The following is a 55,696-nucleotide window of genomic DNA, read 5'->3' as shown; positions in this document are numbered from 1 at the left end:
CCTTGCAGTACTTTTATTATCATGCATGTGTAAATTACAAAGTCCACTGTCAGTCAGGTGATTTATGATAAGTCACGGAGATACTAATACACAGACATAATGTAGAATAATGCTTCTGAATGAGCCTGTGTCTCATGTTAAGTTTAAAGTGACAAATTCCTTTCAAAGTGCTAAGTAAGTCATACACCTTGCCCAAAGATCAATAATTTATTATAGTTCCACTTGTTTATGTCACAGTATATATGAATAAAATGTTTCATATGTGAGATTACTATTTTTAATAGTGTCACCATTAAATCATATTCCATTTCCAATTTAATGCTGTAGTAAGATAGAGGAGCACAGAATCCCACACCTATTCACGAGTTATGCTTCCTTGACACTAAGTTGAATTGCAGGTCTTTCAGCACTCCACCCAGTTCCATTTGTTCAACCTCAAAACAGAATACAGAGCAATTAATAAGGTATAGATGGTGATGACGGAGAGAGAAAAATGCATAGAGAGAGAGAAAGAGAGTATTTGATTGTTGTCTGAAGCCCCACCCTTGTGTGGCCTTGGAACCTCCTCCCTTAAGGTTAAAAGGATATGAAGGAAATGATAAGGGTGTAATTGCAAACTGCAGAGTAATAGACAGGTGTTAAGACCTGAACTATAGTGAGAGTTTCTTTGTCCTGCGAATTACAGAGCTTTCTGTCGAGGTATGTACTCAATCTTTTTTTTCCAAATCCTTTGTCAGTTTGCAGTTTCCGCTACAGACTTAGGAAAAACATGCTTAGATGAATTTTAGTGATTTAATGTGTGGTACTTATTTCTGTAATAGCAAATGATACACTGGTCCTGGAAAAATACATATTGTATTATGTAATTATGTGTGTGTGGGTCTGTAATAGGCTACTTTCGGGGACAAATTTCGGACTTAAGACCAGTTAATTGCAGACAAAAGCTGTGTCCCCAATTGGGAAAAAGCCGATTTTTGGGTCAGTGGTTAAGGTTAGGGTAAGGATTAGGGTTAGGTTAAGTAGTGGTTATGGTTAGGGTCAGGGCTAGGGTTAGGGTTAGCGTAAGTCTCCAGAAAATGAATGTAAGTCTTTGTAATGTCCCCAAAAGTGACCTAGGACAACGGGTGTGTGTGCCTGCATGTATGTGTGTGTGTGTGTGTGTGTGTTCATTACCCAATCTACTTTTTAAGAGACCTTACTCTGAGGAATGAAATACATGTCTTACTGATATATTGATTCATTATAGACTGGGAGACATCACACACACACACACATACACACATTCTGGGATTTATTTTCCAGCTTGCTGTTAACTCCTCTACATCAATGATTTGGATTTTTAGGTGCTAACCTGTACGCTTGGATCAGCACCTTTTGCTTTGATGAAGTTCTCAGTTCAGGCTGCCAAACTGCAATAAGATCACTGATCTATCTGCTCTACTAAAACTTCTTCACACAAGCCAAAATAATGCAAACTAAAGCACTAAACAGCTGCTCTTTTTTTGGAGCAATTGCAGTCATCAGACAGTAGATTGTGTGACTGATATATGGACAAATTTTTGCATTCAACCTCCCTCACAGCTGTAAATGTCTGCCGTAATGCCTCCGATGCTTGTTGTATTGAGCGTACATGTAGTTGAAAGAGCACAATCTTTCAATCACAATCAGTAGCTACTGGCATGTCGCTGGTCGCCCCTGTGTTTTGCTGACAACGATGTGTTTGGGGAAGGTGTGTTATGGAGGGTGGGTGTGTCTTCATGTGGGTAGGGATCAAGACAAACCAGTTTGGGTTGAGCAGAGCTGAAGCTGATATGCTGGAGACACGCTGACAAATGCAGCATGTCAATCATGTTCACTCAAGCAAGTGAATGAAAGTGTGCTTATGAGGAGACGAAATGACGTAAAGATACCATAGATAAAACACACTGATTCCTAAGCTCTTTGAGTTCACATTTACTGATCTCAGGTTGCACTACAACACTGAACATACATTGTACATGAAAGGTCTCAGTCCACAGTACCACCTAGTGGCTAATATACTGTAGTTTTATTATGTGGTGAATTCTCTTGTCTTGTTCTTTCACACTTACAGGTGAAAACACAAAATGAGCCGATATCCAGCCCAGACTCGTAAGTATAGAGAAACATCTTGTACTAAAATGGCACATAGAATGAAATTTCATGAAGAGCAGATAGATTTGTCACATGCTGATACAATGTGTGCAGTAAAATGCAGGGTAGCATACTAAAAAGATTAGAATGAGAGTAAAAATAAGAATTAGAAAAAGAAATATGAAAGATAAAGATTCAAAGACAAAAAATGATAAATAATAGCATTAAATATGTAAATATATAAATATTAAAGTGCTATGGCATATATTGGCCCACTGTGTAGGTATGGGCTGTGCAATTTTTCAGTATACAAAAATGTAAAATTCACAGTTGTAAGGAAAATGAATACAATTTTGTACATGCATGCAAATGTGCATTGTTAAACAATTATATAACTGTATTAAATCATAACTGTTCACAATCTCAATGCATCCGTTCAATTTTTCTCTTTCTCCACATACATATGGCTAATAGTAGGAGCATAGCCACATGTTATTTATTAGATATTTAATGGTGCTCTCTTGTATTACATTCATATAATTCAATATACATCTTTATGTGTTTCAAAGATGTGTAACTGCTTTGAATCTGTAAGTTGGAGACGCTCATGTCTTCCTTGTCTTGTGTTTGCAGGTAAAACCACTAGCCCCAGCCAGGCAATTGACGACAGCAAGAAGAAGACATCTCTCCTGAAAGATAACAGCTGGATCAGAAGAAACAACGATGAGGAGGAGGAAGATGTCGAGTAAGTAATGTTTACTCATAGGCTGATACTTTTTCAACACAGGCACACAGACACACCTAGGGAATGGCAACTGTTGGGTGTGACTTGTACTTCATATCTCTGTTTGCCTTCATCTTTAAAAAAAAAAAAACAGCCTTCCACTACATTCCTTCTTGCACAAGTTATTGTTGAGTCATGCCTGCTGGTATGAGTGAGTGAACTTCTTATCCTTTTTTCTCTCCACAGCCGAGACCCAAACTTTGGCAAATCTGTTCTCAGCCGGTACAAATCCAGTGAAACGCTTGTGAGGTAAAACAAACATTTCAACCCTTTATATAAACATTTCCTCAAATAAAGGAATAAATAATGGAAAACTATTGTTTATTCTGGTGACTGGATTTAATATAAATAGTCATTTGAGCCATCCATCCTTTAATTAATGTAATTTATTATCTTTTGGTTATAGCCCAGACGCTGATCAAACAAAACCCACCAAAACTACAAACAATTCAGTATCTGTGCATGCTCTCACCAAGAGGTAAAATTCTGGTATCTTCTTCTGATAATTTATTTAGATTTTTTTAAATATCTATACAAACATATAAGGGGATTGTGACAAGAGCCATCAATTGTGATTTCTGTCATTGCAGATTCGGTGGAAGTCAAGATGAACTGAGGAGCAGGTTGGTACAGTGTTTATATTTTTATCCTCTGCAGACACACAGCACAACACTGTTATTGATTTTCCTGTCAATTCTTGCTTCATCCAAGTCAAGACACTTCTATAACTTTAACTAGAATTGTGGCTTAATAATGCTTCTCTACTGGCAGCACCCTCCCTCCCAGGAAGACCCCACCCTCATACACCAGGAGGTACATTTTCATAATAACACAACTAATGATACAATATAACTAATGATACAATATACTGTAGCTATTTTTTTTAGAAATCATCTGAATGATCTACTTCTTTGTTGCAGCACACATTCATCCCTGAAGTCTCCACTCCCAGATTCTCCCAAAACGTATGTAAAGCTCCAGTCCAATACATAGAATGCAAAAGTCAACAGAGAAACATTAAATATAGTGTGTCATCTTGTGTTTCTCAATGTCAATATAGCACTACCCCATCCAAGACTACTGTCACAGAGGAACCTAAAACAAGGTACACAACATATACCTGCAACAAACCAACAAGGAAAAATATCACACTGAGACATCTTGTAAATCTATTTTGTATTACTTCTCCTTCAGCACCACAACCTCTACAGTCACCAAGAATGGCAAAACCACTGAGACCACCATCACCACCACCCAGAGTGTTAGGTAGAGAATACAGCATTAATATGTAATATCAATAAATTATATCACATGAAGTCTGTGTCAGATTTATGACAAAGTTTTCTTGCAGATCACCTGTGTCTAAATCTCCCACCAAGACTGAGACATTCACTGAGCGGGTCAAGTCTTCCAGCAAAGGGTAAAACTATACTTTACTTAAGTAAAAGTACCAATACAACACTGCAAAAATGCTTAATTACAAGTAAAAGTAAAAAATATTACTGAAGTAAATGTGCCAAAATATTATCAGCAAAATGCACTTAAAGTATCAGAAGTACTGGTTAACTGGTTATTATTATATATTACATTATTAGGCTGTTAATGCTGATATACATACTGTTGTATTGAGGTGTAACAAGTTTTATACAGGAGTTTAGCCCAGGGGTTTCTCTAATCTTTGCTTTTTTGTGAAATATTAGATTATTTTACCACTTTGGGCCTCAAACAGTAATTTCATTGTATCATCTGAGAAGTTTAGAGGGGAAATCTTAAATAATACATTATGTTTTATGATCTAATCTAATGTTTTTGCTGTAAAATTCTAACCTGTGAACTAGTAGTTGTCAGATAAATGTAGTGGACTAAAAAGTATAATATTTCTCTGAAATGTAGTGAAGTAGAAGTACAAGGTGACAGAAAATGGAAACACTCAAGTAAAGTACCTCAAAAGTGTACACTATAGTAAATGTATTTGTTTACTTTTCATCGCTGCTACTTCTTCTAAAATTAAGACTTTAGAGATCTACAGTATCATCTTGGCTTGATCTGTGATTAAATGAGAGACTGATTATTTGTCACATCTTTTCACAAAGGTCAGTATACCCAACCTTCTCACCTAGCAGAACAAGCAAAGTGACTGAGACGACTGTTACCAACAGTAAAGAGTAAGATATTGTCTGATTATAAGAAAAAATCTTTGTGGAATTACAATTTAAATCCATACATCATCTATACCGTAATTTAACCTTTCTTTAATTTTTTTCTGTGCAGTGCGGAGGACAAACTTTATGACACTCTCATCCCCTCACCTGTCAAGGATGATTTCTCACCCAAAGACAGGTGATATTTTCACTCATCAAGCCCACAAGACACATTATATAAATCATGGTGCTAAGAAATCAGTAATTATGTGCTGTAATATGTGTGTATGTTCTTCTTTACAGCAAAAAAACCATCTCCACAACTGAGACTGTGATTGTGAAAAGCAGTGATGATGAGTGAGTATCACCACACAGTGGGTCTAATGCAGGGAGGGCTGTATACAATCTTGGTGACATTACTTTATATTCAAGTTAGTCAGATGAAAGTGCTTTAGTTTTTTTCAGAGATAATATTTTTTTTAAAGGCAAGTGGTATTTAATATTTTGAATGAAAACACTAAAACCACAATCTATTACAGTATTACAGAGTAACATGTTCCGTCATTACAATGAACACTCTCACTTTAGTTTATTGTGAGTCAGTCCTACATCAACGGCCATAAATATTCACTAGAGCCCAAAATGTGTATCAATCCGCCGCTGAAAATAGTCCCCAACAAATGCACTATCTACTCCTGTTTGAGTGATGTTTGCTAAGAACTATGGTGCCCAGCTGTTTGAGAAAGATTTAAAGATGTACATCTTCAGTAGGAAACAGTGGGCTTGAGGATCCACAGATAGAGTGGGAATAGATAGAGAGGGAAGTCACAAAGGACTAAGAGATAGAATAATGTATTGTTGGGATTTGGTGACAAAAAGAAAAACATAGAATAATGTATGCCCTATCCTTTAAAACTATTACTTCAACAAGGATATCCATTACATATTGCAGTGTCACTAACAGTGCATACAGCCTCTCCAGAGCCCTTACATAATGAATTTTCATCTCTACCTCAAGAGACATGTAGGCTAATTGAAGGCCCAGATGTAGGTGTGTGAGTTGTCTATAGTGTGGTCTTGCAATGCCTGGTGTCCCCTTCAGTGTGTCTGTCTGCCTTATAGCCATGGAACAAAAATAAGAAACGGATAGAAACAGTATGATGACATTTTTAAGTTATAGGGACACTCCATCAATTTTACACGTAAAGACCAGTTTACTTGTCATGGCGAGTAAAACCAAGCCAGTAAAAACAGATGTATAATGTCTTCTGTGGCTATGAGGGAGATTTTCTAAGTTTGAAAGATGAGGGTATTACACAGGCAGGGGAGGTCTAATGAAAGATGCTGAGTTGCATTATGGGAATTGTAGGATCCAGCATTTTTGAAGCTTAATTCAGCCTTTGCTGCATCAGTTTTGACCCGTCTGTTTCTTGTGATTAACCTGCTGGAATTCCCCATACCTATAAATGACCTTACCGGTATTGGGATTTTTTTTTTCATAATACTTTGAGTGGTGTATGATGACATGCTGTTCAACAAGAAATGTTTAAATGACATGTGAAAAAATTATCGTACCCCTCATCTACCGCAGCTCACTGTACTAACCACTGATTAACAAATGATTTAACTGATGTTGAAATAATTTCTCTGCAGTGCTGAGGACAAACTCTATGATACACTCATCCCCCAGTCTATCAAAGATGATTTCTTCGACAGGTGATATTTTTATTCAAGCCTACACATTGATTTTGAAGGGTCTTAATGTCAGTTAATCATAATGTCATTGATTATTATCAATCACTATGTAATAATAAATATTCTTTTTATTACAGCAAAACACCTGTCTCCAGCACTAAGACTGTGACAGTGAAAAGCAGCACTGATGGGTGAGTTACTGCAGGATGACTTACACACAGTGTCAGTAACATTAAATACCAGACAGTCAGATGAAAAATATTGTCTTGTTTTGTTTTTCCAGAGATGGCATCAAAACTACAACCACAAAAAGGACTTCCTCTACGTAAGATAAACAATCATTTTTGGAATAAATACACTCTCAAAAAATTAGGATTGCTTTAATAAACACCATATATTGATAATATTGTTGTCTTTACAGGGCTGAGGATGATCTGTATGATACCCTCCTGCCTAAAGGCATTACATCTAGTCTATCGTCTCCAGACAGGTGAGATGTCTCAGTGGATAACTTAAAGAAAACAAACAACCATATAATTATCCTGTCAGTGGAACATCACATTTTCATTTTCACAACAGTACAAGAATCACCAAGAGAGAGACTGTCACGGTGGACAGCAGCAGAGGGTGAGCGTTGGAAATGAATGACTGAGAATGTGCAATGGTTCTTTGTATGTACAGTGTATTCATCCCAGTTTCTTCTGACGATGTTTTTTGTGCCATGTAGCGGAGAAAGCCCTACTCTGACATCGCCATCCTCCCCCCGCAGAACCCCCAGGTAACCATGCCATGACATAAGCATTACATTTAAGTGTTACATTATGGTAAGATGGGGGAACATCCCCTGCCCTTAAGAGTCTACTTACAGAGAAAATACTGGATAAGTGCTGGAATGGGATTTCAGTATGTACAGTATGATTGTCCATAAATCAAAGCAGCTTTGGTTCTAATGTGTTGGTAGAGTATTAAATGTAGTGTTGTGGTAAATCAGAGTTGAGTCATTTTGATTTTAGGTATCTACATATTTTATAATTTACATAAACAATACTATCTAATCACAAAAATAAACATGTTTATTGATTCTCATTTACTAAAATGAAATATTTTTTAAATAGGCTACCTTATTGATGTTTAGCTTTGAAGAGTTTAGCCCTCAAACAAAACAAAATAACAAACAATATTTCACCATTTTTACATTTTAAAGAGTGGTCTATGACTAAATAATTGATTATTCTTAACTAATCTTTGTTGATCTTAATGTTAAATACAGCTACCATTTAGGTTTTATGTCTAAATAAAATATTACATATACAACTGACAGTCCGTAGTGGATGTAGACAACACATAGACATTAGTTTTACTGGCATATACAGTATATCTTCCTCCATCTTAGCCATACAGTCTCCTTCTATAACACCCTTCCTTACATAATGATTTTTCGTTCTCTCACATGTTAATAATGGTTCTTTTTCTCTTTTTATAGTTATGACTACTCCAGTATCAACAGTCCCAATGTCTACACCACTACATCATACAGGAGCAGCAGGTATTGGATGATCTTTAATATGGCTAGTGTCAATATTTGTGTGCAAACATTTATGAAAGTAAAGACTCGTCTGGAAACTGATAAATGTGTAACTCTCAAAGCAGGTCAGATGACAATCTGTCAAGTCCAATCTACTCTAAACCCTCCGTGAAGAGTACGTACTCAACACCTGAGAGGTAGGAAAAGTGTAACGACATTCTCTCTTGAAAACAGTAGTTTAAGCAAAAAAACTTTTTTTTTTTTTTTTGTCAAATTACTGTTTCCAAGGTCAAGAATGAACTTAAAACGCTTAATATTAATATAACGTAATACACTTTATAAAACTCCTGTCCCATATAGGACTGTGCTTGAGAAAGACCTGTGCACCATCTGCCGTAAGCCCTTCACTGGTGAAGCCAAGATGGTCCTCGATGACATGAAGATCAACTGCCACGCTTCCTGCTTTAAGGTGAGCAGATTAGATTTAAGACGTTTCTGTACTTACACAAAGGTCAAGGTCAACAAGCTATGGTTGAAGAATAGTTACTGTACATGCTTTACTTAAGTGAAAGTAGCAATACCACAGTGTAAAAATACTAGCACAAGTAAATTACACTAAATTAACTTATAAAAGAGTGAATAATACTATAAGTAAAACTATGTATCATCAGAAAAGTTTTTTTTTGTTACTATTGAGAATTAAAGTATAAGCAGCATTGTAGTGTAGCTCTTTGTAGTTTAATCAGTAAAAATGCATTTATAAAGTGATCCTGCTATATATTTTGTACGTAAACACCCACAGGCCACTGGCACAGGTGTTTTAACTTATGTTGCCTAATTAGATGTCTTCTGCCATTTGGTTTTATTGTACAGTGTACAGCTGTCAGATAATTGTAGTGGAGTAAAAAGTACAACATTTCCCTCTGAAATGTAGTGGAGAAGAAGTATAAATTTTCACCACATACTTAAAATATATTTAAAAGACAAGTTCCATCCTTTAAGTACAGTACTCAAGTAAATGTACTTCCCTCCACTGGCAAATCATGAACTGTGCAGCTGAGTGCTCAGCGTGTCCTCATGCAAGTGTTTGTTTGTGTTTGACAGTGTGAGGTGTGTAACAGCACTCTGGGTCATATGAAAGCTGGGGACAGTATGTGGATCTACAAACACATGGTGCACTGCGAACACTGCTTTGAGGTCACCAGAGGTAAAAAAAAAATTAAAAAAAAAAGAAAGAAAATAATAAAATACCCTCAGGTCTTCATTTTCCTGAACTTCAAAATCCAATATTTGTTTACTTTACTTACTAAAAAACAAGTCTATCTTTTTTTTTTCCACAGACAAATGGCGACGCTGAGTTTATCCCAAAGCTTTGGGGGAGAAAAAGAACATGTGATTATCAATATGTTTTGGGTGACATGTTGCTGATACTGTAGATCTTTTGGTGTTTTGACAATTATTAAGGTGGATTTATGTAACTATTCAGCATGTTATACTGTCTCTGTATCATTTCTGATATTCTCTGAAGCCAGCAGCCTTTAGGAAACTCTTATATGTAACATGATAAGAGATATTGCAATATTTAGGGCCGGGGGCTTTTTCTGTGTGCAATAAAGGCAATCAATGCATTTTTATCTATCAATACATTGTATATGTTTGCTCTTTAATTGCTCTTATGTATGAATAATGATGATCACAATTTCATGTATATTTTATTCTCTTAATAGAAAAAAGTAAAATTTCTAATGATGATTATAATTTCTTAGGTAAACTACACAAGAATGAAATGGAACAAAATAAAGCAGAAGAGATTTGCATTATTTGACAGAATGTGGTTTTTCTCAAATTGTACTAATTGAATTGAGTTTAACTGTATTAATTTATATTAATGGAATAAAATATAAGATGATTCCTTTTTAAGAGGTTTTTAGTCCTATATATAGAAATATTATATATCAAAATTTCTTCACTGCCTTCATTTGTATATACAGTACAGTAGACAATATATTTGCTAAATCCCTCTGTATCTAAAAACATTACCAAAAGTTTACCAATGCATATTCTTAAGAAAACAACAACAACAACAACAACACATAAATAATAAAAACTAAGGAGGCATAGAATCAAAATTGCAGAAGCCAAAGAAACAATAAAATGATATAATATACATAGATGTACACATACACAGTATATGTATACTGTACACACATATACACACATACCCATACCCGATAAACATACATACATATACACATGAAGTTGCACCAAGCTAAGTGAATGCTTGATCTGAAAGGAAACTATTTTCTCCCATCCCACCACTCTATCCCCGTCCCACCAGTCAAAAATGATACACTGTTTTAAACTTAGTTTTAAACTATGTACACATCAGATTTATCTTAGTTTACCTTTCCCTGATCTGTGTTAGAAATTGGTTCCAGATTTCTTTGAAGGCGTCCATTTTGCCATTTATTTTGTATATTAGTCATTCATAAGGGACAGTTTCTGACAGGGATGTGAACCATTGGAATAGGTAGGGTTGTTTCCCCCCATCCAGTGCCTCAGTATGACCCTCTTAGCTGTAGTAAGAGCAATGTTTAGCCATTGGGCCTTCTTCCCACCTATTCTCTCATTTCTTTTAAGGCTATTCAGGAGGCAAAGAGCAGGGTTAAGGGCAACACCGGTGCCCAGGCTATCACTAATCTTTTCCATGACCCTCTGCCAATAGGTGGCTGGGCTAGGACAATTAAGAAACATATGGACAATATCACCTTGTTCCGTTTGGCATTGCCAACAGAGGTTTGAATGATTCAGTCCTGCCATATTCATTCTCATGGGTGTCCATTTGAGTCTATTGAGTATTTTAAATTGCATAAGTTAAGATTTGGCATCTCTCATTGGATTTAGAATCTCCTTCACTAGTTTATTCCACTCATCATCTTCATACGTAATCCTTAAATCCCTTTCCCACACGGCTTTTAGGCCTATGCTAGTGCCAATAAAATCCATCAATGAGGTAGTTGTAGATTTGACCAGCCAGGTGTGGACGACTACTAAACGATTCCAATTTAGAGCATATTGAAGAAAGGAGGTCCCGCAAAAAGAAAAAGGAACCTCGAGCCTCTCTTGGCTTTTCTTTTTATAACTCTACAACTTTCTCTTATTTGTATTACCACATATCGTCTACCTCCAGGACATCTATCACTTTCATGCTGATGTTACATGACTTTATACAAAATAGTGACCTTTTCTTCTTTCTTCTTCTTTCTGTGCAGAAAACACAGTTTCTCCTTTTCCTCAGATTATCTGACGGTTGCCTAAGTTTTTGATATTTCTTTGTGATTGTTTTAGTCATCCTTAATGGTTCAGTATACGTTATAGTATATATAGTTCAGTACACGTTGCACAAGTTTTGTAAATTCCCCAGAAATGGTGCAAGACATTAAATTATGTTTAATTTGTCACCAATTAAAATGAAATAAAATAGTTTGAAGTAGGCTTGAGTAGAGTTTGTCTCGGACACATATAGTGGAACTTTCAACAGCAATAATAAACAAGAGTGGTGAGAACGGATTGCTCTGCTTTGTCCCGTGTCCTGTAGGGAAAGCAGATGACCTCACACCATTAGTTATTACCGTAGATTTAGGATGATTGTATATAAGCTTAATATTAACATTGTTGTTTTGAAGCAATTATTGTCTGAATTTGACTTTAGGTTTGTGTTGCTGACTTGCTGAAAGGCCCTCTCTAAAGCCAGTGTTTGGTTTGTCTGATTTTGGCTTCTGTAGAAACATGGCAGTACAACCATGGATAAATAGACCTGGATACAAGGAGAACTGCTCCATGGGCCCAATGCGCCCATAGAGCATGCTCACTAGAGATTTCCGCCGGCCTAGATGGCTAACTTCCGGTTTAGTCCTCTAGCTAACTTGAATGGGGATAAAACTATTCAATCGTGCAGCTCATTCAGACTTTTGAAATGTGATCAGACAGAATGGATCAAATTCTGATAGTGAAACGAGTCATTTTGCGGGGGTTGTGGCACACAATGAATGTATCGGCTGATTTACAGATGTCTCTTTCACAATGTAAGTCTATGGTAAAAAGTCTTTGGGCCCAATAGCATCATGTGACATTGTAATTACACGGTTTGGCCACTATGTCAAATTGACTTCAAAGCCTGGCGCTGTTCCTGGGGTCTTGGGTGCAACATGGCAGGCTCCATGTTAGAGGACCCGCTCCTTATGTAGATATAAAGGACTCATTCTAAGGTAACGAAAACACGAGTCTTATTTTTATGAGATTATACACTAATTAAAACATACTTATGAATATTATATTCCTTCTCTGCCAAGTCTGTTCCACTAGATGCCACTAAATTTCACGCACTGCACCTTTAAAATTAGTTTTTTCAAAATACTATTGTTGTTTTTTTTGTTGTTGTTTTTATTGATTGGTCAGCGTCAAAAAAATTCAAAACTATAAAAATAAAGGGTCCAAAGGAGGCTCACATAATAAATACTTCCTAAGCAGTGGTGTGATGGGAGTTGAACTCCGTGCCGCTGACCAATGAGAGGCCGGCTGTGCAGTCATCCCAGCGGCAGCAGCAGCATCAGTGTATGTGTGTGTGTGTGTCTCTGAGTGTGTTGTAGCCTGAATCTGGACACCCTCTCTAAATTGAACAGGACCCCTCTGCAAGCAGGCCGTGCATTTTGCCCCTCTCAATGTGCTTTTTACCAAATGGAAGCAGAGGTGTTGAACCCCCAGATGATGGCAGACGTCAATGGCAACAATAAAATCACCAACGCGGAGCTGGAGGTGTTAAAGCTTCAGGAATTGGTCCGAAAATTGGAGAGGCAAAACGAACAATTGCGGACTCGAGCGAACGCTGTAAACAATTGCTCCATCGGCCCTCATCCCCAGACCTCGTTGTCGTGTCTGCATGGGGGTACAGCTTGTCCGAGTGACAGTTTCTCCAGCAAATACAGTATTTTGAGTCCAACTCAGTCGCATCCGTGTGCCCCTGGACTCCGGGGATCAACGGAGGAGCCTTTCGCCTATTTCCAGGCGAGCTCGGTGTCTCCTGATGCCGCCGCGGAGGACAGCGGCGCCGCTGGACCCGCGACTGTTCTGGATGAGGTTGATATTTTGGACCTCAACACCGTGCTCCCTGTCGGAGAGCCTGAGAGCTGGTAACTGCTCTGTTTTCATCTGCCACTTCATAGCAGCCACACATACTGTATGTCTTTGTGAATGTACAATGAAAAATGATTGTCCCTGTGTTTCTCTGACCCTAATAGATGCTTTGTAGGCCACAGGACTGCCAACTAGCTACAGTTTAGAGACATGGTGTGTAATGCTAGCCTTCCATGTATCTCCTTCTCATTGATCACATTATTGATTCCTCTCCTAGTGGAGTAGACTTGAAGGCACTGGCATACAGAGTGACTTCTTACAGGAGGAGAAAGAACAAAAACAGGTCTGACACAAGCTTTGTGCATCCCAGAATGCACTGTGCATGCAGCATAGGTATCTATTCAGAGTAAGGCAGCACTGGGATGAAATTAGAAACAATGACCCCCTTCAGCCTGTGATCAAACAGCTTGGCTTTGTGTGTAGTGCTCAGCCCCAGGCTGAACTACTTTGAAGCGCCGTATCTGCTGACTTAGGTAGCTCACACACTGACACGCTGACTACTGAACCGTCTCCAGCTTTATGTATCTGATGTGATGATGTGGAAAATGTAGCACACAGCTGAATGCAGCAATGATGGCATCCAACATTCACCCGCTGCGGTGGTATATCCTCACTCCATTTATCACGACTAATTAACCACAAAGTCAGTGTAACACCATGACCCAGTTGCCAGATAAAGGGTCGGTTCTGCTTAGTCACAGGTGACGACTCACTTTTTTAACAATCCGGTTTAATTGATTTTTAGCAATCTGTCACTCCTGTGTAGCATTTAGCTTATTGATTGATTCTATAATCTTTCCCTGTGTGTGAAATTGAGAATCAGACAGCATGTTTTACCCTCTTTACTCACTGCTCAGATATCTTCTGCTGATAGCTAGCAGTCAATAATATGGGGGTCCAGTTTCCAGTAATAAGCTCTATTTCTCTTGTCTTGACCTGCACCTGGTTTTGTAGAAGACTTATAGGTTGCACTCAATGCACAGTTTTATGGGCTGCAACTAATGATTATTTTCCACTATTGATCAATCTCTTGATTACTTTATTAATGATTTGATTGTTTAGTCAGAAAATACTGAAAAATGCCCAGCACAATTTCCCAGGGTGCAATGCAATGTCTTCAGATTGCTTGTTTTGTCTGACCAACAGTCCAAAACTTAAAGATTTTTAATTTAGTATCATATATGGCAAAAAGTTACAGCAAATTCTCACATTTTAGAAGGTGAAAAAAAAAGAAAGTTTACTTGATATATGACTTTTGATGATTAATTGATTTATCTCAACTGTTGTCAATTAATTTTCCGTCAATCCTGTATTTGATTATAGTTGTCACATCCTATACATTATTGCACTGAATGAAACTATAACCAGTTGTATTTTATATGAAAATGACAATGACTCTTTACACAAAATCTGATATTTTTTTGACTTTGTTGCATTTAGATGTCATGAAAATCACTCCCTTTCCACAGCCACCGGATCATTTGCGATAAAGCGTCCTTACCTCACTGTGTTGCTCAGCTGAGAAATATTGCCACTGTAAAACGTTCAGTCCCGTAGGATCACTAAATGCTATTTCATGTGGACACAGGTCGTTCTGCAGATAAATAATGTCAACTCTCACCATAAAACAACAATATGGTCTATGCTGTAAAGGTGTCAGGATTAAACTGTGGGTTGTGCTCAATGTTTCAGGCTGTATGTGAGTCCCAAAGCCAAGCTGCAGGGTGAGCGTATCCTCAGCCCTCTCCAGTGGTGCAGGCAGGTACTGGACCACCCGGGGCCTGAGGTGGAGCTGGCTAAGATGACTCTCTGTCACAGACTGGACCAAGGTACTGTGTATTTACCGCCCAGATTAACAGGCTCTCATCTGAGGCCACATCTGGACATCTGTCTCTCTGGCTGCTGACATGTGATCATAAGCTGTGACACACTTGACACAAAATGTCTCCACGTGCAACGAGGATTTCAGTGGCAGCTTCTGAATCGTGGGAGCGTTTCACTGCACACAGCTCTATTGTTTCTCTCATTTGACCATTTAAATCACTCGCTTTAAATTTATGGGTTGTAAAGTTGCAAACGACTTCCCACAGAGTGATTACTTATGTGGCAGCAGAGTTGGAAGCGCTCCCATTTACACATATCAGCATCTCCAGAGGACAATTAAGATCAGTTTAAGGGATTTGCTTCTCTGCAGATAGAAAAAAAACAAAAAAACAACTCCATTTGGAAGAACTCATGCTGTGCCGTTGGATGGCATCACACTGTGTTAAATGGAAGACAGTGTAGAACAGAGCAGAGAGGATTACAAAACTCTGGTCAGAGTATCACCATTACATTGCACCGCCTACAACTGGCTCCACGCACTCAGATCTCCATGTTAAAAAAAGCACAATTCAAGGGAAAACATACTCCATTTTAAATTTACACTCACATTTTTTTAAATATTAAAGGAATAGTTTTGGGAAATATGCTTATATGCCAAGAAATAGATGAGAAGATTGATATCACTCTCATCTTCATCCTCTCATCTAATCTAACTCTTGGCAAGCTAGTGAATGTCAAATTAGTCCTTTAAATTCAAATATGGCTTTCAGTGAATATACTTGCTCATTAGTGTCCTGGTTTTGATCATATTTGGAATATACTGTAAAATTTACATCCATGGAACATAGTAAAACCTGTTTATTCACCTTCTTGTATACATGATTTTGATATTATCTAGGTTTCTGATCGCTTATGTCTTTCACTCCTCCGCATCCAACAAATCTGACATTTCTCTGCTGTCTGAGTCACCAACAGTTGAGGATGAACCCACTTTGGTTTCTGCCTGGACTTTGCTGTAGTTACATATCTGCTGGATTTAGCTTCTCCATCTCCATTAGCAACAGAAGAGGAGATGAAGACTCCAGTTCATCCTGCGCATTACCACTGTCGTACTTCATTACACCATTTATCGACATATTTAATGTTTTACTGGCTACATTAACTACTATCCAGACACACTGCAGACCTGAATACAGTGTTTCCACTCTGAAGCATACTGGAGTTTCTCAAATATGATGATGGCTTATTCAGATTCCTGAGACCCGAATATCATGTTTATATGTGCAAACACATAACCAGGATACTACAAAAAACGATCATAACCGGGATACTGGTGTGCTACAGAATGACATTTGCTGCTGAACCCAGTTTCATATTACGTGCTTTACAGTTTCTACACTCATGCAAGAGGATATGGTTGCCATAGAAACCATGCTTAACTGGGTTTTGAGGCAGATTTACCCAACCCTCACTGCTCAAACATCCTGCACAAGAGTCTCTTGTACTGTGAAAGCATGTACTTATGTGCACGTATGAATACATAATGTGTGTGTTCTGATTTTAAAATTCAAGAAGAGTTTTTTCAGATCAGTTATTTCCATATTGTGGACCTACTGTGTACGCACTTTATTTTCAAAAATGCATGTTTTTAAGTGTTTGGATGTTTGGATGTTCATTAGTGCGTGTGTGTGTGTATGGTTGAAGGTCCTCGTCTTTTTCTAAAGCTGTATTCAAGGAAGGTTGGCTCTACTCCTCCGGGTCATGAATACACTGTTGTCTCTGAGCTCCAGTAGCCGTTGTTTGTGTAACTTGCCGTGAATGCTAGTTTTATCCAGTAGTGGTTGAGCCTAATTGTGTTGGGAATGCCAAATGCTCCACTTTGTCAGGTGTGTGCCTCCCTGACTACCAATCAGAGGGGATGAACTCAGTGTTTACACACTGAACACACATTATTTCATGTCAGTCATGTCATCTCAGGCAAGTTACTCACTGCCAATCACTTTCTAATGAAGCATACTTTATTAAGGGTTTACAGGTTGCAACTAATTGCCTTTTTAATGGTTAAAAATATTAATTAATGCACTATAGATCAGTAATGAGTCATTAATTAGAACAACATTTGAGTTGTTCTAAAAAGTAATCCATATCAATTTTACTACTTATTTCCAAATGTAATAAAATGTTTTAACCATTATTAAAGTCATTAGTTACAACTTGTAAACCTTTGCTAAGTATGCCTGATGATAATAATGTACCATAAAATGAATACAGCAGGAAAACATTAAATGTGTGCTCTATAAATGTAACCCCCACATCCCAAAGTAGACCGTAGTAGATCTAATTCCGATTTTGGGAATGGGATGTAGCCTACATGCACAATCCCCGCTTATCCTAAGATCCCTCTAAAAAAAATCTGTAGTTTAGCCCAATAAGCTGCAGTGGTAAGCTAAACCTCATCTTACTGTATGAGCCTCTTCTGTCGGAGCTTTGACCAAATCATTTACAACGTCAATGCTGATATGTAAAGAGCAGATTAACATTTGGCCAGAGTGTGTTACAGTATAATCAATGTACTGCTTGTGTGCACGTTTGGCTATCTATGTGTTTGCATGTGTTATGGTACATCAGTCCGACTAACATACCCTTTGCAATTTTGTGTCTAGCTAAGCGGTGGAGAGGACTGTCCTCCGTCCGTCCATACAGCTGCATAGAGGGATTAAACACCCTCAGCTGCCCTGTCCTGCCTTACACTAAACCTGCTGCACTAACTGAGTCCCCAGGTAACACACATACTGTACATGCTCTACTACACATGTATATAACTCCTGCTAACCACACAAGTATCACTCTAACCTCTGTTGGGCTTCTGAGGATCATTTATAATCGTCAATAGTTCTGACTTTATTTATCTAAAATATTTTATTGGAGAGTAGACAGGAAAAGAGAGTCTGTAGCCAGACTCGCTGCGGTCACATGGTCAGTGCTTAGGGATTTAACCTAGACCATCAGGGTGTGGATACAGTGCGAATACAGATTTATACAGTATTAGTGGTCAAATTACTGAATTAATTTTTATCTGTAGAACACATATGTTAAAGTGGGCTGTCTTTACAGGATTAAAAATGCTGTTGAATTGTGCATTTATGTTAGTGGTAACACTATTAATTAAGTCCGTGGATTGATGAGTTGATTGACAGAAATTGACTTTAATTTTAACTGACTGATCATTTAAGTCATTCAAGTCAAAATGGTAAACATTATTATTAATTGGTTAGCATTAATAGTAAGAAATTATGGTTATAGTTTATTTATGTTTCTCACTATCTTATTTTCAGCCATGTTAGAGTTATACCTGGGGGTAACTGTTGGTTGGTCGGTCCACCACTTTGGTCCAGACTAAAATATCTCAACAACTAGCAGGTGGATTGCCATGCATCTTGCAGACTTTACTGATCTCCTGACTTTTCCTCTAGCGCCCCCATGAGGTTCATATATTTGGTTTTGAGTGAAATTTCTACACAACTATTGGATTGATTGCCATGAAATTTGGCACAGACATTGATGTCATCCACAAGGATAATTATGACAATAACTTTAATAACTTTAACTTTTCCAAACATCAGCATATTAGCTTTGTTACTGTGAGTATGTTAGCACACATTTATACACATTCAGATCAGGAAGCTGAAAAAGAAAACACAGTCTCATCTGGTGGCCAATAAGCAGAGTTAAGGGCCTTGCTCAGTGAGGACGTGCTGGTCACAAGCTTGCTTTTCTAACCTTCAGGCCAACGCTGCCCTCATTCCAAAAGCTAATGACTTAACAACATAGCAAATAACAAAATCATACAAATGTACACAAAACGTGTAAATGAAGGCTAACTGGCTTTTGTCGTAACCTTGAAAGTCTATAAACTATAGAAATCATTATCTTCATCTCTTACATGGAAATTCTAAATTGAGTGTACTAAAACTCTTTCTTTTAACCTCATAGCTGTTTCATTTATCATTCAAAGTAATAAGAAAAGAGAGCCAAATGCATCTGTTGCTCCCAAAAGACTCTTTGAGCTAACTGTATAAACATAACCCAGATTCTTAAACAACCTGTTACTTGCAGTTTACACTCAGATTACAGCAAATGCTTGCAGGACAGAGATTATAAGGTCATACCCTGAGACAGATGGTGACAAACAAACTCCTCCAGACAAAAAATTATATCCAATATGAATGCTTTTTCTGCCTTTTTATCCATATTTTAAATGTACACAAATGTCAGAGAGTGTAGTTTTGATTTACATGTTAGACTGGTTCTCAGAGATTGAACCTCTTCTCTCTTTCACTGTGTTTCTGTCCTTCCAAGCTCCATTGCCATCATCTGGTCAGTCTTTCCTCCAGCCGACCCTTCCACTCAGGGCCAGCTGCAGCCTCAGTGACAGAGCACCCACCTTCCTATCAAACTCAACTCTCCACAGTAAGATGCACTGACAACCTGTCTTCTCTGCACTGCCATTCATTGTCACCACCTATCCATCTTTAATGGATATATACGATTACATGCTATCATACAGACTGCACGTCTGCTGTGAAAACATCTTCTCTGTGTGTTGAGTGCCTATATCACATGTAAGCATTTAAAGTTGGTGCAGTTGTCTCTGTGTTTCCTCCAGTATAGAGAATGAAATGTCTTGATGAGAGAGATTTGGCTCTTCCGTGTGTTTTTAGACCTTGGTCGCCGGCATGCTGCAATTAGCCCGCAGTCTTCCGTGGACAGTGAGGTGGGTGTTTCAGAACTGGAGGATGACTCTATCTCTATGGGATACAAACTGCAGGACATGACAGATGTGGAGGTCATGGCTCGACTTCAGGAGGAGAGTGAGTTGACTATTTAAATATCTTGTAGGCTTTACAGGAAAGAGAGAAAATAAAATACACCCCTTATGAAAAAGTGCTTGAAATCTTAAGTAATTAAATCACCACTGCAAGTATTGCTACATACAGTATGTGGGTCATTAAAAGCTCCATGCACATCAGTATTTGTCTACCTACTATGTACTAAATATATATAATTTACTTGTTGCTTAGTTTGGTCTTTGTCAATGCCATTTGTCTGGGTTTGGTTATGATTTTTGAGATACCTAGATATGGTAACATTTAGCTCAAAGCACCACTGTGCCTAAGGATAGGATCACAGAGCCACTAGCATGGCTGTAGACTGGTTGGTTGGTCTCAGGCTCCTCCTAACAGTATGTGGAGGGTTCCTTTAGCATCAGACTAAAACCCAAACTGCACTAAATGGGTGTTTGGCTGAAGATGACTCATTGTGTAGTGCATTGCACTACTCGTGGGTTGTAGATGTTATATAAATGCTGTCCATTTTTTTTATTTTTTTGACTGATGTATCTGATTTGGCCACTGTGGAGCTAGTTCTCTTGATTGGCTTTAAACTTCATATGTAGGCCCGTCATACCATAACAGTGTTTATTCTTGTGATTTAGTAGTTCAGACTGTCTTTCAGAAGAATAAAACCATACTGTTTAAGACCTGAGATAATACTAGTGAATGACATCCAGCTATATAATACAACAACAATAATCACCATTCTGGACAGACTGAAATGAATGACTTTGTTACATTGCTGATGAATGTCTAAAACCAGGATAAATGTTTGACCTCTAAACATCTCTAAACATAAACAGGCAGCCATATCTTGATAAATTATGCACGAGATTTCAGACAAAAAAATCTGTCCAGTATGAGTGTGGTCTACTCATTCAGTAATGGAATAATGGATAAGGGGCACCTCAGAGTATCATATAGAGTATATGAGGTTCAGGTTCATTTTTTTCCACAGATGAAAAGCAATGATCTGTCACCCTGTAGGTCTCCGACAGGACTACGCCTCTACCTCTACCACAGCCAGTCGCCGCAGCTCCAGCTTCTCCATACACTCCCTCAGGCGCAGTGAGATGGATCTCGAGGAGGAGGACGAGGAAGATGAGGGGTACGACCAGCTCCCTCCTCCCCAGCCTCGACTTTTCCGTACAGGGTCTATGCAGCGGGGCAGCCTGCCCCACTCTCACACCTTCTCCAGTATCAGAGACTGCAGACGCAGCTCAATCACCCCACAGTATTCACTCAGTGGACTCTCTCAGTACTCTGGGAACTCCAGCCTGACCACAGAAACACACACAGCATACAGGAATAGCACAGGTGAGTGCTGAAGAAATTCCTTGTTCCTTTGCAGATTTCATGTCATCAAATATCCTTTATCCTAGTAAACGAACGAAATGATGTTTCTTCATGGGGTTTGATACTTTTTTCAATGAAATGGACAATCCCAAAGTCAGACCAAGAATAGTTAAGCGTCTTTGCAGAATTACCCACATTTGAGATGTCCCTAATTTCAAACCAGACCATTTTTGTATGTGCCAAAGAGGATTTAGTGAGTGCTCTTGGTTACAGGATTTAAAGAGCTTCCTCAGTTCAGCTCTGTGTTTCAGTCTACTCTTGTCTCTGTTGAGTGACTGACTGGTATTGTAGTCGTGTTGAGAAGAATATTTTCAGGATTTATCAGGACATTCACATGCTATGCAGTTTTGATTTTAATCAAGTCAGAATTCTTCGAGGGATTGTTTGACATTTTGGGAAATATACTTACTCTCTTTCTTGCCAAGAGTTAGATGAGAAGATCGATACCACTCTCATGTCTGTATAATAAATATGAAGATGTAGCCAGCAGCTGGTTAGCTTAGCTTAGCATAAAGACTTTACAGTGACTTTTCTATTCCCTAAAATGTCAAACTATTCCTTTAATGTTGGATATGTGAGTGAAAAACCTCTGAAGCTCCAAATCGAGTGGACTTCTACAATACCTGATCTGGTTTGTTGATACGGTTACGTAGACAAGCTACGGAGAAGCATGCCCAACCTGATCCGAGCTCCCAGCATGCCTAGTGTTCCCAGTATTCCATGCCTGGTGTCTCCCGTCAACCCACCCTCCCACGGCCCTTCCTCCTTGCCAACGATGTCCTCCCTCCGGAGCAGCCAGAGCTTTGACTCGTCCAATGGGCTCGCACGACTCCAGTCCTCCAGTAAGACTTTTGTCCTCATGTCTATGAGTAAATCAGATCTTGCCATACTGTCACTACTTTCATGTCATTTTTCTCTTGCTGTGTTTCAGTTCCCCCACCTGGCCAGCTCAGCCAGCGTGTCCAGAGCGTGGGCAATTTCCCCACTATTCCTCGACACCCACTAAAAGCCACAGCTTATGTAAGCCCCACAGTCCTGCAGGGTCCCACATCCACCTCCCTGTCCACCTCTGCCAGTCTACACTCCATCCCTAGCAGTGCTGCGCTGCCTCAGCCCCTCAAACCCAGCAGCAGCTTGGTACCGCAGCCGCTAAAAGCCAACACCAACCAGTCGGCTGTCCCCCGCAGCTCGCTTCCTCGTCCAGCCTCGTTTGTAGGACTCAGTGGAGCTTCACGGCCGAGCAAAATCACCCAACCCACACGCAGGTAAGAGCAGATACACTGACCCAGTAAGGTTAGCTTAATAAGACATGGTTGTCTAAAAAAAACACACACATCAGTCTGTTTGACATATTTCAGTCTATACCGTACATCATTGGATTTTTATAAATGGATTGTTATATATATAACTGTGTTCTAGTATCTAAACATTTACACTGATTGTCCCAAAGAGCAAACTTTGAAAGGTGAACTAAAGTAATTTGTTCCTGTTACTTACACGGTTGGTGCATCTTTGTATTTTATTTTATTAAAGCTGCTATATTCTATATTTTTATAGTAAAATGGATCAAATTACTGCATGTATATGAAAGGGGTCACAGTAAAGACGAACCCACGGAGGATTATTATCCAACTCTGCAGTCCCCTTCTGCTCTACAAAGCTTTATAGCTTCTTTCAGCTCATTGTTTTTGTTTGTCCAGCCAACAACGTTACTGTTTTGGTTTTCTCTCATTGCTTTCAGCAGCGTAGTTTCCAGATGCAGCAGGCAGTTGTTTTCAGTGGAAAAAGCTCTAAAAATGGATGGACGGTGAACATAGTGGAGCATTTAGTAGCTAATGAGCCGAATATTTCCCTCAGGAGGTGGTGGACACTGAAAACAGAGCTGAAAGGAGAGTAAATATTGCTCTGGATGTGTAAATGCTAACAAGATCGCTTTATCAACTTATAAAGTGATAATATGTCAGTGTTGTGTTTACAGCGTTTACAGCTTGTTTCCGCTGCCACCAAGTGGATGAAAATTTTGTTGACGAATGCAGATGAGGAATTTAATCGACTTGTTTCTCTCCTCCTGCAGTTTGCTGACTCCCCCAAAGAGCCTCGCCTCCCTGAGCGCCCTGAGGGACGGCAGCTGGAAAGATGGCTGTTACTAAATCCAAATAAACTGACGTTCAAGAGGTACACAGGGTAGCACTGGATGGGACCCAATCGATTGACACAATTTCTACGCGGAGGGCCCAGTCTTGGGCTGTGACCCAAGAGAAAGTGACTGTTAACCTTTTTAAAAAGCACTACTCTTGACTGAAGGACAAAGTAGAGACTGAGAGCAGTATGGGTCCAGCAGGCTGGATCTTTTCCTTACTACCTGCTGAAACACAGACTGACACACTTTGAAACAACCTGGCAATATTCTGGTAATCAGTTGTTAAATGTGAACTGGATCCTCTTTGATATGTGTTTTTTTGATTTGTCATTGTGGATAATTAAGGCTTTCATTCAATGGAATGAAAACTTCTCTCCAGCTGAAAAACTACGCCCTTGCTTTTGTACATGCTTTTAATGATTTCATATGACTAATTTTGCAGATATTCATTTTTGTCAGACTGTGGTGTCAAATATGAATTTGAACCTGAAACTGTATTTTTACATCCTGTGCCTGTTTAAAAGTAGTGTAATTCATGTCCATTATATTTATTGACCTGACCTCACAGCACTTTTTATCAGAATTATGATTAACACGTTAAAATAAATGATCTTCTTTGTTTCTTAAGTAAAATGTGACAATTTGTTAATGTAAGTGTACACACATTATCCTTTGGCTAATTTCTTTTCATTATTGTTTACATGACGGCTGAGATTTGTAATGTTCTTTGATAAACATAATTGCTGCAATGATATTGCACATAGAGCCCTGATGCTTTTTATGGATGACAAGAATTTAAAGAGGAGGTTAATTTTTAAAGTGAATAAAAGCCTTTCAGAGTATTTTTGTGCTTCTCCAGTCTTTCTCAAATATAGTTACTTGGATTAAAGAATCAAAGAAATCAATTTCTCAAAGTTAGTTAATGTTCATGATCTGCAGATGGTCATTGCGCTGTAATGGGCTGACATTTTTCAGTAATAATTGATGTTCTTTTTGAGTGAGTGACATCATTGTTTATTTAAAAGGGACAATTCATATTAATAATGTCACTGTAAATGTGCAAAGGTTAGTTGAACAGCTAATTTTTGTTAAAATAGAATATTGTTACTCTCAACACATTAACTTCAACGTGTGCAATTGAAAAATGATTTGACCAAATTATACTGAGTTTTCTAGAATATAAGGATGAAGACACAGCACAGCACACCTTTATGTAGCTGCTGGGGGCACTTGAACCTGACAGTTGTTAGCTCCACAAGGGACCCTAGAGCTAAAGTGACTAATGTTTAACAGCTTAGTGTGTTGATCTTGAATCTCCCCAGTAACACTCTCCACACTCATTTTTGGCATACTGTACTGTAGGGTGATAAGACTGATACTTCTGTCTGCTATTTGGAATATTTTGGACTGTAAATGTAAGTATATTAAACAGCGATCACAGACATCGAAGCATAGAATTGTTTATAATCATCATTAAGTGTGTGACCTGCACTACTGATCTTCGTGAAATTTGAGATAATGCCCAACAAAGCCCAAGAGGTATGTATGTTCATTTTTTCACTTTCATGTATCTTTAAATGCCATTCAGATATTTCACTGACAGTGATTTTGCATGTTATTTTGTTTTCTAGGATGCTGTAATCAACCTGAAGACACTGCAGGAGATTTCTAGGCAGCTTGGTTTTGAGTGGACAGTCCTAGCATATGAGCTTGGCTTCAACAGAACTGAGATAGGACGCTTCCACACCAAATCCACTGAAAAGAGTGTCCAGGCCAAGACCATGTTGGAAAACTGGTATGTGTGTGTGATTATAGTGTGACCACACATACACACCATAGTATACTTAAACACAGTATACTAGCGCAGTTCCCTGAATTAACAACAGATTATCAACTACTCGTTATCTGTATTTTTGAGGGAGAATGGAGCTTTTACAATTACTGTACTCTTTATAGATTAAAATAGGGACCACATGGATTGGACCATATGTTTCTCAGATGTTCATCATTCTCCACAGGTATGAGAGGTCATGGGACAAGCCCAATAAGACCAAGCTGCTGCAAGATGGACTGGAGCGAGCAGGCAGGCGGGACCTGGCTGAGAGGCTGCGCTGCCTCCACTGGGGCCACCAGAAGCTGAGCCGCAGGGTGGAGCTGCCTTCTGCCTTCCCCTTCCTCATCACAGTCCACAAGACCATCCACAACCAAGACGGGCTTCGCAGGATCAATGAACTCAACCGTAGATACTAGATGCACCTGAAGCTTTGGCTACATTCATGTTACTCGACCATGTACGTAGGCTGCACTGCACACTGAATGTAATCTGACATACTGGATGTCACTGAAGAAACAAATGAGAGGAATGGGACATATAGTTATATCCAGTATACACAGTAGTTGTGCCACGTTTAATGTCTTGTAAGACATTAAAGCTTCACAATAAAGATTGAAAGCAGGTTTGCAAGACCCACATTGAATTCCAGTTCCATTAAAATGAAAACAACTGAACAAGTGATAGATAGATAGATACATAGATAGATAGATAGCTGGATAGATAGATAGATACATAGATAGATAGATTATATAGCATAATAATCATCATAAATATGGTACTGGTACTGTACATATTTTTCCTGACAAGTCAATTGAAAATGTAGTTTTTCAAAATGTCAATAAACTTCAAAATGTGAAAAATGTCCATCACAGTTTCCTAGAGTCAAGTTTGACTCAGTAGCTCTTTAACACAGTGCCATGAGCAAGTAAACACACGACAACAAAACTAAACAAAGATAAGCAAACATAAATTTACATCTATTATGTACACACCTGAAAATGGATACTCAAGTCAAATTGTTACTGCAAACTGTATATACAGGATTATGTACAGGTTATACAAGTAGTGCAGGAGTTCATGGCAGTATAGTGAGTCACACAGATGTGGTTTATGTGCATCTATCGATGGATATACAGTGCAGAAGATTCAGCCTGCTTAGAATAATGTTTGAAAATAAACAGATATTAGATGTCACTAACTCATCACTGCATAAATTAAACTGTAATATAACTTGTAAGTACAGCAAGGTTTTCGTATTACTGGGTTGTTGCGTGGGGACTGGGTTCAGACATCACATGGCTGATTTGTTCATCAGTGTGATGGACTGTGTACGGAAACTGTCCTTGTGTCTAATTGTTTTGGTGTGCAGGGCTCTGTAGCCTATACAAGACAGCAGAGGTTAGAAAGGTTGTGGCTAAGGAAATCTTTTAATCTGGTAAAGACCCTGAACAGCCAGACAAAGCTCTAATTAGACCAACAAAGCCAACAGGAGAATCACGGAGACACCAGTCAAGTACAGTCTCTACATGCCCACACGCCTCTGAGAAGAGACTAAATAAGTGAAGTTGCCTGTGTGGGTGTACCATGGATGTGCAGGTTTATTCCAGGTGAGGTGGTGGTCAAATTTAAATATTAAATAAATGAATTTCACTCATCCAACACATTTAAGCATCGAACAAATTTAATTTAGTCATGCACCATGCACACAAATATGGAAGGTACATTTGATTAAATTATTTAATTTGAATGTTGGCAGCTCTCAATCGACCCAGTTCTCCTAGCCTATCAGAGACCCTGAACCCTTTCTTAGCAAGCTTGTGTGAGCGCGCAGTGGCCGCAGAGGCCTCTCACTCTGATATTTCTAACCAACCAACTAAGGCAACGAGCACTAACCAATCAGAGGCAGAGTAGGGGCGGGTCTTGGCAGAATACGGGTGGGTAATAAAGAAATAACGCCGTGCAGTGAGCCAGAGCGGAAGCGAGGAGAGATTGCCTTCAAAACAAGCGATTACATTTTTCCCCTTGTGTGTTTAAGAAACTAATTTAAGTAGTGGAAAGTGTAAAACATAAATAACTGCATTTAAAATCTCCAGAAAACGTGTTGGGTTGGCTTCAGAAATTAACCATGATCAATCGCTGCAGCACTTGTACATAATTGTGAGTTTATTTTGGCAATTACTCCCGGAAAATGTTTATTTTAACACTCGCCAATTTGACGGTTAATTTTTTTTACGAGAGCTGCTGTCCGCTACGTTCAGGAGAGATAATACAACTGACTAGCAAAGCTAAGAAAACGGATACGACTGTCTCAGTGTTTTTCAGCATATAATTAACGAATTATCTCTGATTTAAACGCGACATTATGGTCATTTTTAGACAGAGAACTGTCGGCTTTCAGACACACAGGCGACCGCTGAGCCACTAGCTGGTAATGTATTTTTCGCAGCATGTGTTTGATTTTTGTGTATAAACCGCGGATGTGTCACTACCATCGCACAGACCCTTTGGTGTTATTGAATGTTGTCAACCGCATGACAGCCGGTTATTTGAAGCCTTCACCGCCGACGTGAAATAATAGCTCGATTGCTCAGCGAAGTTTGCAGCAATGGCTTCGGCGCTGAGTTGCTTCAGTGGTCCCGAGGTGCTGGAGGACGTGAATCACGCCCCGGGTTTGATGAGGGAATTGAAATTACTGTACGACTGTCGGCTCCTCGGGGACGTTACCATCGGGGTGGAGAGCGAAGAGGAGTCGCTGGAGCCCGGAGGAGAGTCCGCTAGAGGTGACATTGACCGACTGTTCCTGTGCAGCCGCAACGTCCTCGCCGCCGCCAGCCCTTACTTCAAAAGCATGTTCACCGGGGGGCTGAATGAGAGCATGCAAGAGAGAGTGGTCATCCGCGGGGTGGACGCTGAGTCCATGTCGGTCATCATCGACTATTGTTACACAGGCAGGGTGACCATCACGGAGAGCAATGTGCAAAGGCTGTACGCGGCTGCCAATATGCTGCAGCTGGAGTACATCAGGAAAGCCTGCTCCAGTTTCATGACAAGGAGGCTGGATCTCTCCAACTGTGTGGGTATTTTGAAATTTGCTGACACGTATGACAACCCTGAGCTTAAGGAGAATGCACAAGCCTTCATAGCCAGGAACTTCAGCCAGCTGTGTAATGGAGGGGAGCTTTGTGAGCTGGACTTGATGCAGTTAAAGGAGTTGCTGTCTCTGGACACTTTGGATGTGGACTGTGAGAGAAAGGTGTGCTCCGCTGCTTTACAGTGGATAGAAGCAAATGCACTGCAGAAAAAGGACTCGGAGGATGCATTGCAGGCACTGAAGTGTGTGCGGTGGAACTTGTTTACTGAGAAGGACAAGTGTTACCTGGAGGGTCTCATGGCCAGGCCTCTAATTGAGAAATACCTTGAGTCTTTCTTCAACAGGTCTGCAGAGGACGGCTGTGGCATGTCCGCAGCTGTGGACGTACCAAAACACAGAATAGGAGTGAGCGCAAAAGAAATGATTCTCTTCTTTGGCCTACCTAATGACAACATAATGTGCTGTGACCCTTATTCAGAGGATTTGTATTTCATGGCTCCCCCCCTCGAAGATCTCAGCAGTCAGGACTACAAGCGCTCCACCATGGAGTCCTTAATCGCCTGTGCCACCCCTGAAAACAACCTGTACCTAGCCTCCCACCTTTCAAAACATTTCTGGCTATATAACCCTGTGCTCAACAGCTGGCAGGAGTTGGCAGAGAGGCCGCTGGGGAGGATACACTCTGGGATGGGTTACCTCAATGGCCATGTGTATCTCCTGGGAGGAAGGAACCCAGTGACGGACACAAGACTAAAGGAGGTCGAGTGTTACAGCGTCCAGAGGAACCAGTGGACATTTGTGGCTCCTCTGCCTCATTCTTTAGGTAAAATGCAGGTGGTGGCGTTGAATGACCACCTGTATGTGGTGAACAAAAGAAGAATGCTTTGCTATGATCCTAAGAGGAACCGCTGGCGTCACTGTGGCTCACTGAGACGAGACAAGCTTCACAAGGCCTGCGTGTTTCAGGACCAGATCATCTGTGTGTGTGACATCCCTGTGGTGAAAGCCTACAGTCCCACCAGGGGGGAATGGAGAAGGTTGGGTGACATTCCTATCGATAGCCGTGCCCTAAATTACCAGGTGATTCAACACAACAACAAGTTGCTCCTCCTCACCCAGACTCTACTGCAGCACAACAAGAACAGGGTCCTCATCCACGAATACGACCCAGCCAGGGACACCTGGAAGAATGTCATGGCAGTGTATGTGTCCACCCTGGGACCAGTGTGTGTTTCGACACGTGTGTACCCAGCGTGTCTCGGCTCTGCTCACAGCTTCTCTACAGAGGAAGACGATGACAGTGGGTCCAGTGCAGACTGGGACTTTGACGGACTGACAGACGCAGACTCTGACTCTGGCAGCTCTAGCTCATTCTCAGATGAGAACTGGTAGCGAAATGTGTCACTGTGTCAAAGAAAAGTTAAATTTATTTATAATTTAATGATTATTACAGGGTTCTGTCTGCCAGGAGAGGTCGCAGATCCAGATTCAATTCAGTATTAAAGCCAGTCATTTACGGTGGGACCACAAGTTGATCAGAAGTGGAAATATTTTCTTTCATATATCATCAGTCTGGCTATGATCATTCACACAAAAATGATCACAGCTGGTTTCAGTTATACTTCTCTTTTATTTTCAAGTCAGCACAAATGCTGGTAGTGACACAGTGTGTAGACTCTTGTTTGCTCAATAACTCGCAACAAATACATGATAGAAACACAAATAGTCCACAGTAGGTTCCCCCATAGTGTGGAGTATCAACCTTTCCAGTTAAGCATATTAATGAGGGCAGCTGAATTTCTTAAGTAAACATTTTGTTAGAATTGGAGGAATTGTGAGAGATATTAAAGAAGAAGGGTAAAAATCAAAGTAGCAGAGGCTGAAATATCACCATATAGGCTCCAGACGAGGGTAACAATGCAGAATACACCTTTACACAGCAGAGATATTTTAACCTGTCAAACACATGTGTTACTAATAACATAATTCATAGCTGAATTGCACTGCAGTAATTGTTTGAACTGAGTCATGGTTCATGTTGTTAGCTCCACCTGTGCACTTCCTGCTATGACAAGTCGAATGTCTGCTGTCAAAAAAGGCCTATGAGTATAATTCAAGTGTGCTTTGATGCTACCAAAATTCACATTGACAATATTTATTCAGGAAATTAAACACGTCGGGTACAAGATGAATGTACTTTTGACAGGAAGGAAAAGAAAAACTGGTGACGCTCATTAGGGAAACACATCAGTCAAATGCAAAATATGAAGAATCTTATGTTGCTCTTGATTTCACTTTCGGTATAGCAGGAGCGCTTTGTGGCTTTTGTGTGTAAAATCTCTTATATTTTTTGTAATGCAGGCTTTCTGTAAATACTACACTTCAAAACGCAAGCTGCAATAACCTGGCTGATGTCTCTTGAGTACATTTTTAAGAATTGATGAAGCTCATTTAAAGCCACAGAAGACCTTATATGACTTTTTGTGTTGTGCCCCTTTAATGCTTTAAGTCTCAACAGCGTTGTCTGATATAAAGAGAGGAATATGTGCTTATGTGTCATTTAGCTTGACTACGTGAGCACACCTGCTTATGTTCTGTGTAAAACAGTGACTGTGACTTTTTTTAGACATCAGGCAGCTTAAGTGCCTCATGTTTATGACTGAAAACACAACCAGTCATTGACAGGGCTATCTGATTCGCTGCCCTTTATATGTTGTTGATGCACATGAAGACGTCACACAGCTGTGTTGTGAAACTCACTATGAAATGTATATGCCAATGTACTGTACACTGACTCAGGTTTAGGCTTCAGCAAAAGCCTGTATGCCATGATTTGACTTTTTTTTCTGAGATGTAGTAAAAATTAGGTTGTTTTGGTCAAAGATGATGAATTTTATGAAAATTATTTGAAACAGTTTTATTGCGTGAATGTATGTGCTTTTTGTATCTGTATTTTTTTTTAAGTTAACATTTATGTTACGATCAAGATTCACAAAGTGTTTAGAGTATTGTTTGGTACTGATGAATTGTTTTTAGTTCAAGGACAATTTATCTGCATGTGATACGTGTTGCAAAGCCATCGGTTTCCACAGCCTCCCCATACACTCACCTACCAGGTTATGTTTCTAATCTGTCTGCCCACATTGATATAAATGTGGTGAACAAAATATTGGAAACACCCATCAGTACAAAGCAATACCACAAACTACAGCCTCCAAAATAACCATTAAGTTGAATCAACCATGAGGGTACGATTAGTTGTATTAGATTCAGCTAGGTGTAACTAATAAACAGGCAAATGAGTGTCACTGTTGTCTGTCTTTGTACATTTGAGATCACGGATAGTTAAAATGTTACTTTATTATTATATTTTTGGATATGTGTGTGTGGGAAGGGGGAGTGTGGGAAATTAACTTTTTAAAATATGAACATCTGCCAGTCACTAACAGATAAATGTTCAAATTCACCAGTCACTCAATAGTAAATCATTATTTTGTGTCTGAAATCTACCAGCCATATTTTACCAGCATTTGTCTGGTGACTCGTGCTTATTGCCCACCCTGGGTGAAAGGCTTTGGTAACAAACAGGGTCTGGATTATAATGATGTTTTTGGTGTATGTGTCAAATAAACCTCTGTGTGTCTGATACAGAAGAGCATTTATTTTTTAAATTCAAGAAGCAAGTGCATGTAGCACATCAGGTACAAAGCAAGTACACAATACATAATACAAGAGTGCTGATAACATATTCAACATTACAGTATTAGTATTTATTAAAATATAATTAAATTGAGAGATTAATATAAAAATAAGTAAAATAACAAATCTTTCAAATAAGAAAAGACGATAAGAAGGCCATGCATTTGTTGTCAGTGGTTTCTTCAAATATATTACTATTGTTTTAAGAACTTCTTCCTTTTTAGTAGTTCAACAAAGAAATAGAAGGTTGGGAACAAAAAAAATGTTTTTATTTATTGTACATTTAAAAAAAATCCAAATAAAATAATAATATGTCTAGCACTTTCTTGAAACAATGTTAACAAAGAGCTTTACATACAATAAAATTCAGGGAGACAGTGATGTCATATTACCACAATTAAAGATGCAGTGTGTGGGATTTAGTGGCATCCAGTGGTGAGGTTGCAGATTGCAACAACAGAATACCCCTCTCTCCCCCTCCTTCTCCCTCTCCAAGCATGTAGGACAACCTACGGTGGTCCTGTCTAGAACCAGTGTTTGGTTTGTCTGTTCTGGACTACTGTAGAACCATGGTGGGCTCCATGGAAGAGGACCCTCTCCCTATGTAGACATAAAGGTCTCATTTTAAGGTAACAAAAACACAATGATTCTTATTTTCAGGTGATTTTACACTGATTAAAAGATACTTATGAATATTATATCCCATTTCCTGCCAAGTCTGTTCTGATAGATGTCACTAAATTCTATACACTGCACCTTTAAATAAATAGAAGAGCTGAATAACAGAGAATAACAGTATTAATAAAAATAGGAATAAAAGGTCATAGAAGAGATAAAACAATTAAAAACATCGAAATTTACAGAAAGACCCTTCAGTGGCCCTGTCTGTATAAGTGTGTTTTTAGAAGGGATTTGAAAGAAGGAATTAATTTAGCTAATATGAATATATTGTAAAGAGTTGTAGCCTTTGTTGTCATGATAGTAACTCATGATATCTACTCAAGAGGTCTCAACAGTGACATCTGTTGGCGGTGCTTTCACAGTTCTCGCGATGTTTCGGCACCGCTCAGTCTCCAGACTGCGAGAAGATGAGCGATGGCAATAGAAAACAAACCTGGTGAGGTATTTGACACAGTTTTCAGTCGAAATGACTCCTTAGAGCTGTCGTCGCATCACGACTGCGAGACTGCACAAGCTCGGGTTTTCAAGATAATCGTGATAGGAGATTCAAATGTGGGGAAGACGTGTTTAACTTACAGGTTCTGCGGTGGCACTTTCCTGAAGAACCCAGAGGCAACCATCGGGGTCGATTTCAGAGAGAGGACGCTGGAGCTCGATGGAGAGAGTATCAAGGTGAGAGGACATAAAACACACAGACCTACCCTGTGATGCAACACACGCACATATATACCTCAGTGTCTGGAAAGACGACCGTCTGTTTATTCTAAGGCTGTGCATTGGGATTACTCCACTACAAATCATAGGCCTACCTCTAGATGTGAGAGATGACCATCTGGAAGGCAGTTTCCAATAAAATAACAGTAGATATTATACTTCTGTAATAAAAAATATAGTACAAACATCATCTCCAAAGGTTTATTTGTTTTACATTTATTGCTGCCTTCAACACTCAACACACACAACTGATGCACCTCACATATCATGCTGATTGTAAATAGTTATGTTTATTTAAAATAAGACATTCAATGATACATAAATGTGGCTATGTAGCCAAAGTCTGATCTATCTTGGTGTTCCTCTGTGTTATAGAGCTCCATTGTTGTCCAAAAATGATTAAAAACACATCAGTGAGCCACACCGTTGCAGCGGGTGACATGCTCATTCATCATCATGAACACAGTGCACCATAGTTTTATTTGAATCAGTCCCAAATACGCCATCCTTTGGCTGTAAATACTCACTAATGTAGCACATTTGTATTCATCTGTGGCTGAAAATATCACCAAACAAATGCACTTTTTACTCATGTCTGATGAACATTTGCTAAAAAACTGCAGTTCCCAGCTGTTTTCTATCAAAAATGAAACTATTTGTGACCCAAGTCAGAAAGTATTCAGAGACGCACTAACGCATTGCTGGTTTTGGTCTTTTCATGGCCGTCTTATCCTTTAAATCAATGTGTGTTTCTTTTGTGCCAGCTGCAGATCTGGGACACGGCAGGTCAGGAGCGTTTCAGGAAGAGCATGGTGGAGCACTATTACCGCAGCGCCCATGCTGTCATCTTTGTGTATGACGTGACCAGCCTCCTATCCTTCGAGAGCATCCCTGAATGGATTGAGGAGTGCAGCCGACACTCTGTGGGGCCCCTGGTGCCCCGCATCATGGTGGGGAACAAATGTGACCTGAAGGACCGCCGGGAAGTGCCCACGTCAGCTGCCCAGTGTCTAGCCGACAGCTACAATTTCCCACTGTTTGAGACTTCGGCCAAGGAACCTTCTGAGAAGGAACACGTCGACGCCATCTTCCTGACTTTGGCTTATAGACTGAAGAACCACAAACCTCTGAGACTGAAGCAGCCTAGTGAGAGCAGTATAAGGTATCTGTGGAACCAGAGAGAGCAAGAAGCAGCAGTTTGTCAGTGCTGAGGTCACCTACATCCTGTTGTGGATGGATGTGCACAGAGCGTGTCTCAAGGTCATCACAGCCTTCATTGACAACATGGGTGCTGAGGAAAGCAGTGCTGAACAGACCTTCCTCTCATTAAGACTGTATTCAGAAAAGCCTCATATGATCATGGAATAGAAAAGGAAGAAGATACCTATGACTTTACTTTTTTTTTCCTTCCTGCTGTACCACACATATAGTGACAGTATGGGCCAACAAGTTTGCACAATATTTAATCAACATTTCAATGAAATGCATGTAATGATGTGGAGGTATGCAAAAACATTTTTAGCTCAAACTGCACATAAAATCACTTTGAGTCAAAGAAACAGATGATATGCAATCAGCCGTCTAGCAGCATTAATCTACAGTATTCAATACAGACAGTGAATTAAAGGGGAAATAGTTTTCAGTGTGTGTAAAGGGACCAATAAGGTAAACTGAAACTGTGAAGAAAATTGTGCAATCGTTTTATTTAACAAATGTTTTAAAGTGACATTTCAGTTCTTAAGAAAAATATAACTGCATTGGGAGTGCTGTTGTGGAATGCGCATCTCTTAAACACAAATATGATCATAACCAGCTTTATTGTCAGCTCATTCACATACACACTCAATCAAACCGGTAGCAGTAATGACAACATGTACTTGTCTTTTGAGACAAATTGCAAATCCAGATAGTTCAACTGATAAACAGTGATTCAGTGGTCCTTGAAATTCATGTGTTGGCATAAGGTAACTGATGGTGTGAAATAAAATCACAAATGATACATGTGTTGCATGTAAAGCTGCAAGAAAATAAAAATGGTTTTATCAGTATTATTATAATTTGAATTATTGAGGTTGCTGGTTGCAAGTGTTTGGTATGATGAGTATAAGGGCAGGGCTGGATGTACTCTGCCATCTTTAGGCAGCTCCCTTGGTCTGCATAACATGACTCAGCATTGCTCAGTCACACAACACAACGCATTACCTAACACACACTATTCTTTCATCTAATGTAAAACAAGTTATTGCAGAATATGTCTTTTGTGATTCATCTGTTTATGTTTTACCCAGTTCATTTACAATGTCCCTGCCTAAAGCTGAGCATCAATATGAATTATTTTCTATTTAGAAATCACTTCAAGGTTTCAGTTTCACTGACAGATTTTGACACTACAAAGGAACAGTCAAAGTTACCAATCAATAAACATACGTGGAACTTTATGTTGACATTTTTGATCCTAAATATGTTGTGTTATGTTAATTATTTTTAATAGTTGTTTTACTTTGCTGAAATGTAATCATATATGTTGTGCAACTTATATTATATTACTTATATTATGTGCTTGAAACGATAATTAAGTATACTCGTAACCTAAATACCTTAAATTATAAATACATATTATCAAGGATAAATAATGCCTATTTTATTGTACTTTGTTATTCTATTAGTTTTATTTTGTTGTCTAATGGCTAATTAACAGTATCTTCATCCTATTTTGCAATATTTTAATGAGACAAAACAGTCTCACCACAAAGTGCATTTAGCAGCTTGTTCTGAAGCTTTTGACCACATGGTTCAGCAGATGGGAGCCTGCTCAGATGTAATTTGACTGTACGTAGATGCCATGGATGTATTACAGGAAGGATATTATGAGATGCTCAAACGTGAGCTCCTTTTTGATCTCTCATCCGTGTTGGTTGACATTTCAAATGTTAATGTGTTTTACCGCCGACCGGTGGCCGACGTTTGCATAACGTTAGCTCGGGATGGTGTGTTGGATAAATCGTGTAAACTCGCCACTTTTCTTTTTGAAGTTACGTTTTGCCAACAGCTGCTTAAGTTATGTATTAAACATAGACCTTAAATTCACTTTCAAAACGAGATCAAAGTGTGTGCAGCAATAAAACAGATAGCGAGACTTACCTCGCGATTCCAGCTGTCTTTTTTTGCTGTGACCGTCTCGCGCTGTGCTGACTAATGGGAGTTGTCATATTTACCAGTCTACAACTAATGCGTGAATGCACCACAGTAGCCGAGCCGTCTGTATTCTTAACACGGCGTCTCCGCGGCCATGGTAACACTCGGCTCAATACTGAACCTCTGACTCAAAAAAAACAGCACAAACAAGTGCTTTTCATGCAGGTATGATAATTATTTTCATGTAGGATGTATAGGTAAAGAATATGATATAGGCCGTGCGTTGTTTTTTTGTCTACATGCATATTTAGACATGCTGGGAGGATTAATTAGAAGCGTTTTCAATATTTATTGCCCCACGATTCGTGCTGTTTTTTGTCTGTGGCCTAGATGCAAGCTAGCAAAAGCTAACGTCGGAAAGATTAGACGGGTTTAGACAATAAGAGAAGCTTATTTGAATACGCCAAAGGTTTTGATTTAATCGGCAGGTGTAGCGTTAACTGTCTGCGGTAAACACGTTCATTTAAAATCACAGTCACTGACATGAGCTAGCTTAACTAACCTGCTCCGCCGGGTGTAGCAGCCTCATTATATCTGATTGGTAACTTGCATGGAGCTGCACCATCATCCTGTAACGAATAGGATTTTAAATAAGGACACTGCTATCGTTGACTATAAATGTGGAGTTGACCCATTTTAAAACGCGGCAAAAACACTGGCCAGTTATTCATTGTTTCACCATTCAGTCGTTACTTGTTTCGTTTTCTCTCTCCTCACTATCTAGCTGTTATTCAGCATGAATTTGGCAGAGATATGTGACAACGCCAAGAAGGGCCGTGAGTATGCTTTGCTGGGGAACTACGACTCCTCCATTGTGTACTACCAGGGCGTTATTCAACAGATCCACAAGCACTGTCAGACCCTCAGGGACCCTGCACTGAAAGTCAAATGGCAACAGGTGAGTCCCCCACATATCTGACCATACTATGCTCCTTCACCAGTTATTAAACTATTGATAATTAGTAAATTGAAGCCTGTGGCTGTAGTTCAGCATTACAAATACTTGAGAACCATCCTGGAGCTTTCCTTTGATGGCAACACTAATTTTATTTATAAAAATGGCAAACCAAAGATTGTTTTTCTTAAGGAACCCAGTGATTTCTTGACGTCTTTGTTGAAATGGTTCTATGTTTCACTCATTGAGTCATTTGCTATTATTTGTTGGTTTGGAAATATCTATATATACAAAACAAAACCTAAAATAGCGATTGCATGCCATAAAGTCACTGGTGTAAATTTAAAGATCCCCTCCAGACATGTATGAAGACATGTAAAAATACTCTGCTTGGAACAATAATGTGTGCCTGATGTAGTTTTTCCACAAAAAAAGTATGATTACCACTTTAAAATCCGTAAAACAGCATCTACTCCCCCTCATTAAAAATCTAGAATCTATAAATATGCAAATGTATTTAATTTCTGAAGTTCAACTGTTGAAAGAAGATATCTCCTACTTCACTGTAAAGTCAATTCCGAGTGAATATGCAGTGGAGGCTTCAAGTTTCTGCATCACACTGAAGCTGAATATGGACCAGGATTGGTTTCCAAACTAGTTGTGATGTCTCAAATCATGCTCACAAATCAGGCTCACCCCTTAAAATCAGATTTTTAATGAGCTCAGAGAAACTTTCCACTTTCAGCAAATGAATGTGAAGACAGCCTTCTAGTATCAAACTTTGCACATACATTGTTCTGCACAGTGAAACTCAAACATTTAACTGTAGGAACAAGAAGAAAAACATGTTTTTCAAGGTCTTTCACTGAGTTTTGCTACTTGTATGCCATCAGGGCCACACAGGAGGTTTTTACATCTATAAAGGTGTCACTAATAGTTTATGAGGTATTTTATTCAGTCAGTTATTGACTTTTCAGACAAAATGTAATTGTAATTTGGCCTGTTACAAACTGTGGACGCGACAGTGGTCCGCCTTTATTCGTCACCTTCCTGCTGCTTCCTCTAGATGGTTTTGGTGACAAGTGATAATCACAGTAGCAATGTTTGTGTTAACATGTGTATTTGTATTTATTATTTCTATACTTTTTCTGAATTCATTATCCATTCACTGCTGTCTGTAAGCCACACTGCCCCTAGGAGACAAGCTTTACTCTACTCATTTTACCACAGACATTAACATCCACACACGTCACCTGCTGTATTTTCAGTTGGATGCTCTGTGATGCCAAGCTGATACATGACTCTTATTCTGTGTGTGATTAGGTTAGACAGGAACTGACTGAGGAGTATGAGCAGGTTAAAGGCATCATGGGAACACTGGAGAGCTTTAAATCAGAGAAGCCACTTGACATCCTTGCTCCTCAATCAGAGGAGAGACCTGAAGACCCATTAGTTTGGCCGCCTCCCACCCCTGCAGAACACAGGTAAGTGTGTATGTGTGTGTGTGTTTCTGTCTGCTGTGTGAAATAAAACTTAATTTAGCTTTTTTCAACTCCTACAGTTAAAGATTTTCATGTCTGTGCTAGAAAAAACACATTTTGGCTGAAGTATGAGTTTAAAACCGTAAGCTGACATTTATTTTGTGTATTTGAGAATGTCACTTTATGGTTTTGAAGAGACTGACTCAGATTGGAAATCTTTTCATTGAACTCTATTAACATCTCTATAAATACACGTAGATAAGCTGAGCTCCACCAATCCCTATGTTTATGAGACATTAATCAAAGTAAACTTAGGTTAAATGAAAGATAAAGACCTCAAGGTTGACATTATCATTTTATATTATGTCGCACATATTCAAACCAAGCTCAACAGCTAGTCTATTTGATTTTTGATTGGGGACTCTTTGTTTCAACAATTTCCAAAAGCCATTTTTATGGAAACCATGCATAAATTCTGTATGATAATATGGGCTGAAAGCTGAAAACAAACCTGTCCACTGCTGCCTCGTTCCTAGCTTTTAATTTATGCTATGTGGAATAGAAGAACTGTGAACAAGACTGCAGCGTGTGGGTGTTTTTTTTTTTCATCTTTCAGTGTAGATTCCTCATTTCAGACACCTGCCCAGAGGACCACTGTGATCAAGGGTACCTCTCTACTTTCTGAAGGACATTTATGGCAGAAACAGCCAGGAGTATTGTTATTAATGTTACCCAGAAAGTCTGGGGAACAAAATAGCTCTATAAGGAAGCACTTTGAATTACAGAGACATATTTTGCATAATCTGTTACATCTCTTGCAGTGCAGTGTCACTAACAATGTTGGATTTCTTTTTTTGCCCAGCCGTACCTCAACAGAGAACTGACAGAGCTGGTTTGATTTGAATAAAACATAGGACTGTGTTATTAGTAATTGTCACTCAATAAAGCATTTCCCTATTGCAAGTTGGCTTTGATGTTTTTGTCTGCAGGTGTGTCCTACTATCACCAACGGGTATAGTTTTATTCCTCTGTGTGTGTGTGTGTGTGTGTGTGTGTGTGTGTGTGTGTGTGTCTGTAGGAATCCCATTGCAGTGAAGCGTCCCAACAGTGCAGTGAAGCAGCAGAGGAAGGACTCCCCTGGTCTGCAGCATCGAGGGGCGGGGCCAGGCGGACGCAGTCAGGCCAACCCTAAACCAGACCGGCCGGGATTCGCCCGAGGCACAAAAGCCAAAGACGAGAAGGTCTGACAGTAGCTGTTGATTGGTTTGACAGATAGGTCAGCCATAAGAAATAAGTAAATCTATCCCTGATATTCTGACCATCACCAGTTAGTTTGCATGAATTAATATTAGTAATATGTAACACCGCTGTGCTCTCAACTACTCTGTGGGCTCCTGTCAAAACCTTTATTAATCTACTTTCCTTCTCTCTTCATCAGGGAAAAAAAGGGGTTGGAGACTCAGCTGGGGATGTAGAGCAGAAGAAGTTTGATGGCACGGGATATGACAGCGACCTGGTGGACTCACTGGAGAGAGATATTGTGTCCCGTAACCCTAATATACACTGGTATGAAAGCGCACATGGGCTACTACTGCTTTATGTGTTTTTCTACCAGGGCTGTTTTTTCTGTTGCACTGCTGACTGAATTCTCTGGTAAACTGTAGGGATGACATCGCTGATCTGGAGGATGCTAAGAAGCTGCTGAGAGAAGCGGTGGTGTTGCCTATGTGGATGCCTGACTTCTTCAAGGGCATTCGTCGCCCCTGGAAGGTACACACACACACACACACAAATGTGCTTTCATGCATACTCTGAGCTGTATATGAAGACTGAGAAATCAATAGAAAAATGTTTTTCAGCAGCAAGCAGCTCAGATTGTTCTGCGCTCAAACTTACAAGACATTTTGAATCTGCTTAGCTGCTGCCTTTTAACATACAGTAGCTGGTGCAAGCGGGCTGTTCTTTTGCTCAAATATGAACACAACTTTAACGTGAATGCTTGTTTGCATCATTAACATCTTTTAGTTTAAGGACTTGCTCAGCAATGTTGCCTCTCAGTGTCAGTATGACTCTGCTGAATGACCAGTCAGAGTTTTATTTTTCTTTCTACCAGCTGAGGATGAACTTCATCATGTGAGGCCTCTTACCCTCAGGCCCACCATGTGAGGGTCAATACTTCCTCATTTTTTACAGCAGCACAGTGCTTTTCATTTGTCTGATGTGTGCATACATAATTGAACTAAATAGATTCAGAGGCTTTTTTTCACGTAACTGAAAATGGAATAAAATGAAGGATTCATAAATTAGTTATAGTAAGAAAAAGAGACTTCAAGTTGATGTTTTTTTTTTTTGGCACATACGTAGGCTGGTATATTTGTTTCATTACAGATGACATTTAGCACAGAGGTCTATGCAGTTCTGTTTTTTTTTTCTCTCCCACCTGCTCCTGCTGAGATTCTGTTCAATCCCACCAGCATCTCTTGAATATTTGTGTGCCCCATCCTGCAGGGAATACAAGACACATTAGGATATATAGATTTTGAGGCAGTGGGGACTAAAATTCTATAAAAATGTTATGGATCATGTCCCAGATTCTGTCATGGTTACTGTTATCTCCATAGCAACAGACTCACACCAGATACAGAAATGTCAGACATCAGAGCGGCGTCGATGATGATAGTCTTAATGTTTACAAAAGGGATTTAAATCAGTGTGGTACTTTTTTGTTTAATATTATTGACATTTAAAGAAAATGCATGTAACTGATCACACAACAAGATGAATGCGGTGGGTGAGCGATGAAAGCGAGAGACAAAGTAAACTGAAACTTAATGTGCTAGCGGGGGACAAACAGTTTAGCAGAAGGCAATTCATTTACATGCATGGTTAAGCCCAATAATAACAGCCTCTCATATTTTCATATATCAGATTGCATCTGTGCACATCGGGTGATGATGATGCAGAATGCTCATTCTTGTCTGCATATTCCCTCTCATTAAGTATAGCGCTGACATTTACATTAAACACACTGACAAAACAGATGCAAATCAGTGTTGTTTTTTGGCTTTAGCTCTCTGTCAAGCTCCATGAAACAGCAATGAACTAGCGCCGTGGCACTGATTGTATACCGACAAGAGTATTAACGACTAGCAGTGGTCTCAGCATCAGGGACCAAGTAACTTCAGCTGTATCAAGAAAATGGTAAAAATTCATTATCAGTAGCTTTTTAATTGTTTACATTAGAAGTGATGATGTCAGGATTAATTACAGTAAACTCTGCATTACTCTGATGGAAAAGTGATCTGAAAAATCACGAATAAGCATTTACTTTCTATGTCTATGCTGTAGACACACACACACACTCGGTACAAAAGTAGATTTGCCAATTATACAAAAAAAAAGAGCAGTGATATACATTTTTATTTCATATTTACATAAGAGTGTAAATTACTAAAGGAGAATAATTAGATTCTAGTTGGTAAATCTAATCAGATCTGTGTATTTTCAGTCCCGTAGGGGTAGATGTAGCACTCTCTGCTGTCGCTGTTTATCAGCCCCGTGGATCTAAATGCTGTGCATCCTTACTTGTTCGTCTCAGATGGATATCAATGACTCACAGAGTTTGCAGCAGTTCAATCCTATAAATAAACCTAATTGCTGCTCCTCTGTTGGCCAGCTTACAGTGCTCTTTGATTGTATCTGAAAGCTGATATATAGGGGTTTATCAGAGACAAACCTCACAAGGACAGAGTTGAGTTTTTGAGGAAGTCTGCGCTTTGTTTCAGCTGTCTGGTCAAATGACATCTCAGCAAGTACTGTAAAAGAAAAACGTCATTTCAAGTTTGCTTCGGAAGACATTGAAGTCTTCTTCATTCTACAAGACCTGAGGACAGTAACACCAGGAAATCAAGCAATAATGAGACAACTTCAGGTTTGTGCTCAGTGCTCTTGATCAGTGCACAAGGATAACAATATATCTATTGGGGCCACAGCATCCTCGCCATAGTACCTGTTTGAGTTACAGAAAAGTCAAGGAAAAGTCCCAAAATGATTGAGACTTATGCCTTCATGGACCTAGGAAGCGTGGGTACATTTTGTACAGAAGATTTGGCCAGACAACTAAATCTAACAGGCAGAAAAACAAAAATCTTTCTGACCACCATGACTCAAAGGAGATTTGTTGACAGTTACTTGTTGACTCACTTGGAAGTGAGTGGTTTAGAGGAGTGCACTTAAAGATCTGCCAAAAGTGTTCCCACTGAAGGACATACCGGTGAGCGAAACAAATTCCTCTGCAGAAAGAGGTGAATAACCAGCCATATCTGAAAGTTGTCAAACTGCCATATATCAATACTGATGTGGGCCCGTTGATGGGGAACAATGCATACAAAGCTGTGGAACCCTGGAGAGTGATAAACAGCCAGGACAGTGGACCTTATTCTGTGAAAACAGCTCTTGGCTGGGTATTAAACGGCCCCCTCAGAGAACCAAAAGATGCCTCTTCACAGACAGATGTGCAACAAAGATTTACTATCAACAGAATCACTTTACAGGACATAGAGGAGTTAACAAGACAACAGCACAACCACGACTTCCCAGAAAGGAATTGTGATGACAAGTTGGAAATTCTTGTGAGGACAGCCACTTCATGGACAAGGTGACTCGCTCGGTGCATAATATCAATGGTCACTACTATATCTACCTTCCTGTTAATAGGGTGCCTGTCTCCATGCCAGATAACAAAAGAGTGGGCGAACATCATGCACTGAATCTCAGAAATCCCATTGTGCTTTATCATGGGAAAAGGATGAGTTACACCTGTGCAACAGACTACAATACCAAGAATGGAACTCACTGCAGCCTTCGTAGCTGTCAGATTTGACAAAATGAAAAGAGATGCAACTTGATCTGTAGCAGACACAGTTTTGGACAGACAGCACTAGATTGCTGCAAACAACACAATTGGAGAGCAGTGTCCGTATTGCAGAATTTGCCTTAGGAAGCCAGTACTTTTGTCATAGTTTTGACAGCATATAGTTTCTGCCATTATGTCCTGACTTCTCATAAATGCCCTGGAGAATTATACTTGTGATGTGCATGTCTTTGGAGAGAACAGCTGGGTGAATGGCCTCCTCGGGCATAGCTGAATTGCACAGCCTGCCACCAACTCTTAATGTCCTGTCTGGAAGGATAGGATGTAGTTTGTAAATAAGACCACAGTGGCAGAGACTATATGCTGTCACAACTACGACAAAAGTTCTGGCTTCCTAAGGCAAATTCTCCAATACGGAAACTGCTCTCCAATTGTGTTGTGTACAGCAAACTACATGGAAAGGCTTGAGAGCAAAAGATGTCTGACCTGCTGCAAGACAGAGTACTGCCTGACCAAGCACCCTTTAGTAATGTAGGTGTGGACCACTTTAGGCCTATTGAAATAAAGATAGGATGCAGTACTTTGAAAAGATATGGTGTACTCTTCACTTGTCTAGCAATCAGAGCTGTGCACTTAGAAGTGGCACATTCACTGGACAGAGACTCATACATAGACACAATACGGAGATTCATGTGTTGAAGAGGGCAAGTTACAGTAATGTGCTCAGACAACGGCACTAACTTCGTAAGTGCTGAGTGTTGCAGGAGTCGATCGAACAGTGGAACCAATCCAAAACTAAAGACACACTGAGGCAAAGGGGATTCAATGGATATTTAATGGATATTTAATCCACCTGGTGGCTGTCATCATGGTGGAGTCTGGGAGAGGCAAATCCGCACTGTGTAAAAAAAAAAAAAAAAAAAAAGGTGCTGAACTCCCTGCTGAGGCAACAAACACTTGATGATGAAGGCCTCTAAACGGTGCTATGTGAGGTTGAGGCTCTCATTAACGCCAGACCCATCACAACTGCTTCGGGTGACCCCAATGACCTTGAGCCACTAACCCCAAACTATTTGTTGTTGATGATGAAACAACCCCTCTTACCTGCAGAGCTCCTCCAAAGGGCAGATCTGCACATTGGAGATGGAGGCAAACACAGTACATTGCAGACTTGTTTGGAAGCGTTGGACATGAGAGTACCTTTCTCTTCTTCAAGAACAGTAAAAGTGGTTTCAAACCAAAGAAAACCTCACAAAAAATGATGTTGTACTCGTCGTGTATGAGACTGCAACCTGCAATTTATGAGTCATGGGCAGAGTCTTAAAAAGTGTGCCAGATAAAAAAGGTCTTTCCACACAGTTCTAGTCAAGATAAAGACTAACACACTAGCGAGACCAACAGAGAAGGTTTGCCTGCTTCATAAGGCAGATGCCTAAAAAAGGACATTAATGTGAACTTCTTGAGACTATTATAGGTTTGACTCTTATTGTTAAATTTGTACTGAATAATTGATATGTTTGTCCCATATGCAATTATGGGGCCGAGAATGTAAGCGTCAAAGTCATCATAACATACTTAATTATTGTTGAGACATGATAATTGTTGACTAATTGTACATTTTTTTGCTGTTAGTTGCTGATGTTTAATATACTGTGGGTGTATTACTAGGCCTTTAGTGGTAAAATGCACCTCGTAATGTTACAATCAAGAAGTCAGTAGTGTCAGATGTACAAAACTGATTAGTCAGCAGTTAGTGAAGGAAGGAGGTTGCAAATCAGTGTTCCAGAAATTCCATTTTGGATTATCTTTCTGTGGAATATGTCTTTTTTGGATACTCCTTTGGATTATAATTTTGTTCTATAGAAGGATTTTACTTTGTAAAACACATTATTGCTGTGTAAAAAGGAGGATTATTCATGTCAGCTTGGAGAGACAAGTAAAGTCAACTATTCCTCTGACTGTGTGGATTTGTGTGGATGCACAGTGGAATGTTAAGAAATAGAAACGCATCAAAACAGAAGACAAACCAAATAGGCAACCAAGTGGCTCAAACTGAAATGATAAAAATTTGCCATGTAATTGCCATTACAAAAGTTAAAGGACCAGTGTGTAGGATTTAGTGGCATCTAGCGGTGAGGTTGCAGATTGCAACCCACTGAATATTCCCCCCCCCCCCCCCCCCCCCTCCCCTTCCAAACCTTGGCAGATTTCAATGTGTTTATGTAGAACCTATTCACTTAAGTGAAAAAAGACAAGAGCCACCCCAGCCACAGCCTGTTCACCCTGCTGTCATCTGGCAAGTGATACAGCAGTATCCGCTGCTGTACCACCAGACTACAGAACAGCTTCTTTCCTCAGGCTGTAAGGCTCCTTAACTCCACCACTTCCTCTGAACCTCTTCTATATATTGCACCGGATCTGTGAAATTTCCTTTTAAATATAATGTAGTTTTTCCCTTTTTATTTCCTCTTTAGTGCTACTTTTATCTATTTTGTTCTATTTTATTGCCAAATTAATTATTTTATTCTATACTAAATTTAAATTATTTTAATATTTTTAAATGCATCGTCCATGTGTGTAGCGTGGAGGGGGCTATAACTGAATTTCACTGTGCAATCCTGCATTGTATCATGATAATTAAAATGAACATTGAACCATGTAAGAAGCTTCAATGTTGGGCCATTTTGCTGGTGTTCTGAAGTAAAAAACAGTTTTCTTACAGCAGCAGCAGATAGTTTGGCATTTCTGCCGGTATTGTGTTTGTCTAGGTAATCATAGTCTTTCTGTGACTGTTTCTAGTCACTGCTAGTGTCCCTTCTGTGTGTGTACATGTGTTAATGTGTCTTAAGTATGTATTATTTTGTCCCAGGGTGTGTTAATGGTCGGCCCTCCAGGGACAGGGAAGACCATGTTAGCCAAAGCTGTGGCTACAGAATGTGGGACTACTTTCTTCAATGTGTCCTCCTCCACCCTCACCTCCAAATACAGGGGCGAGTCTGAAAAACTTGTCCGTCTGCTGTTTGAAATGGTAAGAATATGTACATGTATGTGGTCTGTTAAGCAAGACCTCACCATACCGGAGTGAAAATTTAAATATATTGACACAAGCCAGAGAACAAGTCTCTTAAATCACAGTTTTTGTCTCATTAGGCTCGGTTCTATGCGCCAACAACCATCTTCATAGATGAGATTGACTCTATCTGTGGCCGAAGAGGAACATCTGACGAACATGAAGCCAGCCGCAGGGTCAAATCAGAACTTCTGGTTCAGATGGACGGTAAGTGGAACAGAGGAGTGAGGAGGTGAATAGGATGCTAATAGAGATGTCTGTGGTGTTAATTGTTTTTTAAAACATGTTAACTGAAATCACAATTGAAAATATAAATTTTATAGTCAGGAACTGTACAACACAGGTGCTGTAATGTCTTTTGCTTTGTCATTTCTGTGAACTTGAAAGCTGCTTGGTTGCTGTATTTGTTCATTAAACTTGCTAAATCTGTTGGTAAATCAGTATGCAACAAAACAAAAATTTCCGAAGTTATCACTTATTCCAACATTAAATTTCACATCCATGTTATAATTTTATTTTGTGTGTTTCTGTTTTACGACCAGGTGTGGGGGGAGCCCTGGAGAATGATGACCCTTCTAAGATGGTGATGGTCCTTGCTGCCACCAACTTCCCCTGGGACATCGACGAGGCGTTACGGCGACGGCTGGAGAAGCGGATCTACATCCCCCTGCCGACAGGTGATTTCTCACCAACAGACTGACAGCACAACAAACCAGAGTGACAGTCACTGTAGTAGTCTAACAGATGCTCTACACTGCAACTCAAAGCAGTGAAAGTAATTCATATTGATTGTTGACTTATGAGTCAATAGAGTTTAATTTACTCACTTAATGTATTTATAATACACGAGTACTCATTCCTCCTAAACTGATGTTCAGATGTGTCATCCAAACATCTGATTAATGCTGTTTTTTGTGTGCGTGTGTAGCTGTGGGTCGTGTAGAGCTTCTAAAAATCAACCTGAGGGAGGTGGAGGTGGCTGCTGATGTGGACCTGGACCTCATCGCTGAGAAGATTGAGGGCTACTCTGGAGCAGACATCACCAACGTCTGCAGGTGTGTGTGTGTGTGTGTTTGTGTTTTTATACATCTTAAAAGAGAAAAACAACCACAAACTGGCACCAATTCTCTCTAGTCCACTGAGCATTAATGACAAATTCATAATTATCAGTTTATTTGAATGTGCTCTAGGGCTACCCTCCCATGTTTCTCAGCTGCCTTCATCTCCTCTGTGGAGAACACAGTAACATTAGTATATTACACAGATCGAAAAGCAGCTTGCTTTTTTCAAAAATTCTACCATGTACCATGCATGAGTATATTTTTGGCATTTATTAAATTATAAAAAGATTTATATCACCAGACGTCACTCTATCGGAGCAATTCAGAATAATAGAATATGAACCCATACAGTATGTTGTTTGACTTGGACAATAATAAAACTCACCTCCATTTATTTATTAAATAGTCCTCATGAAGATAAGAGTGTAAAATGATTTCCACCACTCCATGAGATGCTATCATATGTACAGAGCAAAACACTGAGCTGGAGTGTCTCAGCCCTTCTGACTGGTCTGAATCGAGCTCTTAGATTTAAGTGTGTGTTTGCTTTTCCTTTTTTCACTTGTAAATGAATCAGTCCTCTATATGATGCTGTCATATCTTTTTCTGTATTGTTTCTGATCATGCGGGGATACATTAACTGGCCAGCTTTTGCTCTCATCACTGTTAGATTTTATAAATCATATGTGGAAATACTACAGCCTGGTATATACAGTAAATGCAATGTAAAATGAAGTATGACTACCGAGGTTATACTGACTATTCTAATTTGAATACATATAGCTGCAGAGGGTGAGTAACAGCCATTTAAATCACGTTGCAATTATAAGAGCAACCAGTGTGTGTTTTGTGCATGCGTGAGACGCAGATTATGTTTCTGAGCACGTATTTGCATTTGGCTGTGAACCTGATTCACTAACAACGTGGAGCTTACAGGCATCACTTGCCTGTGTAAACACAGTCATCTGATCAGTAGTAAGATGCTTTTTCTGGGACCTACAGTATGACAGAAAAATAAATCGTCTATAAAACTATGTTTTCTCTCTTTTTACTCTGGAGGCAGGTATTGTAATGGATACTGGAGTTGAATCAGATACAGGAAATGCTCAAGGAACATGCGTCCAGATTCATAGACATGCAGGGACATTTTCTCTCTTTGATAAAGTTTCTGTTTCTGTTATTTGTGTCTATCACACTCAGTTTAAGTTAAATGCGTCTTACACTTTTTTTTAGTCGTGGGCAACCATTGTGCGTGAGTTAGAAGTGGCCATGATTTGATCCTGGTAGGGGGAGAGGATTATTTATGTGGGATCAATATTCTATTTTTGTGTGTGGAACTTACTGAACACAGCAAAAAAAAATATCAAAATTCAGGTTGTAAGTCAGTTTATGTTTTTGTGTTTTCTGTGATCTTCCAGCACTAAAAACCATGTTCTTTATAAAATATTACTATGTTGAGTCCCCACAGATTCAGACAAAAAGAGAGTCAGAGGGAAGACTTCTTTTAACCCAAAATTCAATCAAAAATGTTTATTTCTGCACCTGAAATGCCTGTTTTTTAAATGATTGTTTGATTGTTAGATCATCAGTAGATATTCTTTACAAAGAACCTTTTCTTTGTCTCTCACAGACTGTTTTTTTTTTTTGTCCTTGAGTGTTTTTTGTTTCTTTCTTGAAGCTAGCAGAGTGTTCTTATCAGTACTGTTACTGTCTCTCCAAACACAGTCAGGATTGTTTTGTGACTGCGGCTCACATACACTCTTGGGATACACAAACACATATTCAGATTGATCTTTAAAATAATGAAGTAGGATGGTTATTGATACACGTTCAGCTCTAGAATACAGACAACAGAATAGAGCAGTGATCATTATAAACTCACTCACTGATCATCAGAATATGTTTATGTGCTGAAGCATGAACATCATTTCATCCATTATGTCATCCGGTCCTTGACGTGGGCATGGCAGGTATTTTATGTTGCTCTAGTTGTATCTGCTCTGTTCCAGCTTGCATTGTTTTGTTAACCTTGGATGTGTGTGAGAAGCACCCACAAGCAGACTTCAGCCTGCAGTAATTCAGTCAGTTGTGGCTTAATGATCACAGCCAAGACTCCATCCTTTCTGACATCCTTTGAAAACAGAATTCAAAACAGTATAAATACAATGTGAATATGTTTGAATACTACAGAGAAGTAACAAGTTTCCTCTCCCCCGTCCATCTCTGCTCCTGTCTTTACATCAGGGATGCGTCCATGATGGCTATGCGTCGTCGCATCCAAGGCCTGAGCCCCGAGGAGATCCGAGCTCTGTCCAAAGACGAGCTGCAGATGCCCGTGACGATGGAGGACTTCACCCTCACGCTCAAAAAGATCTCCAAGTCTGTCTCTGCTGCCGACCTGGAAAAATACGAAGGCTGGATGGCTGAGTTTGGGTCAGTATAGAGACGGGTATCGTTTAGACTCAGAGGGACCAGAATTTTTAAAGAAGCACTCGCAGCTTTGACAACGATGAAGGCCTTGAAGAGGAGAGCGCTGCACGTCACGGAGCAATGCGTGAACCAGGCAGCACATCAGGGAGATAATACAGGGGCTCAAATTCACATCAGAAGACCGGTGCCTTTGATGGAGCATGATGAAAACTGCACTCCTTCCCGTTCACAATCATCCAGCCACTGAGTGACTTGAGGAAGAATGGTGTGAACTTCTCTCACACAGGGAACTTTTAATGTAAAAAGTAGCCTAACACACATAAATAGACCAGGGAATGCACACTAATTTTACTTACATATTTGGCCTCATGCAAGAAGGTGTTCTTATCATAAATCTTTTCCTTTTTTTTTTTCTGTGAGGTTTGCTCATACGAGTGTTCCAAGTGAGATTCACCAAACTGCACTAACTTGTTAATTGCTTATTTCATCTTAATGAGCACCAGCTGTTTTTGAGTAAGTGAGCATACATGAGATTTGATCTTAAGCATCATCAACACCCATAAACTGCTTTATTTTGGTGGCAAAAAATGCCAACAAAGTCATCATTTCACACCATGGAGTTTCAAATCCTGCTGTTGGAAATCATAACAAATTTAGCAGCATCAGTAGTCATACTACACAATTGGGAAAATAATATTACAGCTGCCAACCACATTTAATATTAATGTCATGCAGTGCTGCTGTACTGTGACAGAAATAAAGATGTAATAGTTTGACATGAAACTAGATGCTAAAAAACATCTTTCTGAAGTAAAACAGTCCATGACTTAGATTGGAGGCTGTCAAGACGTGACAGTCATGGACATGGACGACAGAATTGCAGGTAGTGTTACACTGTGGAGTGCATCAAAGGATGCTCACCTGGACAGCGACCTGCATAAAGACCGTGAATCAGTAAGCCACAACAATGATGTGGTGAACAAAATATCAAATATTCAGAAGGCTTATTTCAGTTATTTTTATTTTAGTTGATAACTTTAACATTTAAACTGTAAATTCATTCAGATTAGGATGTTCTAATTTAGACAAGTGTTAATCTCCCTGTGGCCACAGGCAGATTAACTGTTCCCACTATAGTTGAATTTTGTTCATACCTAAGTACAAGTAGCTGCAACAAGTAATCTTAAATCACTCGTACATGCCAGTAAATAACGTGTGTGAATTGTTCTTGCATGAGGCCCTTCGTCTTAAAGAACTGTATGTTTGAGCACTTTTAATGTATTTCCTCGTGGAGCCCTCGTACTTACTACTGACTGAACACACTTGAAGAACCATGACGTCTGTGTTATATAGTGTCTGATTATGTGTTTGTGTATGTATTATATATCGGTTTTAATATTTGTTTTCAATTTTAGTTCTATTGAGACAAAGAGTTGAGTTAAAAGAGCACGGCCACTGGATCCATTGATTTTTTTTTAAGTTCAAGGACACAGTTAATTTTCACCTAGTCCCTGTATTTTATGAGATCTTTTAGATAAGATCACCATAACTTGATTCAGTAACTCAGCAGATCTAAAGTAGATTCAGACAACTTGTCTTGAATTTCATCAGACTCAGAATTCAGATCATTTAGTCTTCTTTAGGGTGGGGACAGTAAGTAATAAGATTAGTACACTAACTCAATCCATACCCTGTGGATGTTTGTTTTTACCTGTATTTCCCAGTGTATTCATACCACATTTTAATACTGCCTCAAGCACTCAAGGCAGCACATAAGGGAAATAATTAACTACTAAAAGCTTCATTCAGTGTGTGTCACGGTTTCCCAGTAATTTCTTGGTAACTACATTACAGTTCCTGTACTAAAATCTTGTTAATCACATGTCATGTTAAAGCTCAACAGAATTAGCCCGTGATGCTCTGGCTGTCGAAATACTGAGTATGAAAATTTATTCTTGGAAATCATCGTTTGACTCAGCTTTTCCTGGAGCTGTCAAGCATCAGCAGATTGAGTTTGCCCAGTTGTCGTGGAGATGGATCTGTTGAAACGCGAGCTTGGAATGAATACTCATGCTTGACTTGCTAACCCAGCACAAACAAGAAATCCTAAAAGCGTTATGGATGACATAATATCTACTGGGCTTGCATTTCATCCCATCCATCTCCATGACAACTGAGCAAACTCCATTTGCTGATGAAATACTGTGTGATATGGCGGAAAGCCTTGCAAATAAGCTAGTTGGAGGACCTTGAGTTTGGATTGTTTTGTCAGACTATTGAATATTAAACCTGTAATGTCGACTATGATGTAAGCTGTCTCGCAGGACTGTGTTTCAGCTTTCTAAAGACCTGTCACATGCTCATATTCCATTCAGAGATTTTATAAGTGGGGTCTTTTGAACTCTCACTAAAATGAATAAAATTAGTCTCTGAATGCTTGTATCCATTGTTGAAGCGTTCATAGGAAAAATCCCACTGCGCTTCATTGATTGGAAAAACATGGCAATGACTAAACTAAAAGATTTGTCTGTGTACATTTGAACCACATTGAAGCAGCATCATTGTGGACAAAATAGACTGTGCCCCCTTTACTTCTCATGAATGTCATTGTAAAGAATTTGTAAGAAGCACTCTGTCTTTGGTTTGTTTTTCTTTTATCTTTTCTGTAACACTCAAACACTTGATATTTTATGAACATAGACATCTTTACATTGGCCTACATTTTACATTTTTGTATATGCTGTTGCTCAAAATATTTACCCCTTTTGAATGTTTGTCCTTTGACAAATTTGCAGGTGGTCTGCAAGCTTGCAACAATTGCACTATGTTGTATTGTAAGGCTCTTACAACAGACTGGTAACCAGACAAGCATCATTGTAACTGTTTTGAAAGCGAAACATTGCCTAAAACCTCACCCTGAAACCTGATTCTTCCCTATAATGTACAGTAACACACCCAAAGTTCAGTCTGAAATCAATATCCGCATAAACCTTGAAATTCCTTCGTTGTGTGAAAAGTAATTTAACATATCTTTACAGCACAGCATCGAGCTTATAGTAACACACAGCCTTTTATCCTGTGTTTGAATGTATCCTGTCTACTGCTGAAGGAGCTCGAGGGACGTGACAATCCACTCGTCTGAACAGAATAAAGCAATCGATTTTCATTCTGATATTTGTCCTGTCGCTGTGTTCAGGATGTGTGGAGTGCAGGTGGGATTAGGGATGACAGATTAGAGAGAAGTAAGGAGAAAATGTACAGTGAGAGACGATGTGTATGGATGTTTGATTGATGTCACTGCGAGCTACACTCAGTGGTCTCTCGAGGCACCAGATCATGTGATATCCATTATTGATCCCATCACACTGACATATGTAGTGTATATATTTTCAGCACTAACATTTCCTGCAACAGGAAGGGAAGAAAAGGGACACAATGGAAACAATCAGAAACCAAAATGATATAAAAGAAGCCTGTGTTCCTCTTTGAAATGGCTAAGGTTTTGTGAAAGGTTATACAACTGAAAATGTTCAGTTCCGTAAAACTTGAACTTGACCTTTGGTAGTCAGGAGGGTTTTGGCTCAGCATGCACTTGTTTGAATATTTAGTTCATCCTCATGAATAAGAGACAGACCTTCTAGACGACGAGAACAAGATTACACCTTTCTGAAAAAAATCTTCACATGAACTTGACCTTTGGTAGTCAGGAGAGTTTTAGCTCAGCATGCGCTTGTTTGAATAACTGGTTCATCCTCATGAATAAAAGACAATCCTCCTGGTCATCGAGGAAAGATTACACCTTTCTGAGACTGCAGCTTGTGGTACATGTTTGGTCGAAAAATTGAAGAGAATGTCATCTTTTGAGCTCTTTGCTGCCATTAAAACTAAAATTAGAGAGTTCTTTATTGGGATCTCTGTTAACCAAATTTAGATACTACTTTCCAAGAGTTCATAATAATGTAAAGAATAATTTCATAAATTGATAAACGTATATTGAAAGAGTACTTGTAGGTTTAAACCACTACAAGAAAATTACAACCCAAAAATTAATTAAAGTATTGTGTGAGTTAAGGTGGAATCTGACTTTTTTCTGTTATGGATATTGACAAGTCATATGACTCATATTAAACTGCAAATTGACAACTTAATAATATGTAATAGGGCTACTAGTGATTATTGCCAATATCAGTTTATCTGCTGATTATTTTCTAAATCAATCAATTAGTCTTTTGCTCTAGGAAATGCCAGAAAATAGTTTTTTTTTTAAAAAGAGCGCTTGGATACACATTGACAAAGTTTGTTTTTATCTGACTAATTCTGAAACCATTCACAGAAGACAAAGAATAGCAGAGTATCTACACAGGACGCTGAAACTAGCAAATGTTTGGCATTATTGCTTGAAAATTGCATTAATGATTAACCCTTCAGGACAAATTTGATCTATTTTTACATTAACACCATAAGTAAAAACACCATTAACACCATTCTTTAAGCCTGAAATATTATGATTTTTCCTAAAGTGACTCAGCTTTCTTTTTTTGCATGATGCTGATACACATTTTTGTGCATAGAGGGTGTTCCAGGTTAAATTTGACCCCCATTTATTCAAAAATTCAAAACTGTTGTTACATTCTTCACAATGAAATTAATTGAAATCATCATGGTTGTTATGTTCTCCTATTTTAGGTAATGTAAGACTATAATATAGTGTAATTATGAATGTCTTTCCTCCATAAAGAAACAGTGTAATACCTAAAGAAAACACTCTCTGCTCTCTGAAAGCTTCATTAAGTGTTAATCACCCATTTATTAATGACTGATGAGATATACAGTATATGAGTAAAAAAATAGGTTTGTGGCTCAGAAGTTTGGTATAGAGACTAATTATGAGGGATACTGTGAAGTGTCAGAACATGAACAGTATGTAAGGGTTAATTGATCAAATTAGTAGCTGATTAATTTTCTGTTGACTGACTAATCATTTCAGCTCTAACAAGTAAGAAAAGAAAG

General features: G+C 39.2%; 6 protein-coding genes across 7 annotated transcripts; all 6 read left to right on the top strand.

The window, feature by feature from the left end:
• The first annotated feature begins 520 nt into the window (after positions 1-520).
• Positions 521-10,133, top strand: scel (sciellin). The gene is made up of 25 exons (XM_067604001.1): positions 521-699; positions 2,093-2,130; positions 2,746-2,857; positions 3,083-3,145; positions 3,303-3,374; positions 3,487-3,519; positions 3,668-3,709; positions 3,817-3,861; positions 3,957-4,001; positions 4,091-4,162; positions 4,248-4,316; positions 4,990-5,061; positions 5,168-5,236; positions 5,341-5,394; positions 6,691-6,753; positions 6,870-6,923; positions 7,016-7,057; positions 7,154-7,222; positions 7,312-7,359; positions 7,460-7,510; positions 8,216-8,278; positions 8,380-8,454; positions 8,618-8,726; positions 9,362-9,464; positions 9,598-10,133. The coding sequence occupies exons 2-25, from the start codon at positions 2,106-2,108 to the stop codon at positions 9,612-9,614; spliced, it is 1,467 nt and encodes a 488-aa protein (XP_067460102.1). The 5' UTR covers positions 521-699; positions 2,093-2,105; the 3' UTR covers positions 9,615-10,133.
• Positions 10,134-12,861: 2,728 nt separating this feature from the next.
• On the top strand, positions 12,862-24,519 carry slain1a (SLAIN motif family, member 1a). Its single transcript, XM_067604000.1, has 9 exons — positions 12,862-13,446; positions 15,143-15,279; positions 17,938-18,054; positions 19,634-19,744; positions 19,996-20,145; positions 21,154-21,483; positions 22,176-22,364; positions 22,454-22,787; positions 23,597-24,519. The coding sequence occupies exons 1-9, from the start codon at positions 12,995-12,997 to the stop codon at positions 23,670-23,672; spliced, it is 1,896 nt and encodes a 631-aa protein (XP_067460101.1). The 5' UTR covers positions 12,862-12,994; the 3' UTR covers positions 23,673-24,519.
• Positions 24,520-25,180: 661 nt separating this feature from the next.
• Positions 25,181-26,288, top strand: wu:fc50b12 (uncharacterized protein LOC103911624 homolog). Its single transcript, XM_067602646.1, has 3 exons — positions 25,181-25,201; positions 25,294-25,457; positions 25,681-26,288. Exons 1-3 carry the CDS (start codon positions 25,181-25,183, stop codon positions 25,910-25,912), a joined length of 417 nt encoding a protein of 138 aa, XP_067458747.1. The 3' UTR covers positions 25,913-26,288.
• Positions 26,289-27,485: 1,197 nt separating this feature from the next.
• On the top strand, positions 27,486-31,895 carry kbtbd7 (kelch repeat and BTB (POZ) domain containing 7). Its single transcript, XM_067603999.1, has one exon. It carries the CDS (start codon positions 28,102-28,104, stop codon positions 29,977-29,979), a length of 1,878 nt encoding a protein of 625 aa, XP_067460100.1. The 5' UTR covers positions 27,486-28,101; the 3' UTR covers positions 29,980-31,895.
• A 1,389-nt stretch (positions 31,896-33,284) lies between these two features.
• Positions 33,285-35,732, top strand: zgc:101559 (Ras-related protein Rab-33B-like). 2 transcript variants are annotated; one of them, XM_067603998.1, is made up of 2 exons: positions 33,285-33,639; positions 34,452-35,732. In XM_067603998.1, exons 1-2 carry the CDS (start codon positions 33,382-33,384, stop codon positions 34,890-34,892), a joined length of 699 nt encoding a protein of 232 aa, XP_067460099.1. In that variant the 5' UTR covers positions 33,285-33,381; the 3' UTR covers positions 34,893-35,732. The 2 variants fall into 2 exon arrangements, with proteins under 2 accessions (XP_067460099.1, XP_067460098.1); XM_067603997.1 differs by having other exon boundaries at positions 33,297-33,639; positions 34,446-35,732.
• A 1,189-nt stretch (positions 35,733-36,921) lies between these two features.
• On the top strand, positions 36,922-53,858 carry katnal1 (katanin p60 subunit A-like 1). Its single transcript, XM_067603995.1, has 11 exons — positions 36,922-37,041; positions 37,601-37,774; positions 39,095-39,255; positions 40,331-40,493; positions 40,691-40,818; positions 40,917-41,022; positions 46,995-47,153; positions 47,276-47,402; positions 47,738-47,872; positions 48,124-48,250; positions 50,501-53,858. The coding sequence occupies exons 1-11, from the start codon at positions 37,036-37,038 to the stop codon at positions 50,697-50,699; spliced, it is 1,485 nt and encodes a 494-aa protein (XP_067460096.1). The 5' UTR covers positions 36,922-37,035; the 3' UTR covers positions 50,700-53,858.
• Positions 53,859-55,696: the final 1,838 nt, after the last annotated feature.

The sequence above is a fragment of the Thunnus thynnus genome, chromosome 11 (genome assembly GCF_963924715.1).
Source record: "Thunnus thynnus chromosome 11, fThuThy2.1, whole genome shotgun sequence".
Lineage (NCBI taxonomy): Eukaryota > Metazoa > Chordata > Actinopteri > Scombriformes > Scombridae > Thunnus > Thunnus thynnus.
Note: the sequence above shows the minus strand (reverse complement) of the source record. Positions and strands in the feature narration are given on the sequence as shown.

Bases quoted from the DNA above. Each gene is read 5' to 3' on its own strand.
- scel (XM_067604001.1), top strand. From the start codon at position 2,106: ATGAGCCGATATCCAGCCCAGACTC. The intron at 3,375-3,486 runs GTAAAATTCTGG...CTGTCATTGCAG, and splicing joins GTGCATGCTCTCACCAAGAG to ATTCGGTGGAAGTCAAGATG. The intron at 6,924-7,015 runs GTGAGTTACTGC...TTGTTTTTCCAG, and splicing joins GTGAAAAGCAGCACTGATGG to AGATGGCATCAAAACTACAA.
- slain1a (XM_067604000.1), top strand. From the start codon at position 12,995: ATGGAAGCAGAGGTGTTGAACCCCCAGATGATGGCAGACGTCAATGGC. The intron at 13,447-15,142 runs GTAACTGCTCTG...TCAATGTTTCAG, and splicing joins GTCGGAGAGCCTGAGAGCTG to GCTGTATGTGAGTCCCAAAG. The intron at 19,745-19,995 runs GTAAGATGCACT...GTGTGTTTTTAG, and splicing joins ATCAAACTCAACTCTCCACA to ACCTTGGTCGCCGGCATGCT.
- wu:fc50b12 (XM_067602646.1), top strand. From the start codon at position 25,181: ATGCCCAACAAAGCCCAAGAG. The intron at 25,202-25,293 runs GTATGTATGTTC...TTTGTTTTCTAG, and splicing joins TGCCCAACAAAGCCCAAGAG to GATGCTGTAATCAACCTGAA. The intron at 25,458-25,680 runs GTATGTGTGTGT...CATTCTCCACAG, and splicing joins AAGACCATGTTGGAAAACTG to GTATGAGAGGTCATGGGACA.
- kbtbd7 (XM_067603999.1), top strand. From the start codon at position 28,102: ATGGCTTCGGCGCTGAGTTGCTTCAGTGGTCCCGAGGTGCTGGAGGAC.
- zgc:101559 (XM_067603997.1), top strand. From the start codon at position 33,382: ATGGCAATAGAAAACAAACCTGGTGAGGTATTTGACACAGTTTTCAGT. The intron at 33,640-34,445 runs GTGAGAGGACAT...CTTTTGTGCCAG, and splicing joins TCGATGGAGAGAGTATCAAG to CTGCAGATCTGGGACACGGC.
- katnal1 (XM_067603995.1), top strand. The intron at 47,154-47,275 runs GTAAGAATATGT...TTGTCTCATTAG, and splicing joins TCCGTCTGCTGTTTGAAATG to GCTCGGTTCTATGCGCCAAC. The intron at 48,251-50,500 runs GTGTGTGTGTGT...TCTTTACATCAG, and splicing joins GACATCACCAACGTCTGCAG to GGATGCGTCCATGATGGCTA.